At 68.4% G+C, this 67,816-nt stretch overlaps 1 protein-coding gene across 1 annotated transcript; it reads left to right on the top strand.

Annotated features, from left to right (window-relative positions):
- Window positions 1–8,577: 8,577 nt before the first annotated feature.
- Window positions 8,578–65,061, top strand: ADGRB1 (adhesion G protein-coupled receptor B1). The gene is given in 34 exon segments (XM_062187920.1): window positions 8,578–9,376; window positions 16,128–16,289; window positions 16,683–16,793; window positions 16,967–17,131; window positions 17,552–17,716; window positions 17,902–17,910; window positions 18,473–18,561; window positions 18,563–18,638; window positions 18,765–18,838; window positions 18,841–18,931; window positions 19,045–19,146; window positions 20,135–20,241; window positions 20,455–20,649; window positions 21,331–21,399; window positions 21,837–21,945; window positions 22,214–22,220; window positions 25,365–25,501; window positions 25,761–25,836; window positions 26,012–26,114; window positions 27,097–27,140; window positions 41,422–41,563; window positions 46,057–46,160; window positions 47,918–48,020; window positions 48,638–48,788; window positions 49,352–49,421; window positions 50,223–50,289; window positions 51,665–51,750; window positions 57,790–57,961; window positions 59,548–59,643; window positions 61,530–61,569; window positions 63,280–63,962; window positions 64,202–64,237; window positions 64,411–64,518; window positions 64,739–65,061. Coding segments are annotated over 34 exon segments (4,734 nt in total). The 3' UTR covers window positions 64,925–65,061.
- Window positions 65,062–67,816: the final 2,755 nt, after the last annotated feature.

The following is a 67,816-nucleotide window of genomic DNA, read 5'->3' as shown; positions in this document are numbered from 1 at the left end:
CTTCCCACTTATGTCCTGAGCTTCGAAGTTTCCCCGGGAGCAGGGACCCGGGAGCTCCAACCCGCGGCTGCCTCCACACCCTTTTCTCCGAGCGCCCCTCCACGGCCCGGTGCCCGGCTCAGGGGTGCCCGTTTCTTCGCCAACTCCCAAGGAGTGGAAAGGCAGGAGGCGCGTGGTGGGCAGGGGGGCGTGCACCCCCGCGCTGCAGGAGCGGCTTGGGCCTACGTGCTGGGGAGGGGGTGGGAGGCCTGCTCTCCCACCCCACCCTTAGGACCCAAAGAGACCCTCAGTGCCCCCCTCACGCCCCCTCCCAGCCCGAGTCAGCGCGGAGGGTGGGAAGCTACGGCCGCGCAGGCGGAGGCGGGGGGGGGGGGGGGGGGGGCAGGAAAGGGACCGGGGCCCCTTCTCCGGCTCGGAGGCGATGTGCCCTGGCTGCGGTCTGGGAAGCAGCTGCGGGAATCCTCGGGCTTTCTGTTCCTCCTCGACCCCCGCCGCCGAGGAGGCAGCCGGGGAGCTGTGCGGGGAAGCCGCTCCCTCCCAGCCCCGGCGGCCGGGAACTCCGCGTGCAGGCGCTCGGGTGCCGCGGGTCTGGCTTTGAGGACCCGGGCAAGGTCAAGCTGGCGAAGAGGGGGCGGCGGCTCCTGGGCGCGCCCCGCCCGCGCGGAGTCGGCGCCTCGGGATGGGTGTGGGTCGCCGCCCGCCCGCCGCCCGCGCCGGGTCCCCGGAGGCGTCGGCTGCGCGCGTTCAGGGATCCCGGAGCGCCCGGCCCCGCACCCTCCCGGTGGCCAGCCCGCTGCTGCTTGGCGCGGATCGCAGACTTGTTGCGCCTCGAGCCGGGGCGGGGGGCGGGAGGCCCGCGCTGGAGCCCCCGAGCCCCGGAGCCCCAATCGCAGGGCATGCGCCAGGGCGGCGCGCGGCTCCGCGGGGCGCGCGAGCTGGGAGTTTGCCGCCTGCGATGCGGGGAAAGGCGCTTGTCCCCGCCGCGGTCCCGCGCGGGGGCGGAGAGAAGGCGACGGGTTCGGCATCTCGCCTGGCTCCTCCGGATCCCGGGCTGGAGCGCAGACGCAGCCGAGACCCGTTCATGGTCCCCAGGCTGCGGCCCCTCCCGGGCCTCGGCGGCCGCGTCCGGGAAATGGGGACGCGGGCGAAGCTCTCGGGGCCCTCCCAGTCGCGACCCCGCGCGTTTCTCCCCACATCCGGCTTGCCGTGTCCGCAGCGTGCGGGGTCTGCCACCCAGAGGTGGCCACGCGCCTGCGGACACAGCCATGCGGCCATGGGGCCCGGGCCTCGGCCAGGGCCGGGCAGCCGCCTGCGGGGCCTTCGCCCCGGACGCGTCGCCCAGCCCAAGCCCGCCTTCCGGAACGGGTTTTGGGGGCCCGGAGCCCGTGCCCCGGGGGAGCCTCGCGCTCCAGGCCCTGGCGGCCGGCGCGGGCTGCGGTAGCGGAGGGCGGAGGACCGGACGCGCCGCCCCGGACGGCCGAGAGAGGGCGCCCGCGGCGCTCCCGCTCCGCCCTGCCCGCCCCTTGCGTCTCTTCCGCTGCCGGCCCGCGCTCCAGCCCCATCTTGGGCCGGCCCCCCGCCACCCTCGTGCGTGCTCGGAACCCCCGGCCCTTCCTCCAAGGCCCTGGTGCCCCCCGCCCCGTGCATTGATCTCTGGCGCGCGAGCCAGTGTGTGCGTGTGAGGGCGTTGTGTTGCACGCATGCACGTGCGTGTCCCTCGCAGGCCTACCTAGGGCATGCGTGTGCGGTCGCGCAGACTTGCCCACGCGTGTGCATGGCCTGGCGCGGATCTGGCGTGAGTGTGAGCTACGGAGGGCACGATTCGGGCAGAGCACGTTTCCAGCTGCCTGGCGCAGACCCCATGTGGGCTCCCGGTGCAAAGCTCCAAGGCAGACCTGCGGGGGGGGGGGGGGGGGGTTGTGACCGGAGCCCCACCGCCCCCGGACTCTGGCCTCCTGGCTCCAGTGGGGCAGAGCTGTGGGGCCGCACGCATGGGAAGGGAGAGGCAGGCAGCGAGCAGGCTGCTCACGTGCACAGGTGAACAAAGTCCCCCCCTTTCCCCCCTCGTGGGCCGGAAGCCCAGAGGTATGGCTGCCCCCAGAAGCGGCCAGCAGGAAGCCATGACTAAATAGGGCCCCCCAGAGGGGGCTGGTTGGGGGAAGAAGAGGTATGAGAGTTGACAGGACCTGGGGGACATGAGGGCAGGGCACCAGGACCCTGAGGCCTGGGCCTGCGTGCCGCGTGTCCTGGAGTTCTAAGCAAGGTTGATGATCGGCCCGTTGGGTCTGCCGAAGAGACAGTGGGTGCCCCTTGGAGCAGCGAGTCCCTGGAGGACCAGGAGTGGCCCGGGTGCCCTTTCATCAGCTCAGGACAGTGGCTGGGTGGCCACACACACACACACACACGCACATGCACCCATGGGCACACGGACAGAACGAGGGCAAGCAGGTGATCCCACACAGGCGGGAAACCACGGAGACCACGCGGCCACTGCCCCAGCGTGGCCCAGGTGCACACTCAGGCCTGCGTGTCCAGGTACAGGGCTATACGTGCCAGGGATGGAAGGACGTGGAGAGGCCACGGGCGGCGCGCGGGGCGGGGCTCGGGCACTGGGCTGGGTGCCGCGGCAGTGCAGTGGACACAGCTGCCTCCCGACTCAGTGGAGACGGAGGGCACAGGTGTCGGGGCTCCTGTGTCCCCCCTGGCTTCAGTTGACTCGGGGTTTTATTGGTTGAAAAAGTATCAGAAATGAAGTGGGCACCCCAGGGCCAGCCTGCAGGGGAGCCGGGGCCCCAGGCCCTCCGCAGGCACCATCACCCGCGTACTTGCCCTGGACGTGGTTCCCAAGCATGGAGATGCCCTGGGCCCATACCAGGGGCCGCCTGCCTTGCCCGCTGCCCCCTCGGGCTGGGGGCCGAGCCGTGGAAGCGGCTTGCTCCCAGCTCTGGGTGGCCCCCGTGTCCACTGTGCCCCTGCCCCCCCCCCCCAGCCCTAGTGCCAGTCACCACCAGCCCCATTCGGCTGCCCCAGTCTCCCCCATCGGCCCCTCCCCACTGCCGCCCGGTAGAGCGAGGGCCCTTGTGGTGGGCGCACGGCCGGCTCTGGGTGCGTTTCCTGGGCAGCAGTGTGTAGCAGCAGGGGCTGGCCAGAGCTCCTGGGCTCGGACTCCTGGCAGCCCGAGCGCTGGGCTCCTGCCCCGGCAGCAGGCCTGGGGCAGGGTGGAGCCGCGCTGGGCCTCTGCTGAGACCAAGGTCAGGGGTCCCTGGAGCCGGCGAGGGGCAGAGGCCAAGACCCTGAGGAAGGGGGGGCTCAAGAGGGCCCTGCGGAGGTGGCCGGGCCCCCCGGTCATGGACTTTGCCAAAACCGTGGGGAGGTTGCCTAGCATGGGAGCCAGACCACGTCCCCGCCTGCCCTGTGTGTGCGCCCCACCCCTTCCCGGCATCCGGCCCGGAAACCGCAGGGGTCCACATCCCACTGGCCCGCTGTGCCGTTGGCACCGTGACCTTGGCCCACCGTGGCACCGACAGCGAGTGTGTCCATGCCGGGGCGGGCGGTCAGTGCACCGGGACTGGGAGTGCTGTGGGAGCAGCCTGCCCCCAAGGAACGTGGGCCAGGGCCAGAGCTGCAGAGAGCCCTTGCTGTCCACCAGGCCCACCAGCCCTCACACACTCTCTCCTCGCACGCCACATCACACGCGGCGTGCATACATGATGAGCTCACACCACACAGCCGTGGTCACATCCTGAACCCCGCAACCCGCGCCGGCCCCTCTCGGCGGTCAGTCCGCCCGGCTCAGTCCTGGGCTTGTTCCTGGGTCCTGGCCCCTGGTGAGTCCTGTAGGGGACAGTCGGGGGCCAGGGGGCCTGCCACGTGGTCCGGGCCGGTTGCCATGGCCCCCTGCTGTCCCCTGTGTGCCTCCAGGACCTCGCCAGCTCCGTGGCAGGCCTGCCTCTGGGAACAGCTCCCGTGTGACATGGCCGACCCCAGTCTGACCTCAGCCTTGCACAGCAGGGGCCGTGGGGCCGTGGGGCCGTGGGGCCGTGGGGCCGTGGTCTGGCCTGACTGCAGGGTCCCAGGCATGGGCAGGTGCAGGGGGGCCCAGAGCCTTGCATCCCGATGCTCAGCTGGCCCTGGCCTGGGGCAGCCCTGCTCCACCTGGGTCTCAAGTCTGGAATGGCGAAGGGTGTGTGTGCTGGGGCGGGGCACGGGGCGGGCCTGGAGCAAAGCCTGGCACAGCCCCAGCCAGGGGCACCTTTCTCTCCTCCTGGGCGGCCCCTATCCCCAGGCCAGTGGCCACAGGGGGAGGAGGCACCTGTCCTGTGGGGAGGGCTCTGCCGGGGTGGAGCAGGAAGGCCCAGGTCTACCAGCCCGGGCCTCATTGGCGCGGGCTGGCTGGGGTGAGAGATGCACAGAGCGGCCGTCCCCAGCCCCGCAGGCCACGGGTGACCGGGCGGCCCGGTTGGGACACCCCGCGCGGGGAGGGCCAGCGCCGGTGCCCAGGGGCCCCACCCCTCCCCCAGTGCAGCATTCCCTCGGGCACACAGGCGGGCACTGTTCGGAGGCCGGCAGGACACAGAGTCCCTTTTGTGGCTGGTGTCTGGGGATGCCATTGGCGGCCTGGGGTGGGCGGGGAGGGGACGTGGAGGCCTGGGCCGGGGGTCGGCGCTGCCCCGTGGGCTTGGCTGGGGGTGCGGAGGGGGCTGGGTCCACCCAGGGCTGGAGAGCGGGGAGTCCTGGAGCCCTCCGGTGGCTCCAGCCAGCCCCTGCCACGCCGTGGGGGAAGCAGGGCGCAGCATGGGGCGGGGAGCAGGCTGAGGACGGGGGGCTGGCGCATGTGGCCTGTGTGTGTGTGTGTGTGTGTGTGTGTGGACACGTGCCCGGGGCAGCCAGGGCTGCTGGGCTGAATGAGAGAGTCCCCGGTGTGCTCAGACATGTGCCTGGCCTGCAGGGGGCTCAGCTCTTCACCCCGATTTCCATCCTGGGGCCCTGCCACAGGCTCCCCAGTGCAGACGGAGGTGCTGCGTCCCACTGGGGCCGGCTGCTTCCCCTGCAGCAGGAGGGCTGGGGACAAGACCCCAGGAAGGTCTTCCGGGCAGCAAGGGCAGTTTGACCCCAGAGAAGGTTACGGGGTGGCCGGGACCTACTCAGGCTGTGCCACTAATTGGCTGCTGTCCTTGGGCCCGCGAGGGCACAGTAGGTCACAGGAGCTGCAGTTACCCAGGGCGCGAACTGGGAAACCAATTACCGGAGACGCAGCCTGGGCTTGGGGTCCGAGACGGCCACCCTGTGAGAGGGAGGATGACCGCCGTGGAGTTAGCATGACCCGTGACGGCCTGGCACCTGGCACCGGCGGCTCAGAGCCTGTCCTGGTGATGGTGGGCTCGGGTTCGCCAGGCCTGGGGGTGGTGGACGAACCGGGCCAGAGTCCCTGACTGATGTGGGGGCGCCATGCTGGGGGTGAGCCGGGCTGGACAGCCCCGTGTGGGCCCAAGAGGCGCCTGGTCTGGTTCGTCCAGCTCTGCCGGCCCCAGGCGCCTCCCAGCCCAGGCGCCACCTGCACCCGGCTCCGAGCCAGCCTCTGGGTGAGGTCCAGCCACCGAGTCCAGTAGCACAGCCCTCCCGGGCAAACCCTCCTCTCCCGGGCCAGCTCCCGCCCAGCTGCCCTGCACTCTGCTCCTGCCCTGTGGCTTTGTGCAGTGCACACACACGGACATGCATGTACGTGCTCACACATGCACGTGCACACAGGCACATATACATGCATGCACACTCGTGTGCACACATATTCAGACATGCACATACACAGTTGTGTGCACAGACACATGTACATACAGACATGCATGTAAACACTCGTGTGCACAGACACGTGTACATACAGACATGCATGTAGACACTCGTGTGCACAGACACGTGTATATACAGACATGCATGTAGACACTCGTGTGCACAGACACGTGTACATACAGACATGCATGTAGACACTCGTGTGCACAGACACATGTACATACAGACATGCATGTAAACACTCGTGTGCACAGACACGTGTACATACAGACATGCATGTAAACGCTCACGTGCACAGACACATGTACATGCAGACATGCATGTAAACACTCGTGTGCACAGACATGTACACAGAGACATACGTGTGCACACAGGGCATGTATATGTGCATGCTGGCAGCTTGTGTGCACACACAGACATGTTTACTGGACTGCACACCGAGTACACACAGACACGTGTGCAGCCGGCTGGCTGAGAAGCCACTCCTGAGGGTCCTGGGGGTCCTGGGGCTGCACTGTGCTGTGCACACCTTTGACTTGGATGCCCGGGTCTGGCTCCTGCTTGGGCCTCTGTGAGCCCATGGATAAAATGGACCTGTAGCAGGGACCCCTGCGACCCTTCCCCAGCCTTGTAGTCTGTGTCGTGGGCACCACCATGTGAGCAGGCTACAGCCATCTTCCAGGTGGGATGCCTGAGACCCCAAAGGGCCCCGTGCCAGCCGCAGCATCCTGGCCCTGCACCTGCTCTGGGCACCCATGCCCCCCAAGCCAGCCCTCCCATGAGACGGGTGTGGGAGGAGGCCTAGAGGTGGGCATGGAGCCTCTGGGGGATGTGGAGAACTGAGGGTGACCAGTCAGGGTCTCCAGGAGTGGGGGGGGGGGCAGAGCGCGGCCAGCTGGCCTTGCCGGGGCTGGCACTGGGCTGGGGCCATCCTGGGGAATCTGGGGCATCAGGGGAGAGTCCGTCCCCCCGGGGGTGCACGCCGGTCCGGCCTGGGACTAAGGCAGGCCCCTGAAGCCAGCTCTCGGGCGGGGGCTCGGCTGAGGTTTCCGGCTGCCTCTGCACAAGTTAGGCGAGGCCGGAGGGGGCCTCCTCGGGCCGAGGTGGCCACAGGCCCCGGGGGCGGGCAGTGCCCACCTCCAAGGCCGCCCCTGGGGCAGTGGGGCAAGGCCTCCCGGCGGTGTGGGCGGGGCAGCAGCTCTGTGGCCAAGGCCCCAGGAGGGGAAGGATCTGTGCAAGCTTTGTCCTTTTTAAGAGAACTCCCTTCTCGGGGAGCCATCATTCGCCACCACCGAGGCCACGCCTGCTCCGAGTGACCAGGGGCCCCCAGCTGACCCCTGTCCCGGCTCCGGTCACTCCCTGGGCCCCTCTGGCCACAAATGTCCACAGGTCCAGCTCTTACCCACCTGCTGAGAGCAGTGAGCTCCACAGCCTTGCGGGGCAGCAGGCCCGAGGCCACGCCTCCCCACAGCCCCAGCCCCAGCAGCCTCGGGCAGCGGCCGGGCTCTGCCTACCGGGCCAGGACACCAGGACACAGGGCACGGCCGCAGAGCCATGACCGGCGGCCAGCTGGGTGTGAGCAGTAGGAAGCAGTGACTCTCCGTGGGCGGTGGCCAGAAGAGCTCCTGCGCCGGGAGGGAGCTCGGGCGTGCCCGGGGAGGGGCTGGCCCCGCTGCTGGGTGGGACGGGCAGCCTGGCCGGAGGGCTGGGCATGATGGGGAAGCTGAGGCAGGAGCCTAGCCAGGGCCCTGGGAGCACCTGCCCAGCAGCATCCGCGCCCCCCGCCACCCTGCACGGTGAGCAGCCGTCACACAGCCCGGGCCCCTCAGCCTCCGTCTGGGGTCAGCACCTGTGCCCTGGGGGCAGTCTCCCTCTCTGCCTTGGTTTCCTCCTTGTGCAGCGGTGGGTGAGGGCGAGTCCTCATGGAGGCAGGGGTGCAGCAGGAGGGAGAGGAGGGGGCTTGCTGGTGAGAGGCCTCGGGACTGGCCGCGGGGGCCCAGGGCCGGGCCAGCAGAGCAGGCAGGAGGCAGACCAAGGAGCAGTCGCCGGTGGCTCCTACTGTGGGGTCTGCACCACCCCCACTTCAGGCCTGTGGCCGAGGTTAGGGCGCTGCTGGGGCGGGGGACGGCCCAAGGGACCAACCCCCTTGCCTCTCCTCCCATCCCTGTACTGTGGATTCTCTTCAAGAGGGGAGGGAGGACGTGGAGGGAGAGCCTGGCCCACACTCAGCAGGGGGGATGCCTAGGGTGGTGGACAGGCAGGCCCAGGGCCTGCAGGAGCCACGCCGGGCTGCTGACCAGAGGGGTTGGCCAAGAGGCTCGGGGGCGCCGCCCACCCTTCCTGGCTGCAACAGTGTGCACGAGTGCTGGTCCTGGCCAGACCCCGCCCCCCGCAGGTGGTGGTGGGTAGGGTAGGTGGACGGGGGTGGTGGGTAGGCAGGTGGACGGAGCAGGTGCCTGGGAGGGCGCCAGGGCCCGTCTGCCTCCGAGGGCCTCCTGCCTCCCTGGCAGCCGGCCGAGCGACCCTCCTGCTCCTGTGGCCGGGGCGCCCCAGGGGCTCAGGCCACCCCATCTGCTCTTTCTCTTCCAGCTGCCGCGGGTGGCCACCGGCTGGCCCCGGGACCGTGGACGTTAGGAACTGTGGCGGCCCTCTCCGTCGTCACCTGAAGCCCCGCCCCCTCCCCGTCTGGCCCTCGCCTGGCCCCCTGCCCTCGACCCTGGACCCTGGCATGTCAGAGCCTGGCCCACGCCTGCCCGCCCAGCCCGCAGAAGCCCGGCGGCCCCGTGAGCTAGGATGAGGGGCCAGGCCGCAGCCCCGGGGCCCGTCCGGCTGCTCCGGCTCCTCCCGCTACTGCCGCTGCTGCTGCCGCTGCTTCTGGGGTGCGGGACCAGGGCGGCCGGCGGCGTGGCCGAGGCGGGGCCGGGGCCTGAGCCGTGCGCCACCTTGGTGCAGGGCAAGTTCTTCGGCTACTTCTCGGCGGCCGCCGTGTTCCCGGCCAACGCATCGCGCTGCTCCTGGACCCTGCGGAACCCAGACCCGAGGCGCTACACGCTGTACATGAAGGTGGCCAAGGCCCCGGCGCCCTGCGGCGGCCCCGGCCGCGTCCGCACCTACCAGTTCGACTCCTTCCTGGAATCCACGCGCACCTACCTGGGCGTGGAGAGCTTCGACGAGGTGCTGAGGCTGTGCGACCCCTCGGCGCCCCTGGCCTTCCTGCAGGCCGGCAAACAGTTCCTACAAATGCGCTGGCAGCAGCCGCCGCAGGACATGGAGCCCCAGCCCCTCGACGGGCCCCCGGGCCCCGGCGACGACTTCTCCGTGGAGTATCTGGTCGTGGGCAACCGGAACCCCAGCCGTGCCGCCTGTCAGATGCTGTGCCGCTGGTTGGATGCCTGTCTGGCCGGCAGCCGCAGCTCGCACCCCTGCGGGATCATGCAGACCCCCTGTGCCTGTCTGGGCGGGGAGGCCGGCGGCGCCGCCTCAGGACCCCTGGTCCCCCGTGGGGACGTCTGCCTGAGAGATGGCGTGGCCGGGGGCCCCGAGAACTGCCTCACCAGCCTGACGCAGGAGCGGGCCGGGCATGGAGCCGCAGGTGAGCTGGAGGCGGGGCTGCGGGTGCAGGGTGGGCGAGGGCCTCCTTCCCCGGGGGCCCTGACCCCCGACCCTGAGTGGAGCTGGGTTGAGGGCAGGAAGTCCGGCCTGCGTGGGGCCTGGCGCGTGACAACTCCTTGCTGAGCCCTGAGCGGTGGGCGTGAGCACCCCCAGGCTGGGGCATTTCAGGGTCCTGGCTTGGAGACTGGCTGGGTCGGATGGCGGCTACGGGGCTGGTGCCAGGCGCGGGGGCCGCGGGCTCCTTGGAGGTGCAGTCGGCTGAGGTTTCAGGGCCGGGTGTGGCGGCAGTGACCGAGAGCAGGCCGGGTGTCCTGGGTGCTCGGGCAGCGGCCATGGCACTGACAGCAAAAGCCCTGGTCCGGGAGCCACCCAGGGGCGCACACCGTGACTCCCAGCAGGCAGAGCGGCAGGAAACACGGTGCTGAGGCAGACAGCCAGGCCCTGGACAGGCAGGTCAGGGATGCCAGGCGGGCCGGGAGACGTGAGGGGACAGCGCCCAGGCACAGGGACAGAAGGCCGCACCTGCCGTGGGCCTTGCTGGGCCTGTCCTGGAGGGGCGGGGTGGGCTTTCTCGGCTGCGGCAGGGCCTGCACAGGTGCCGCCTTCACGGTGCCCAGGCCGGGAAGTGAGTCTGGCTCAGGCCAGGCAGGAACACAGAGGAAGCCACTTCTTCATCCCCAGCCGGGGGCCGGGGATCCCAGGGAGGGAACTTCCTTGAGGCCAGGGCCAGGGGCACAGGCGTGGAGCGGAGCCGGCCCCTCCAGGAGGCGGGGGTGCAGGAAACCAAGCCCGTCCCAGGCGAGACAGAGGGCGGGCGCCTCGGCCACGGCAGGTCCACCACGGGGGGGACCTTCTGCATCCTTGGCCAGGGCCGTGTGTGTGTGTGTATGTGTGTGTGGTGGTCATGGTGGTGAGCGTGGGGGCAGGGAGGAGGAGTGGAGAACACGGAGGTGTTTGCAGGGCCGTGGGGTGGCCAGGCTGGCCCCGAGTGTCCTGTCAGCCCGGTCTCTGGGCCGGTGCAGAGGCTGGCCAGGGCCCCCGCGTGTGATCCAGCCACACGCAGGGCTGTGGGCAGAGCAGTACGGAGCTGGCAGGAGCTGAGGCCTCCCTGGGGCCGGCGAGGCCAATGCACAGGTGAGGGTCGGGGTGCTCGTGTCCCTGGGGTCCTCGGAGCTGGGCCGGGCACAGGGCCCCTCCCTTCTCTGAGCTCTGAGGTGCAGGGGTGCAGGCTCGGGAGGCCCTGGCTGCAGAGGGGACGCGGGGCGGGATACGGGGCCTCAGCAGCTCAGCGGGCAGCCAGGCTGGGGCAGTGGATGCTGACGTGGCGCTGACGTGGCCCTGGGCCCGTGTGTCCCGCCCCAGGGCGGCTTCAGCCCCGCCTGACCCTGGCCCAGCCCCTGGGGCTCTGACCCTTACAGCTGGGGAGGAGGGGGTGCTTTGTGGCCTGAGAGCAGGGGAGGGGTCTCAGAGGCCTTGCCCGCTTGTGGGGGCAGCGGGGAGCAGAACAGAATGAGGTGGGGTCTTTGCAGAGGGTAGGGCAGGGGGCTGTTCTGGCAAAAGGAAGGTGTGTGCAGGTGTGCCGCTCACTGTGCACGTGTGACATCCGCGTGACACAGGTGTACATCCGCGTGACACAGGTGTGCATACGTGTGCGGTGCCCTGTGCTCACTCCTTCCCGTGTGCAGCACCACGTACAAGTGCACGTCTGGATGTGCGAGGCTTCGGGCCGGGCTGGGCAGCACAGGGGCAGCCGGTACCGCCGGGGCCAGGCTCACAGCAGGCGCTGCTTGGACGGCCACGTCTGGTGTGGGGGTGGTCGCTGAGCCCACCCTGCCCCTGGCCATGGGGCGGCCGTGTACGCAGACCAGTGCTGGCCACGGTGCGGGCCTCCGATCCCTCTGCCCAGCCCAGCCCGGGGGCTCCCTGGCTCCCAGGCCACGCCCTAGCCATCTCTCTCGCTCACTCCCGTGGTCTCCCATCTTCCTGCCTCTGCTGACACGGGGCCGTTGCTCTCCAGGGTTGTTTGAAATATTCATGTTTTAATTACAGTGCTGTGTTTCAGAAGCCACGTGTGAGACAGAGCAGGCAGCGTCCTGGGGCTGGGAGCTGGTGTGTGTGTGCGCCCTGTGTGTGTCCCCTGTGTGTCTGTGTCTGTCCTTGGGTGTGTCCTATGTCCTTGTGTGTGTCCTGTGTGTCCCTGTGTGTCTTTGCATGTCCCGTGTGTCTCATGTGTTGTCCTCTGCGTGTCCTTGTGTACTCTTTGTGTCTCCCATCCTGTGTGTGTCCTCTATATGTCCTCTGTTTATCCTCTGCATGTCCTGTGTGTGTCCGCTGTGTGTTCCTGTGTGTTGTTTCTGTGTGTCCTTTATATGTCCTTTGCCTGTCCTCTGTGTGTCCTCTGTGTCCCATGTGTGTTGTGTATTGTGTCATTTACATGTCCCATGTGTGTCCTATGTCTATTCCTGTATGTTCTGATATGTCCTCTGCATGTCCTATGAGTGTCATGTGTGTCCTTTGTTGTGTCCTATACATGTCCAACGTCTGTTCTCTATGTTCAATTCATGTCCCACGTGTCATCTGTGTGTTCTCTGTGTGTCTTCTGTGTGTCCTATGTGTGTTCTCTGTGTGCCCCATGCATGTCCTGTGTCTGTCCTCTGCATGTCCTGTGCATGTCCTGTGTCTATCCTCTGCATGTCCTGTGTCTGTCCTCTGTGTGTCCTGTGTGTGTTCTCTGTGTGTCTCATGCATGTCCTATGTCTGCCCTGTGTGTCCTCCGTGTGTCCCATGCATGTCCTGTGTCTGCCCTGTGTGTGTTCTGTGTGTCCTCTGTGTGCCCCATGCATGTCCTGTGCCTATCCTCTGCATGTCCTGTGCATGTCATGTGTCTGTCCTCTGTGTTTCTTGTGTGTTCTCTGTGTGTCCCATGCATGCCCTGTGTCTTCCCTGTGCGTGTTCTCTGTGTGTCCCATGCATGTCCCGTGTCTGTCCTCTGTGTGTCCTGTGCACATCCTGTGTCTGTTCTGTGTGTGTTCTCTGTGTGTCCCGTGCATGTCCTGTGTCTGTCCTCTGTGTGTCCTGTGTGTGTTCTCTGTGTGTCCCATGCACGTCCTGTGTCTGCCCTGTGTGTGCTCTATGTGTCCTCTGTGTGTCCCGTGCACATCCTGTGTCTGCCCTGTGTGTGTGCTCTGTGTGTCCTCTGTGTGTCCCGTGCATGTCCTGTGTCTGCCCTGTGTGTGTGCTCTGTGTGTCCTCTGTGTGTTCTTCATGTGTCCCATGCCGTCCTGTGTCTGGCCTGTGTGTTCTCTGTGTGTCTTGTGCATGTCCCGTGTCTGTCCTCTGTGTGTCTTGTGTGTTCTCTGTGTGCCCCATGCATGTTCTGTGTCTGTCCTCTGTGTGTCCCATGCATGTCCTGTGTCTTCCCTGTGCGTGTTCTCTGTGTGTCCCATGTATGTCCTGTGTCTGTCATCTGTGTGTCTTGTGTGTCCTCTGTGTGTCCCATGCATGTCCTGTGTCTTCCCTGTGCGTGTTCTCTGTGTGTCCCATGTATGTCCCGTGTCTGTCCTCTGTGTGTCCTGTGTTTTCTCTGCATGTCCCGTGCATGTCCTCTGCATGTCCCATGTGTGTCCTGTGAGCCTGTGCAGAGCCTGACCTGTGGGGTGGGGACACACGCATTCTACCACCATGAGCTCCACCAGGCCGTGGGTCCTGGGAGGCAGAGGGGCTTTGAGCAGACCTGCCTCCCACCCTGGGCCTCAGGCCAGGGCCGGCCGGGCTGGCGGTGCACACGGCCCTCACGCAGACCTGGGTCGGGCTCAAGCCTGACTCCAGGGGCCCCCAGAGTCTTTGAAGGCAGCGCCAGGAGGCAGCTCTGGGGTCTGCAGGCCACAGAGAGGGCCAGGGTGGGCTGGGGTGGGTGACAGGGAGGAAGGAGGTCCCTCCAGGGCCGGGGCAGGACCCACACACACAGCTGCATGTGTGCCCACCCCAGCCCCCAGCCCCTCCCGTGCTCAGCTCAGCCCCACTGGGACGCAGGCTGGGCTGTGGCCCAAGCCCCTGCAAACTGGGCCGGCCTCGTGAGCCTGTTTCATGTCTGTGGCTGGGGGCCGGGATGGCACCTGCTCCTGGGGCCTGTGTGAGCCTGGCAGGACCAGAGATGGGCTCGCTGCTGGCCACGTGGGGCCTCGTGGGAGGAGCGGTGGCTCAAGGCAGCGGGGTTGCCTGGGTGGGTGCAGGGCTCAGGCAGAATCCTTTCTGGTTCTGTGGCTGCTCCTTGGGAACTGTGGGTCCAGGCTTTGGAGGAGGGGTCTGGCTCCACAGGACAGTCCCTGATTTGCTGGGATCTCCAGGAACCTGGGCTGGGGCTCATCCCTGGAGGATGCTGTGGGTACCTGGGAACCCAGGCCTGGTGGGGCCGGAGCCGCCACCTGCTGGACTCTGGCGACCTCTGCTGGAATAGGATGGAAGTGCATGGCACCCCTGCAAGGGGGATCCTAGAAGCCCGCGGAGGCCCTGCTGGAGGGAGGGGCTGACCCAGCACCCTCACCCCAGCCAACCTGGGGTGCAGGGTTTGGGGAGCCCACGGCCTCCAGGGTGAGAAGGCTGCCGGGGTCCCCTGGCCACGTACCCTCTCCTGGGTGGCCGGGCCGCCGGTGGCCTTAATTGGCTATTCATGTCTGTAATGAGATGGAAATGAGGCGGCCAGACAGAGGGGCATTGAGTGCGGGAAGAATGGCAGCTTCTTTCCGGGCCTGGAGGGGCAGCCCCCAGCCCTGCCTGCCCCGCGCTGCCCCTGGGTAGCCCGGAGGCAGCTCTGCCCGGCGCCTTCCTGGGGACCCCCGCCTCTGGCAGGGGTGCAGTCACTCCACAGGTGTTCACCTGTCCAGTGTCAGTGCGTGGACGCCCAGAGCAGAAGCGCCCATCAGAGCAGCTGCTGCCGCCTTCTGGGTAGCTGTTCGTGGCTGGAGCGTGGCCAGGGCTCAGGGCTCAGGACGTGACCGGGGCTTGATAAGGGCTCAGTATGCAGCCGAGGCTGGGGCTCGGCCTGTGACCTGGGTCAGGGCATGGGGAGGGGTCCCTGAGGCGGCCTCCCCCCTCCCAGCCTCTCCGGATGTGCCCCCGCCTCTCCCCCGCCCCTCGCCACCTGGGTCACCAAGGTAACCAGCCCTGAAATAGTGGGTGTTTTGGCAGCCGAGGCCTAACCTGGGTCTATCCCGAAAGGCTTTGCTCTGCGGCAGTTGCCATGGGAACCGAGTGGCATCCTCCGATCAGCCCGGCGTGGACACCCTCCCTCTCCCACCCACTGCCGGTTTCCACGTCACTCAGGCTTTTGTTCCGGGGGCTGGGCCGGGGCAGCCCGGGGGTTGCAGGCAGGACCCCTGCCCCCCTCTGCCCTTGTCTCAAAGTCTCCAGGTTGGACAGCTTTGGCAGGCGAGGCCATAGAAGCCAGGAGGTCAGGGCTAAGGTCAGCCTGGCAGGTGGCCGCGGGGGGGCAGGGCGCATTCGGAATCCCAGGTGCTGCTGATGGAGTGTCCCCGGGCCGGACCCCTCCCTGTTCGGCGCCTCACCAGCGCCAGCTCTGGTGCCCACCCCGGCCCCCGCTGTGCAGACCCCACCTCTCTGGAGTGAAATGGCCCCTCCTGGGCATGGAGTGGGGGGCTGGGCGCCCCCACCAGGAGAGGAGCAGCCTTCCATGGGCACGGGGTGGAGGGTGCTTCCTTGCAGGGGGAACACGGGTGTCCCAAACCTAGGTCGGCCTCAGTCTTCCCATCTGAGAAATGGGAGTGAGGCATTTGCCCCTGGGAGAAGGCAAATACGGAGGAGGGGCCCAGAACCACGGCCTGCCCGCCGCCTCCACACCATGCACCCCGCGGGGCCGGCCCAGGCCGCCCTGTGCCCGCAGCCCGACCACTCTGCCTCTCTGGGCACTGGAGGTGTCAGGGAACCCCCACCCCACCCGCTGTGAGAAAGCTTTCCCTCGCGACCCAGCAGGGAGGAGGCAGAACCTTCCCTCCTCCCATTCGCTGGCCCTTGGCGCCCCCTGGCGGTCACTCCTAGCACAGGCGGGAAGACAGGGGCTCCCGCTGTGAGCAGTGCCCGGCCAGGCCCCCTCCTCTGCTGATCCGCCCCGCGGCCAGCATCTTGCTTTGTAGATGATGGGGTAGGCCAGGGCGGTGCCCACCTGGGCCTTCAGGGCTGGGGGCAGCCCCAGGGCCCGCTCTGGCCCTCAGTGCCCACAGCGGGCAGATGGCAGGTCCCACTGGCAATGCCACCAGCTATGACCAACTTCCTGCTGCGTGGGGGCAGCGTGAGCGCTGGACCCAGCCAGGAGGGTGCCCTGGGGGAGGGCTGTGTGCCCTGGAGGGGTCTGCCGGAGGCCTGGCCGCGTCCCCCGCCCCAGGCTGTGGGGGGCTCCTGGGTGTTCCCAGTGAGGTGCTTGGACGCTGGGTGCAGGAGACGTGGCACACAGGGCACCCAGGCTGGGAGTGAGGCGGGTGGGAGGGCCTGCAGCCCCTCCTCAAGGGTCCTCTCCAGGGGCTCCGCGGGGCTGCTGGGCCCCAGCCCTGGGCCCGGCAGGGGCGGAGCTTGCGCGCCCCCACCCCCTGCAGGTGAGAAGACCCAGGCTCAGAGCTGAGAGGCCTTGGCACGGCTGGGAGGGGCCGCACCGTGCCCACTGCCCCGGCGGGGCTGCTCCGGGGGCGGGGACCCTGACGCCCACCCTCTGCTCCCCCCAGGCGGCTGGAAGCTGTGGTCCCTGTGGGGCGAGTGCACGCGGGACTGTGGGGGCGGCCTGCAGACACGGACGCGCACCTGCCTGCCCGCGCCGGGCGTGGAGGGCGGCGGCTGCGAGGGGGTGCTGGAAGAGGGCCGCCTGTGCAACCGCAAGGCCTGCGGGCGTGAGTCGCTGCGGGGCGGGGGCGGGGGCGGGCGGGGACCTGGGGGGCTCCCCGGGCGCGCAGGATGGATCTCTCTAATAAGGCTCGCTAAAGACCTCATGCATGTTTTAGCAGCTCCCATAGAGCTCCATCAGCTTGTAATGAGACTGTCACTCTTCGGGTTGGCTCTTTTTTGTTTTCCTAGATGGACTGGGGGGGGGGGGGGCTTAGGGTGCGGGGCTGCTGATGGGAGAGCCGCGGCCACTCAGGGGCGCTGTCCCGAAGGCCACTGCCGGCCTGAGGGCCTGGGGTCCCCGCCTGCGGCACACGGGAGCCAGTGTGGTCGCACGAGGGCCGGTGGCGGCCGTGCTGATGGCCCCGGGGGACGCTGACCTGGCCCTGTGTGACCCGCAGCCGCTGGCCGCGCCAGCTCCCGGAGCCAGTCTCTGCGGTCCACAGACGCCCGGCGGCGGGAGGAGCTGGGCGACGAGCTGCAGCAGTTCGGGTTCCCTTCGCCCCAGACGGGTGAGCGGCAGGGCCCCGGGCCGGGCAGCGGCGTTCGTGACCGAGCCCCGGGGGGCTGGCGTCGGGTGTAGGCCGGGCCTGTCCGGCACGGACCGGGGCCCAGGCCGTGCCCGAGACCCGCGCCGCGAGCAGGGCCCACGCAGGCCGGCGACGCGGTGGCTCTGCGCCCTTAGGCGACCCGGCGGCCGAGGAGTGGTCCCCGTGGAGCGTGTGCTCCAGCACCTGCGGCGAGGGCTGGCAGACCCGCACGCGCTTCTGCGTGTCGTCTTCCTACAGCACGCAGTGCAGCGGGCCCCTGCGGGAGCAGCGGCTGTGCAACAACTCGGCCGTGTGTCCAGGTGGGCGGGGCCGGGGCGGGGCCGGGGCGGGCCCAGGGTGGACCCTGGGTGGGGCGGGGCGGGCCTTGGGCAGGGCGGGGAGAAGGGGAGGGGCCGGGGCGGGGCCCAGGGTGGACCCTGGGTGGGGCGGGGCCAGGAGGCGGCGGGGCGGGACCGGGGCGGGCCTTGGGCAGGGCGGGGAGAAGGGGCGGGGCCGGGGCGGGGCAGGAGGCGGTGGGGCTGGGCCTGGGCAGGGCCCAGAGTGGACCCTGGGTGGGGCGGGGCCAGGAGGTGGCGGGGCGGGCCTTGGCAGGGCGGGAGAAGGGGCGTGGTCGGGGCGGGGCCGGACCCTGGGTGGGGTGGGGCCCCGGTGGCGGCGGGGTGGGGGTGGCTGGCAGCAGGGGGCGCCGGGGGGCAGCAGCGCTGTCCTCTCCCTCGCAGTGCATGGCGCCTGGGATGAGTGGTCGCCCTGGAGCCTCTGCTCCAGCACCTGCGGCCGTGGCTTCCGGGACCGCACGCGCACCTGCAGGCCCCCCCAGTTTGGAGGCAACCCCTGTGAGGGGCCCGAGAAGCAAACCAAGTTCTGCAACATCGCCTTGTGCCCTGGTAGGTGAGAGGAAGGGGGCGGAGGGGGGGCGCTCAGAGCCCGGAGCCTCAGACTGGTCCATGGACAGGCCGAGGTGCAGCCCGGGCTGGGTGCTGGTGCTGGGGGTGCCCAGGCCGGGCCGGGGGCGCTGGGGTTCATGCTGGCTCCCAGGCGGGGGACTGGGTGCTGGTGCTGGGGTGCCCAGGCCGGGCTGGTCTGGGTGCTGGTGCTGGGGGCGCCCAGGTCGGGCTGGTCTGGGTGCTGGTGCTGGGGCGCCCAGGCCGGGCTGGGCTGGTGCTGGGGGTGCCCAGGTCGGGCTGGTCTGGGTGCTGGTGCTGGGGCGCCCAGGCTGGGCTGGGCTGGTGCTGGTGCTGGGGGTGCCCAGGTCGGGCTGGTCTGGGTGCTGGTGCTGGGGCGCCCAGGCCGGGCCGGGGGCGCTAGGGTTCACACTGGCTCCCAGGCGGGGGACTGGGTGCTGGTGCTGGGGGCGCCCAGGCCAGGCTGGGCTGGGTGCTGGTGCTGGGGCGCCCAGACTGGTCTGGGTGCTGGTGCTGGGGGTGCCCAGGTCGGGCTGGTCTGGGTGCTGGTGCTGGGGTGCCCAGGCCGGGCCGGGGGCGCTAGGGTTCACACTGGCTCCCAGGCGGGGGACTGGGTGCTGGTGCTGGGGGCGCCCAGGCCAGGCTGGGCTGGGTGCTGGTGCTGGGGCGCCCAGGCCGGGCCGGGGGCGCTGGGGCTCACGCTGGCTCCCGCCCCTTTCGCTCCCCTGGGCCGGGCAGTCGATGGAAGCTGGAACGAGTGGTCCAGCTGGAGCGCCTGCTCCGCCAGCTGCTCCCAGGGCCGGCAGCAGCGCACGCGCGAGTGCAACGGGCCCCTCGTACGGCGGTGCCGAGTGCCAGGGCCACTGGGTGGAGACGCGAGACTGCTTCCTGCGGCAGTGCCCAGGTGAGGGGCGGCCGGCCGGGGTGGGGGAGGCGCAGAGGGCGTCCGCCCCGTCTAGGTCGGGCTGACCTGGACTCTGGTTTGTCCTCGGGGCTCCCCGCCCACGTCCCCGCCTGCGTGGCCCCGCAGTGGACGGCAAGTGGCAGGCCTGGGCCACGTGGGGCGGCTGCAGCGTCACGTGCGGGGGCGGCAGCCAGCGGCGGGTGAGCGCGCGTGTGCCGGACCCTTCTTCGGGGGCGCGGCGTGCCAGGGCCCCCAGGACGAGTACCGGCAGTGCGGCACCCAGCGGTGTCCCGGTGAGTCCCCGCGTCCGCAGCAGGCGGTCGAGGCCCTGGGGGCGTGGCGCCGTCCCTGAGCCCCTGTGTCCCCCCCACGCCCCCCACCCCCGCTGTCGCTGGCCTCCTGGCAGAACCCCACGAGATCTGTGACGAGGACAGCTTTGGCTCCGTGGTCTGGAAAGAGACACCGGCGGGAGAGGCGGCTGCGGTGCGGTGTCCCCGAAATGCCACAGGTGAGGCCGGGGCGCTGTGTGTGGGACCCTGTTCCCTCCACCGGGGCCAGCACCGGGTCCTCAGAGTCCCTGTGAGCGGCACAGCCCCGGCCAGCCGGCAGGTGGCGCCACACTTGCCCTGGGCTCTCAGTGCCACAGGGTGGGGAGTGCACTCTGGACGCCAGCCCAGAGCAGTGGCTGTGGTCCTGTTGGGGGGGGGGGGGGGTGAGGGGGCTGAGCATGGCCTCCAGGGAGGGCGGGGGACCTGGGAGGCAGCAGGCAGGGAGGGTCCCAACCCGGGCTCCGCCCATTTGCCTCCTGACACCCGGGCAGTGAGGCCATCTCTCCAGCCTCAATTTTCTCATCTGGGGAGTGGGTGTATTGAGGCTCCTCTTCACAGGACTGTCTGGGGTGGTGGGTGATCCCCAAGGGGTGCCGGTCGGCACTGGGACTTGCCTGCCACGGCACAACTCCCCCCCCCCCACACTTGTTTGTCCTCCGTGGCAAATCACAAACCCAGAGAAGCCAGACAGCAAGCAGCACGGAGGTTCCCTGTCTGCGTATTTGGCCAAGTGTCCTGCTGTGCCTCATCTCTGGCCTGGGTTCTGGGGCCCCGTTGAGTGACAAGGAGGTGACAGCTGTCTGAGGCTGAAGGTGTTTCTCCCACGGTTTCCCGGGAACGAGGTGTGCCCTTGTTAGGCGTGGGGACCCCAGTGTCGCACAAGGGGCTGAGTGGGAAGGGGCTCCTCCGAGGGAGGCCCCGCCCAACTCTGAAGCCCCCACTCGGCCGGAGTCCTCCCACCGGCACGTGGAGAGTCCCCGGAGCGCTGGGGCCTCCCGGGTCCCCAGCACCTGGCGCAGGGGCTCAGCAGCGCATAGGAGGATGGGCAGGGCCCTGGCCTGGCTCCGTTCTGGGCTTCTGGGGGCAGGGGTCCTGTCCGGGGGGGCTCCTGCCTGGGAGCAGTGGGTGGGGCGGTGAGCGTCCAGCGCAGAAGTGGGGTCCCTGCAGGCCTCATCTTGCGGCGCTGTGAGCTGGACGAGGAGGGCATCGCCTACTGGGAGCCCCCCACCTACATCCGCTGTGTCTCCATCGACTACCGGAACATCCAGATGATGGTGAGCCGGCCGCTCCCCTGCCACACTCACCGCTCGGCGTGGGCTGGGGGCTGCCCGGGGAGGGCGCTGGGCCCCTGCCACACTCACCGCTTGGCATTGGGGCTGCCGGGGAGGGCGCTGGGCCCCTGCCACACTCACCGCTCGGCGTGGGCTGGGGGCTGCCTGGGGAGGGTCCTGCAAAGACCATGGCCTCCACCTCTCTGCCCTCGCCAGACCCGGGAGCACCTGGCCAAGGCCCAGCGGGGGCTGCCGGGGGAGGGGGTCTCGGAGGTCATCCAGACGCTGGTGGAGATCTCCCAGGACGGCACCAGCTACAGCGGGGACCTGCTGTCCACCATCGACGTGCTCAGGAACATGACCGAGATCTTCCGCAGGGCCTACTACAGCCCCACCCCCGGGGACGTGCAGGTGGGCAGCCAGGGACGGGCAGCTGGGCCGTGGGACAGGCGGGTGGGCAGCTGGAGATGCGTGGATGGGCCATACCGGGAGCCCTCCTGGGCCCCAGCCAGAGAACTGAGCCAGTTGAGCACAGAGCCCCTATCCTGGGCGTGCACAGGTCACTCACGGTCCCCTGACCCTGGTTACACACGGAGCTGTGACCCTGGTCACACTGAGCCCTGACCCTGGTCACTCTGAGCCCTGACCCTGGTCACACACTGAGCCCTGACCCTGGTCACTCTGAGCCCTGACCCTGGTCTCACTCTGAGCCCTAGTCCTGGCCACACTGAGCCCTGACCCTGGTCACTCTGACCCCTGACCCTGGTCTCACTCTGAGCCCTAGTCCTGGCCACACTGAGCCCTGACCCTGGTCTCACTTTGACCCCTGACCCTGGTCTCACTCTGACCCCTGACCCTGGTCACTCTGACCCCTGACCCTGGCCACTTTGATTCCTGACCCTGGCCACTCTGAGCCCTGGTCCTGGCCATACTGAGCCCTGATCCTGGTCACACTCTGACCCCTGACCCTGGTCACTCTGACCCCTGACCCTGGCCACTTTGACCCTGGCCACTCTGAGCCCTGGTCCTGGCCACACTGAACCCGGTTTGCTGCCGCGTTCCTTCTCACTGGCCTCCCCCTCTCCCCTCCAGAACTTCGTCCAGATCCTCAGCAACCTGCTGGCGGAGGAGAACAGGGACAAGTGGGAGGAGGCCCAGCTGGTACGGACGTGGGGCTGGCCCTGGCGGCCAGCAGGGCGCACGCATCTGGGGGTCTCTGGTTGCAGCCCTGAATCCTGGGCTAGCCTGGGGTGGGCGCACTGGGTGTTCGGGGTGGCTCTGTCACGTGAGGACGCCCCGTGACCCTGGAGGACACACCCGGGACAGGTCTGCACCGGTGGGTCTACACACCGAGTACACGGGCCCGGCTAGGGGCCCACATGGCCAGGCGGCCAGGGCTTCTCTGGGAGGCGCAGTTCCTCCCTTCCCCCCAGGCTGACCGCCTGTCTGCCCCACCCCGGCACCACTGCTCCTTGGGCCTCAGCAGTCCCGCCCACCAAATGGGGAGGGCTGCTCGAGGCCGTGGCATGATTGACAGGGGCTGGGGGTGCAGGGGCCCCCATCAGCTCCAGGCTGCCCCTCCCCTCCTGCTCCCCCAGATGGGCCCCAACACCAAGGAGCTCTTCCGGCTGGTGGAGGACTTTGTGGACGTCATTGGCTTCCGCATGAAGGACCTCAGGGACGCGTACCAGGTGACCGACAACCTGGGTAAGCCCGCCCTCCCTCTGCCTCCCCTGCCCGTGTGTGCAAGGAGCCGATGGCCCGACAGCCCGTGCCTGGCCCGGAGAGGTGGGGGCGTCAGCTGCATGTGTCCAGGTCTGCCAGCAAGCCCTCTGTCCACCAGGGACACCAGGGCCTGGAGACCTTGCCCCCTGGGCTGTGTCTGGGAGCAGCCGTGGCCCAGCCCCCTTGCCCAGCCACCCCCGGGAGCTGCCGTAGAGGGGCCTGCGCTCCCCCGCCCCGTGGTCTGGCTGAGTCCTGGGGTCCTCCTTTCGAGAAGGGATGAGAACAGGCTAGGGAGGGACAAGGGTCCATCGTCGCCACAGCCCCCTCCAGGGCCTGTGTGGGTCAGGGACCCCGGCAGAATGACGCTGGGGGTGGTCCAGTGAAGTGGCCACTCTGGTGGCACACGCCCTGCGGCCACATCAGGCCCTGTGGCAGCAGCCGGAGCCCCCCCACCCTGCCCTGGCCAGTCAGAGCCCCCCCCCCAGCACTGGGCCTGCTGTGTGCCTTAGGGCTCAGCGTACAGTCAGCGGGGTGCCCATGAGGCCCCGGGCACCAGCCTTCTCTCACGGTGGGTGCTGTCAGAGGCCGCCTCCGGGGGGTCCTCGTGGCCTGGCCCCGTGTCCTGTTCTGGGGGCACCCCCTTTCCTCCCCGTGCTCACTTCCTATTGGCTGTGCACAACCCCCAGTGCCCCTCCCCCATCATGCGCCCCCTGCAGCCCCTGTCTGCCTCTCACCCCATTGCCCCCTGGCACCCGGGCACCCCCAGTGCCCCACACAGCTCCCCTGCCCTCTACGGCCCCATGCCATCTGGAACCCCCCCACTCGTCACCGGGCCGAGTTCCTCATTCCTGTTCCCCAGGGCTTCTTCCGACAGCCCTGGGGCCCAGGAGTGGGGGGGTCCCTCACTGTAGGCCCCCCACCCTTGCCAGCCCCACCTGCTCCTCTCCCAGTCCCTGCCCTGCCATGGGCTGAACTCCTGGGGATGCGCTAGGTCGCGGGCACTTTCCTGCTCACACACGTGTCTGCAGGAGCTGGCCACAGCCCCGGGGCCGCCCCCCAAGTCCTTGGTCTCCCCAGGACATCCCCCCACCCCACTGTCCTCTGCCCGGCCTCCCACACTGGGCCCCAGGTGCCCCTCAGTTCAGCAGCCTCAGCTCTCCCATGGGTGCCCCTGCCCCAGCCACCCCTGCCCGCCCCAGCCACCCCTGCCCCAGCCACCCCTGCCCGCCCCTGCCTGCCCCTGCCCCAGCCACCCCTGCCCGCCCCTGCCTGCCCCTGCCTGCCCCTGCCCCAGCCACCCCTGCCCTCCCCTGCCTGCCCCTGCCCCAGCCACCCCTGCCTGCCCCTGCCTGCCCCTGCCTGCCCCTGCCTGCCCCTGCCCCAGCCACCCCTGCCCTCCCCTGCCCGCCCCTGCCCTGCCCTGCCCCAGCCACACCTGCCCTCACCCTGCCTGCCCCTGCCCCAGCCACCCCTGCCCGCCCCTGCCCTCCCCTGCCTGCCCCTGCCCCAGCCACCCCTGCCTGCCCCAGCCACCCCTGCCCCAGCTGCCCCTGCCCGCCCCTGCCTGCCCCCAGCTCCAGCCGCCCCTGCCCACCCCCTGCCTGCCCCTGCCTGCCCCAGCCACCCCTGCCCCAGCTGCCCCTGCCCACCCCTGCCTGCCCCAGCTCCAGCCACCCCTGCCCCAGCCACCCCTGCCCGCCCCTGCCCCAGCTGCCCCTGCCCACCCCCTGCCCAGCCACCCCTGCCTCCCCTGCCTGCCCCTGCCCCAGCTGCCCCTGCCTGCCCCAGCTCCAGCCGCCCCTGCCCACACCCTGCCCTCCCCTGCCTGCCCCCTGCCCCAGCTGCCCCTGCCCACCCCTGCCCCAGCCACCCCTGCCCCAGCCACACCCCTGCCCGCCCCTGCCTGCCCCAGCTCTAGCCACCCCTGCCCGCCCCCTGCTCCAGCCGCCCCTGGTCCTCATGACCCTCCCGGCACACACACCCCCCCAAGCCTGCTCACTCTCCCAGGGTCCCGCCTCGGCCCCCCACCTGCTGAGCACTGGAAGCCATGGGAGCCCCTGGCCCTCCTGCCCCGCCCCCCAGCCCCTGGCCCTCTGCACCTGTTCTCCTGGACACACCCAGCCAGCCGTGCTCTCTGCTGTCCAGGCTCACCAGGGACACCGGTCAACCCTCAGAGGCCTGACCCGCGGCAGCATTTGGGGCTGCTGACTCCCCCACCCCCCTCCCCGGGTGTCCTGGGCAGGACCCCTTCACCCACAACTCGCCGCCCACCCCCAGCCTGGGCCTTCCTCCCCCGCCTCAGCCCCAGGGTCGCTGGCTGAAGACACGCACCTCCCACCCCCTCATTGGGGTCGCCGCTCCCCTGCCTCCCCTACCTGCCCCTGGGAGCTGCTGTCGCGGCGGATCGACCCGACTGCCCCTCACCCCCTGTGCAGGGGGCCCTGCTCCAGGGACCCCCCTCCCCACAGGCACAGGCCCCCCTCCTCTCCATGGCCCCCGCCCCATGGGCCCTGGCAGGTGGCCGCTGCAGTCCCAGCATGCACCTGGGCCAGGCACAGAGGAGGCACCCGTGTGTGGCTGAAGGAGGGGGACGCCCTCGCTGGGCACTCCCTGTCCTTGGAACGAGCATGCTCGGTGACCAGGGCAGGCCCTCAAGCCCAGGGAGGGCGGAGGCAGGTGGGGGGCGCTGGCGAGGCGGGGCCAGGCAGCATGGACGGCAGCCCCCAGCTTCCCGAGCCCCTCTCTCGCCACACACCTGTGCATTGGGCTGAGGGCGCACGGTGTCCCCTGCCCCGAGGACCCCCCGCCTCCTCCGTCCCCCTGCCCTGTCCCCACACCTTGGCCACCTTGGCTGGTCTGATGCTGGCGATGCCCATGCCTGGCGGGGGCTGCCCAGCGCCCCAGTGGCTCTGCAGGGTGGGGTCCTCACCGGAGGAAGGGAAGTGACAGGGTGGCACCCGCAGTCCCTCCCTAGAGCGGCTGCCTCTCCCTCCCCGCAGTCCTGCACCCTGAGCCGGGGGTGGGGGCGCGGGAGGCTCGGCTCACCCTTCCCTCACCTCCGGGAATGGCCCTGAGTCCTGGGATGCAGGGTGAGGAAGCCGTGAGCTGGTCACAGGATTGGGGGAGGGGGGCCAAGTGTGTGCAGGGGAGGGGGGCCAAGGCCCTGGAGGACACAGAGTGACCCCAGAGCACCCCTGTGACCGCCCCTGAGTCAGGGCTCGGGGCCAGTGGCTCCCCGTGGCCACACCCATCCTCAGACTACTGGGCCCTGGGAACCACCCTCCCCGGGGGTGGGGGCTGCCACCTGCTTTGGAGGTGCGGTCTGTGAGCCCCTGTGGGGGGCGGGGGGGCGGGCTGCCGCCTCTGACCTCTGACCCCGCCCCTCCCCCACAGTCCTCCAGCATCCACAAGCTTCCAGCCAGCGGTGCCACGGACATCAGCTTCCCCATGAAGGGCTGGCGGGCCTCGGGCGACTGGGCCAAGGTGCCCGAGGACAGGGTCACGGTGTCCAAGAGCGTGTTCTCCACGGGGCTGGCAGGTGAGGCCCGGAGGCTGAGACCACCGCCCCGGGGGGACCCCCAGAATGGCCGGGGTCCCTGTGACTTCTCACTGTCCCGGTCGCCCCCCTCCTCCAGGAAGCCCTGACTGGAGGTGGAATCAGGGGCCAGTGCAGGGCGGGTCCCTGGCAGCCACCCCGGCCCCCCCACGGAACCACCTGCCAGGGCTGTGGCTGGGGCCCAGTGGGTGGGGCCCCCGGCCGGGCGGCGCACGCTGACCCTGCCCGCGCTCCCTTACAGAGGCCGACGACTCCTCTGTGTTCGTGGTTGGCACCGTGCTCTACCGGAACCTGGGCAGCTTCCTGGCCCTGCAGAGGTGGGCAGGGCGGGCAGGTGGGCCAGAGACGGGCGGGAGGCCGGGCTGTCCCGGGCTGTGGGGGCAGTGGGCTGGGCTCAGCAGTGGCGAAGGCGCAGCGGCCCTGGGTGGCGCTGGGAGGGGCGCAGGCCGGCCCCACCGCCCACCCCGGTGACGTCGCTGCGCCTCCTGCCAGGAACACGACCGTGCTGAACTCCAAGGTCATCTCGGTGACCGTGAAGCCCCCGCCTCGCTCCCTGCTCACCCCCTTGGAGATCGAGTTTGCACACATGTACAACGTGAGTGCCCTCTGGAGCACGCGTGTCTGCATGTGTGTGCATGTGCTGTACCCGCCCCGTCCCGAGCTCTGCCCGAGCTGTGGGTGGGGACACCAGGGCTCGGGCACAGTGCCTGCCCGGGGTCCCGGCACCGGCTGAACCACTGCCGAAGCTCCCTGTGGTCCCGCCTGCCCCCTTGGGGCTGCTGGTTCCCTGGGACAAGAGGGCCCCCTGTCTGTGAGACACGAGTCTGCCCTCGGCCTATAGCCCGCCATGGCCCCCACGGCCCCCCACACCCCCCACGGCCTGACCCTTCAGCCATGTCTGAGAGCCGGGGGACGGTGTCCTGCGTCCCTGCAGCCCCTGTTGGACAGCGGCCAGCCCGCTGTGTGGGGTCCCTGGACTTAGTGTCCGGAGCATCGTCCCAGAAGCTTCTGGAGTGGCCGCTGTGAGCCCAGACAGGCGCCTGCTCCCAGGCCGGGACGAGGAGGGGGGTCCACGGGCTGCTCACCCAGGGCTGCAGGGAGCCGTGGTGGCCAACTCCCTGTGGCCCTGCTGGTGCCTGCACCCAGCAGCTCTCCTGGGGGCCTCGGAGGAGTGGGGCCAGGACCCCAAGGGGGGGTTGCCTGGGTCACCCAGCCAGGACAGGGCGGCACCAGGCCTCCAGCCACCGCCCGTCCTTCCCAGCTGCCCAGGCCGTGGCTCCCCGGCTTACGAAGCTCCTGGGGTTGGCTGAGGAGGAAACAGCCGGCCCGTGGCCGCCTCACTGAGCACCACCTGCCCAGCCCAGGTGCCCACGGGCCAGCTCGCAGGACTGTGCAGGCCAGGGGTGTTTGCTGAGGCCCCGCTGGGGGCACCCGCCCCCTGCTCACTCCCGCCCGGCCCTGCCCTCGTGCCTGGGTACACAGGGGCAGCAGCTGTCCAGACCCCGTGGCGGTGGGGGGGGAGGTGAGCCAGGCCTGGGTGACCACCTCGGGCGCCCTGACTCCTCCGTCTCCCCCAGGGCACCACCAACCAGACCTGCATCCTGTGGGATGAGACCCATGCGTAAGTTCTCCTGGGTCTGTGGCCGCGGGGCGGGGGGGGGGGGGCAGGAGGCGGAGCCAGGCCCTGGCACTGCCCACTGCGTCCTCTTGGCCGTCCCCGCCCAGTCTGGAGCCTACCTCCCACCTGCCTCCCTGGCGTCATGGGGCTCAGGGGAGGGGCTAGGGGCGCCGGGACATCCTGGCCTGTCTCCTCCCAGAGCAGGCCAGGTGCTGGCGCTTGGCTGGGGCTCAGGAGCCGTGCACGTGTGCGTGTGTGTGTGTATGTACCTGTGTGTGGGCGTGCGTGTGCGTGTGTGTGTTTCGGGGTAGAGGAGGGTGCAAGGCAGACAGGGCGGGCTGCTGGGCCCTGGGCCCGGCTGCCGTGGGCCCAGGTCCTCATCAAGCACTTTCTGAGTGCCGGCCAGTCTCGGGCGCCATGACCCAGCGACAGCAGAGGGACGCTGGTCCAGGCCTGGAGTGGCCGGCTGGGGTGCGCGGAGCAAGGGGCGAGGCGGAGGCTGAGTAAGGCCCCGGGGAGCAGGGGCAGTGCGTGGGAGATGGGGTAAGAGCTGGGGGCTGGGTCCTGACAGGGCAGGGGTCCCAGGGGGCAAGGCCCTGGGGAGGGGTGGTCCCGGCCTGGGCCCCTACCCCTTCCGCGAGCTGGCCAGCGTGGCCACGCACCTCGCGCTGTGGGCAGTGCTGCATGTGTGTGCCCTGTGGTCAGGGCAGGCGTCGGAATGAAGGGGTGAGGCTGGGAGGGGTACAAAATACGGAGCTGAGGGGACGCGACGGCCGGGAAGGAGGCCGTGTGTGGGGCCGCATGGCACCAGCTGTGGGAGCTGGACGATCCACAGCTGTCGCTGACCCCCCTACACTCCGCCCCCCGAGATCCTGGCTACTGACAAGGCTGTGCTCTGGGGGGCCCTGGGTGGAGGAGCAGACAGCCCTGTGTGACAGCCATAGGGCACAGGGCCCGTGTGGAGCAGAGGCTGCCCGGGCGTGGCTCAGTGTCCACAGGTGCAGCCCCAGTGGGTGGGGGGAGCGTGGGCGAGCCGGGCCTCGCACCTCCGCTGCCTGTGTGCAGATACTGTAGGTTTTTCCAGCTCCAGGCCCGGGGGTCCAGTCCAGGAGGGCTAGGGGTGGCTGTCGGCCCCGGGAAGCCAGTCTGGCTCTGGTTCACCTCTGGGTCCTCTTGGTACGAATGGGGGGGGGTCGGTGATGCAGGGGTGGCACTGACGGAAAAGTAAGGGCGAGGCCCCCCGCGCCGTGGGCGGCCTCAAGTTTTCAGGGGCAAAGGTGGAGCTGGACCCCTCCCCCCGGGTGGCTGCCCTGCTCAGCCCCACCTCAGGACCCTCCTGTTTTCTGCAAGTCCTGGCACGGGGACCCCCAAGCTGCGGCCAAGGGGACATGCTGGCCCCGCCCCTCGGGAGTCTCCGCCCCTGCTTCCGGGTAGGAGCAAGGGGGCAGCGTGGGGACCCTGGTGGAACCCTCTGGGCACTGCTGAGGGTCAGCGAGGCCTCCACTGCCCTTCCTCACGCGGCCAAGGGGAGGGTCCCAGGGCGCAGGCAGGGCCCGCCCACCCCAGGCTCTGGCCAGGTGAGCTGCAGTGGTCCAGGTCCCGGTGCCAGGCCCAGGCCTCCTGGACGATGTGGTCGCAGTGCTGTCTGGTCTCCCCACTGTATCCATGGCTCAGCCTGGGAGGAGCCACTCTGTGCACCTGTGCCCGGGGGAGCAGAGGCCCCTGAGGCCTGTGGGCCGGCTGAGCACTCGCTGCTGGGGACCTGGGCAGCCCTGGAGGGGGCCGAGGTGAGGCAGGGGCGAGGGTTGACCCCTGCCCCTGGCTCTGTGCAGTGGTGGGCGGCTCCTCCCCCTCTCATCCTGGGGACAGCTCAGGGGAGCCAGCTGTGTCCCGGGTGACTTGGAGCAGGGCATTGGGTTTCTGTGGGTGTGGCCTGTCTGTGGTGCTGGGCCTGGGTCGGGATTCTCTGTGTCTGCTGGGGAGGGGTGAGGTGGGTGATGCGTAGGCGGGGAGGGTAGAGCTGTGGCCGTGAGCTGAGATCCGGAGCTGTGATCCAAGCCGAGCCTTAGTCCTGGTCACAGACAGAACAGATCCCAACCTTGGCCTGAGCCCTGCTCCTGGTCACGCTGCCACTGGCACGTGTGCCAGACGCGCCGTGCACCTGCAGGGCCGCCTCCTCCTCCGGCTCCATGCGGCAGTGGACAGAGGGGCAGTGAGTCAGAGCTGCTCCCCGCAGTGCGGCCTCTGCCTGCCTCACCCTCACTCCCACACACCTGGCTCGTGTGCTCAGCCGCTCTGTGCCGCCTCCCTGCCTCCAGCCCAGCCGGAGTCACGTGCCCAAATCCACCGCCGTCTCAGCCAGTCCTGACCAGGGCCTGTGCCCCTCAGCCCTGCCTAGCCTGGCCGGTGGCCGAGAGGCCTGGGAAGTGGGGGCGGCAGGAGGGACGTGAGGAGCCCAGGGGGCCTTGCAGTGTTCCCGAACATCATGCCCCAAGAGACCACCACAGGGCTCGGAGGGTCTCAACCACGGGGGGCAGTGGCGGCCCCAGGAAGTGGGGTGGAGCCTGGGGCTTTGGGAGCAAGGCGGTGATGGGGCCCCCGGCAGCAGGGTTGGACGCTGGCCGGGTGGATGCCCCCCAGGAGCGGGAAGCGTGCGAGGCAGCGCTGAGGCACGCAGGTGCGGGCTGCTGGCCTGCAGGTGTGTGATGGAAGAGCAGGTGCCAGCAGGCGTGGGTGGGGAGTTGTGGGTGAGACGAGGCGTGGAAGGGTAGAGGTGCTGATGCAGGGGTGAGTGAGTGGGCAGGGAGGAAGGGGGCGCTCAGTGGCCTAGTCTTGCCTCACCAAATAAGCAGAGCGACCGCAGACCGGCGGCCTGGGCCCGCGGAGCTGAGGCCGGCACAGTCTCCCATGGAAGCCAGAGCTCTGTGAGCCGTGCGGGCAGTGCCCTGGTCCCACTGAAGGCCCTCGGGGACGCTGCTCTGCGTCTGTGCGTCACGGCCGGCTCAGCGGCCCCTGCTCCCCCGGCTTGTGGGAGCCTCGCTCGGGTTCCCTGTCCCCAGGCCTCGCCACCACAGCCCTCGCTAGGTCCAGTCTGATGTCCCCTCGAGGCCCTTGGCCTTATTCCCAGGTGGGGTCCAGTCACATCCCTGACTTGGGTGCAACTGGGGCACATATTTGGGAAGAGACTGCTCGACCCACTTAGGCAACTAGAGGTGGACGACCGGCGGACAGACGGACAGACGCACGGACGGGCAGGTGCGTGGATGGGTGGGTGGATGAGTGGGGGATACGGAGTGGGTGGGTGACAAGCTGCAACAGTGCAGAACTGCGGGACTCGCGCAGGACTGGAGCTGCCGTGGCGAGGAGCTGGGCTCCGTGGTCCTGAATGGACAGCTCCCTGGGCCGGCACCCGGGAGAGGCCACGTCTTGGACCCTCGTCATTGACACACACGGGGCAGCACTGGCCACATCCTCAGAAGCCCTCGGCCCTGTGGTCCCTCAGAGGTGGTGCCACGGAGGCCCAGAGTGGGGGGCGGGCCCAACGCGCTCCTGCTGCCACCCAGCTGTTTCTGGGGGCGTCTGGCCCCCGAGGGCTCTGGGAAGGGCAGGAAGTCCCCCGGTGGCCCCTGTCCAGCCAGCTGGGCATTTCTTTGAGCCCTGGGCCCTTGGCGCCCTCTGCCCGGCGTGGTCCTCCCCATCTGAGCCAGCGGAGCCGGGGCTGGGCCAGGCCGGCCCAGCTCACTGCCACCCTCTGGGCTCCTTCACGGAGCCTGACCCCCGGCCTGGCTCATTTCACTTGCGGAGCCTTGTTGGCCTTGTTAACCCATTCTGTGGCTGAGAAGACTGAGGCCTAGCACTCACCGTCGGCCGGGCTCCCTCCCCTGTGGGGACCCCAGCCCCACCTGGCACAGCAGCACAGCCGCCCTGGGGTGTTCAGGACCCAAGCCTGAGCCTCCTAGGGTCCCTGCCAGGTTGGCTTCCTGGTCCCTTTAAGAGCCTCCCCCTTCTCCTGGTTTCCTTGGAGAGGGCAGTCAGGGGCCAGGCTGGGGGCGGGAGGGGGCGGGGAGCGGAAGGGAGACTTGGCAGGGTCCCCGGGGCGCTGTCAGCGGCCGGTTCCCAGCCCGATTTCTCCCACGCCGGCCGGTGCCTGATGGGGACAGAGAAGGCGGCGGAGGGGGCCGGGCGGGGGGCCGGGCCCAGCACAGAAGGGCCATTTCACAGCCTGGGAAGCTCTCAGGATCACCCCGGAGGGGGCGGGGCGCCACCCCTGCAGCCTGGGCCCCTCCGTGCCCCCTCCCCTGACCCTCTGCAGGGCTCGGAGGGGGCGACAGGACAGGAGGGTCCTGCCCAGCACCGGCCTCCCCGGGGCTGGCGGGGGTCCTAGCAGTTTGGACAGCTCCTGGAGGGGGAGGGGACAAGGAGGGGCGGCCACCTTGCCCCGCCTGGCCCGGGGCTCACACCTGCCAGGCCCCTCTGTCCCTGCGCCTCAGGGATCCTGTCCGAGCACCCTGGCTCTCCTTTTCCTCCCCGGACGGCTGCATTTCCCGCTGCCCCCCCAGCAGAGGCCAGGCCCCCGAGGGCAGTGCCAGCTGCAGGGTCAGGCCATCGCACGGGGGGTGCCCAGCCGGCTGGCGTCATTCACCTTCTGGGGACAGATACCTGAGCCCTCCGGCCCCCCCGGTGACTGCCTCCTGCCAGGACCCCCAGCAGGGAAACCTGGGTCCGGCCACCCCTCCCCCACTCGTGGTCATGGGGAGGGCTCCGGGGAGGGAAGGCGGGCAGCCTGCCCAGGACGCGGCTGCCAGCTCCCGGCTGGTGCCCGAGGTGGAGAGTCCCCGAGGTCCCACAGCTGGGTGGGCCCTCCCTCGGGCTCAGGAGTCCCTGGCTCTGTCCACGCAGGCTAGTGCCACGTTGGGCCTCAGTACCCTCGATGCACGCCGGGACGGGATGGGTTCCTGCCTCCAGGGCCTCCGTAGGGGAAGACGATGTCCACCAGGACCCCCAGTCCCCGGCAGGCGCCCCCCCCCCGGGCAGTTGCATGCCCAGTGGCCCTGCTCCCTCTCTCAGTTCTAGAAGAAAGCCCTCACCCCGTGCTTGGCTGGTCCCAGCCCCCCTGGGGCCTGGCGGGGGAGGGACATCCGTCTGGAGGCTGCCTCCCTCGGGGCCCAGACTCCTGCTCTGGCTCTTGGGAGCCTTGAGCACTGCCCTGACATCGCAGGCTCCCGGGCCAGTGTCCACACTGCCCCAGTGTCGTTTGCCTGTCCCCCTGCACCCCAAGCCTTTCTTCTCACACCCCTGGGAGGAGGGGCAGCAGGGAGAAGCGGGACTCAGGTCGTTTCCAGCGGCCGAGCCTGGGCCACCGTCTGCCTCTGACGCGGGCTGCTGTGTTGAGTGGCAGGGTGTGTGCAAGGGACGTGGAGGCGGGCGGCTTCAGGGGACCGCAGAGAACACTGCCTCGGGCCAGCCCGGGACGGGGCCCTGGGCCGGTGAAGGGTGAGCCGGCAGGAGGTGACGGGAGCACCAGGGCCCAGGTGTGCAGAGGCCCAGGCAGAGAGGGGCGGAGGCGCTGCGGAGCCTGTGTCCTGGCCAGAGGTGGGCGGCAGGCGAGGCCTGGGCCTGGAGGCCCCCGCTGCCCCTCGCCTGATCCCCAGCCCCTTCCTAGGGACACAGAAGCGGCCCCCTGCCCTCGGAGGGGAGCAGGCAGAGGTGGACTTGGGCTGGGGTCTGGGAGGAGAGAGCTGAGCGGGGCCTTTGTGCCGGGAGCTCCGTCCACCGCCAGCCCTGACAGGTCCAGACTAGAGGCCAGCCCCAGCACCGTGGCCCCGCATGCAGGGTCCCGCGTCTTGGCCCTGGCGGGGTGATGGCCGGTGCCCGCCAGGCCCCTCACAACCAGGTGGCCCTCGGCGACCTCGAGGAGGCAGGGCAAGGGCAGGGGCTGTGCTTGGGATGTGCCTGGAAGGACGTGAGCCCCCTGCCCCGCCTGTCCAGAGCCCGCTGCCGTCTGCCTGCTGTGTGCACGGCACAGTACCCCAGCATCCCAGGAAGCCGGGGCCGGAGGGGCAGCGCCAGCGTTCTCATCTCCACAGGGGCCGACTGGCATGGGACTGGACCTGGGGACGACACCGCGCCAGCAAGGAGGCGGCTGTGCCCTTTCTAGGCCTTGGTGCAGAGCCGCCTAGAAGTGGGGACAGGTGACTGGGAGGTGCCCCGAGGTGGGCACGGTCAGATGCATCAGGCAGTGGCGACCGTGTGGCCGCCTGGGCTCAAGCTGTCATGTGTTCATGGGGAAGGTGGTGGTGAGCCCTCCTGCAAGACTGGCTCCACCTCACTGTGCCCTGGACACAGCGGGTGCTGGGGAATGCTCACTGTTGAGGCTGGTGTTGGAGTGCTGCTGGGGCTGCTGGTCATGGTGGTGGTGGTGGTGACAATGACCATGGTGTTGATGGACAATGACCATGGTGTTGGGATGCTGCTGGGGCTGCTAGTCACGGTGGTGGTGGTGGTGGTGACATTGACTGTGTTGGTGGTAGTGGTGTTGGAATGCTGGTGGGGCTGTTGGTCACAGTGATGGTGGTGACAACAATGACTGTGGGTGGTGGTGGTGGTGGTGTTAGAATGCTGATGGGGCTGTTGGTCACAGTGATGGTGGTGACAATGACTGTGGTTGATGGTGGTGGTGTTGGTGTTGGAATGCTGGTGGGGCTGTTGGTCACAGTGATGGTGGTGACAACAATGACTGTGGTTGGTGGTGGTCGTGTTAGAATGCTGGTGGGGCTGTTGGTCACAGTGATGGTGGTGACAATGACTGTGGTTGGTGGTGGTGGTGTTAGAATGCTGGTGGGGCTGTTGGTCACAGTAATGGTTGTGACAATGACTGTGGTTGGTGGTGGTGGTGGTGTTGGAACGCTGATGGGGCTGTTGGTCACAGTGATGGTGACAGCAATGATCACTGTGGTTGATGGCGGTGGTGGTGGTGTTGGAATGCTGATGTGGCTGGTGGCGGTGGTGATGGTGACAGCAATGATCACTGTGGTTGGTGGTGGTGGTGTTGGAATGCTGATGTGGCTGGTGGCGGTGGTGATGGTGACAGCAATGATCACTGTGGTTGGTGGTGGTGGTGTTGGAATGCTGATGTGGCTGGTGGTGGTGGTGATGGTGACAGCAATGATCACTGTGGTTGGTGGTGGTGGTGTTGGAATGCTGATGTGGCTGGTGGTCACAGTGATGGTGAAGGTGGCAGTGATGACTTCATTTGTGATGATGCTGGTAATAGTGACAGTAATGAGGGTGCTGTTAATAGGGGGATGTGTTGGTGTTGATGGTGATGGTGGTAAAGGTAGCAGCGTTAAGTGTGGTTACTGAAGATGTTTGCCTCGGTTTGGGTGATTTTGCTCCTGAACTCGTGCAGGTGGCCAGTCCCAAACTCACAAATTAATGGCAGTAAGAGGGCAGGAAGATACTCCATCTGTGGTGTTTTGAGGTGGGCCTGCAGGGAGTCCTCTGTGTCACTGGGGCTGTGCCTCAGAAGGTAGTTCCCATGTGAGGGTTGTTGTAGCTGGAGTTTGGGCCGAGACTTCTGCTTCCCAGCTCACCAGGTGACCCTTCCCCCACAAGGGTTCTGCTGCCCTCACGAGAGGCCAAACCAATGGGGCTTCCTGACCTTGGCCTTGAACCTCCAAGCCTGTGAGCTGCATAGTTGCCTCGTGTGTTTTGTGTTTTCATAGTAACAAAAAGTTGATGTTGTGTCAACAACGGAGATAACGCTGATGATGGTGTTTGTGTTTGTTAGTGGCAACAGTGATGTGACAACGATGGTGACGCTGCTAATAGTGATGGTGGTGGCAGTGATGGTCTGGATGGTATTGTTGGTAGTGATATTGATGGTGTTGATAGTGATGACTTGAGATGCTGAAGATTCATAATGGCGCTGGTAGTGGTGGTGATGGTGGTGTCAGCGATATGGCAGGTGGTATTGGTGTTGATGGTGATATAGATGGCGGTGGTGGTGGTGGTGGTGTCAGTGATATGCAGGGTGGGATCATTGGTGTTGGTGGTGATATAGAGGTGTCAGCAATGGTGGTGATGATGTGGATGGTGTTGGCAGTGGTGGTGGTGGTAATGTGGATGGTGTTGACAATGGAGGTGGTGGTGGTGATGTAGAGGTGTTGGCAGTGGTGGTGGTGATGTGGATGGTGTTGGCAGTGGTGGTGGTGATGTAGAGGTGTTGGCAGTGGTCATGGTGGTAATGTGGATGGTGTTGACAATGGAGGTGGTGGTGGTGATGTAGAGGTGTTGGCAGTGGTGGTGGTGATGTGGAGGTGTGGGCAGTGGTGGTGGTGATGTAGAGGTGTTGGCAGTGGTCGTGGTGGTAATGTGGATGGTGTTGACAATGGTGGTGGTGGTGGTGATGTAGAGGTGTTGGCAGTGGTGGTGGTGATGTGGAGGTGTGGGCAGTGGTGGTGGTGATGTGGATGGTGTAGGCAGTGGTGTTGGTGGTGATGTAGATAGTGGTGGTGGTGATGGTAGTGTCAGTGATACGGAGGGTGGTATCATTGGTGTTGGTGGTGATGTAGATGGTATTGGCAGTGGTGGTGGTGATGTAGAGGTGTTGACAATGGTGGTGGTGGTGGTGATGTGGATGGTGTTGACAATGGTGGTGGTGGTGGTGATGTGGATGGTGTTGACAATGGTGGTGGTGGTGATGTGGATGGTGTTGACAATGGTGGTGGTGGTGGTGGTGGTAATGTAGAGGTGCTGGCAGTGGTGGTGGTGGTGATGTAGAGGTGTTGGCAATGGTGGTGGTGGTGATGTAGAGGTGTGGGCAGTGGTGGTGGTGGTGATGGTAGTGTCAGTGATATGGAGGGTGGGATCATTGTTGGGGATGTAGATGGTGGTGTTGATGGTGACGGCCAGTGTAGATGGCTGAAGGCGCCGGCACTGGCGACGGCCGGTGTAGATGGCTGCTGAGGGCGCCGGCACTGGTGACAGCAATGACCGTGGCAGTGACAGATGTGATGACGGCACTGCTGTAAAGTCACTGCCGATGCTGCTGGTGGGGTTGCAGTGGCAGCTGACGGTGCGTCTGTGGTGAGAGTCAGGGCGCTGTTCACGGCAGGTGCAGCTCTGAGGGAAGTGTGCAGCCATCCCCGCCCTGGCTCCCCGTGGCAAGCAGGAACACTTCTGGCCCAGGCTGTGAGCCAGGTGCCTGCCAGGGTGGCTGGGAGAGCAGAAGGAGGGGCCCCGAGGCCGTGGCCATGTGGAGCGGGGCTTAGAGATGAGGCTGGGCTGACCGCATGGGCGGGAGCCTTAGGATCTGCCAGAGCCAGGGCGTGCTCGGGTCAGGAGCGCTCCGATTTCCAGCCTGTGGCCGGAAGCCCTGCCTCTGGGCAGCTGGCGCCAGGCAGCAGCGAGGAGATTGGCATCTTCTTCTTGGGGACATGAGAGTCCCTGGAGGCCCCGGTCACAGACCCGTGATGCCGGGTGAGGCTCAGATGCAGCCAGCACTGCCAGAGGCTCCACAGGCGGGGATGCCAGGTCCAGGGAGCCTCGGATCTCACCTGGTGGCTGCGACTCGGTAGGATCCAGGTAAGGCAGGTGTCCAAACCCAGCAGTGGGCGGGTCTCAGAGACCCGGGTGCCCTGAGTCCCCAGGCATCACCCCAGGCCGTGAGCCAGGGGAGCTGGAGCCGAGCTGGGCCAGCCCTGGGGACGCTCCCAGACTGGCAGCCAGACAAGCACTGTAGGAGGCCGTGCTCGGGAACCCTGACGGACCAGGTTGACTCGGGACAGAAGGGCACGCGGCCAGAGGGACCACCAAGAGCCAGGCCCGTGCGCAGACAAGGCCCCCAGGGCCGAGGGGCCGCACTACCGTGATCTCCGGCTGCTAGGTGAGGCAGGACGCAGGTTGGGGAGTGCTCACATGGCAACTGGGCGGGGTCTGGCCAAGGGGCCGGGTGCAATGATCAAGGATTGCGGGACAGGCAGGCAGGAAGCTTGGCCACCCGGGCAGGCTTCCCGGAGGAGACGCTGCTCTTGCTATGTGGCTGGGAAGGCAGCAGCAGGTGGCACGTGACTGGGTGGGTGGGGCTTGTCCCCAGAAGGGAGGTGGAACAGGGCTGGGTTAGGGGCACTGAGAGGTCTGGTGGGGGGGCTCCTGGCAGGCCCTGACTGCAGAGGCAACCCCCCACCCCGCACCCGCGTGCTTCTGCCGAGGCACGCGTTGCCTGCTCCAGGCTTCTTTCTGCCGTGTGGGAGGACACCCTATGAGTCATTCACACCAGAGTGTGAATTAGCCCATCAAATCCAAGGAGACCCCGGCAGTGCAGTCCCAGAATAGCACCTGCCTCGTGGGCTCCACGGGCGGGCTGCTGCTGCGCCCCCTGCCTGGCTGTCCCCAGATGTCCTGGGAGCACACAGGCCCTGACAGCTCTGCCCCTCTGCCATCCCCCGACCAGGGACGGGAGGCGGCCGGGCCCTGGGTGGCCAGGGGGGAGCTCCCCCCAGTGGCTTTCCCAGGGTCCCTGGGTTCCCCTCTGGGGCTGGACTGACCGAGCGTTCCCTGGGGGGGCGCCGGGTGGGAGTGGGGGTGTTGCGGGCGACATGCCCCAGGCTGGGCCTGGCCTGGCGATGGGGCAGTGCCCCCAGTGCCCCCCCCCCCGCTCGGTGGCTTCTCCTGTCCAGGCGCTGGGGGGGTGCCTTCACCTGGGACGTGGGTACAAGGTTGTGGCAGATGCCAGGATGCGGGGTCCGTGTTGGGGGCTGCCCTGAGCAGAACCCAGAAGGGGGAGGCAGGGCAGGGTGGGGCCAGGCGGCACAGCCTTGGCTCTGGGTTGGGGGGAGCTGAGAGCTCTGTGCTGTTATTATTGTTACTGTTATGCTTTCCTGAGGGAGAGGAATTGAGAGGAAGAAACCCCCCACCTGCCGGGTCACTCTGTCAGTGCCTCCCTCCGATGGGGCTGGCGCCCCCCAAAGCCAGTCACTCCATCTGGGTCAGGGCCCCTGACCACTTGAGCCGTCCCCTGCCGCCTCCCAGCGTGCGTTAGCAGGAAGCCGGCGTCAGGAGTGGACCCGGGACTCGAGCCCAGGCCCTCGGATACGGGGCAGGCACCCAGTGCCCGCCCTCGGAAGGCTGACGGGAGCCCAGCATGGCACGTGTCAATCAGGTGACACGCGTGACCACGAGGGCAGGGCACAGGCTGGCGGCCGGCGGCCGCGCAGGGGTGAGCAGCAGCAGGACAACGCTGATGGTCAGCTGGGGGTGGGGGGGACGACTCGGGGTGGTGGTGCTGGGAAGGGAGCCTGGCCTTCCCCCTCCCTTCCCAGAATGCCGTGCGCACCGGGCAGCCCCGCGTTGTGCTGGGGTCACGGAAGGGGACAGGCCATGGCTGGAGCTGTCCTGAGTGAGGCCCGAGACCCCAGGTCCCCACCCAGCTCAGGCAGGGCTGCCTGCTCCTGTGCCCCGGGGAGGCCACTGCCCCCTCTGCAGGGGCCGGCGGTGGCTGACCCAGCCTCCTCAGGCCTGGCCCAGGGTGGGGGGCCTGACCCAGATACCCCACGCCTGCGCGGCGCAGACAGGACGCGGCCCGTGGCCTCCCCGGGGGGCAGCCGCTGTGCGCACGTGGGTGCGTGGCCTGCCTGCGCCGCTCCCTGCAGCAGGGATGGTTTTATTCTCGGGGAAGAAACTTCGGGACGCTGAGAATCTGGGTCTTGTTGGAAGGAGGGGGACGGAGGGGCTCTGGCCATCCCCCGGCTGGCACGGGGAGGTGCCCCCACCCTGTCCCTGCCCGGCTGCTGGTCCCCAGCAGCGGCCAGCAGGCATGGCCCCCAGATCTGCTGTGCCCTAGGGGGAGGGCACCGGCCGGAAGGGAATCTGGGCCCTGCCGCCAGCCTGCGGTGTGGCTTCGGGTGGCCCCTTCATCTACAGGCTGACTGAGGATGCTTTAGAAAGGAGGCCGGCGCCGTGGGGTGTGGGGAGGGGCCCTGGCCCGGGCCGCCCCCACTGCCGGCCGCTGGGCCTGCACCCGGTCTCTGGCCCAGGGCAGGTGCCCCCCCGTCCCCCGTGGCTGCAGGGGCAGACTCCCCCCCACCCCTCAGCTGGCTGGGCAGCAGCCCCGAGCCCTCCCCAAGCCCTGGGGCCCCGTGCTGGCTGCCAGGCTGGCGTCTCCCTAGGCCCCCCACAGACCCGCCGGTGTGACTGGGCACCTGCTGGCCTCAGGGCCGTACTCAGAGCCCTCCCTGCAGCCCCCGGGCGGGGGGGGCAGCAGGATTCTGGGCGTGAGGAGCAGAGCTGGGCCGGGAGCGCAGCCCTGGCTGGCTGGGACGACGCCTGGGCCGTTCAGCAGTGCATGGAGGCAGCTGGCAGGTGCACTGTGGCAGCCGCGCTGGGGGGATGCGGTCAGCCAGGACGTAGGGGCTCTGTGCCCTGGTCAGGCCCACGGTCTGCTCCTGTGTGTGTTGGGGGGGGGAGGGGGCAGCAGCTTCTGCCCTGGAGCAGGTGGGGGTGCAGGCAGAGGGAGTGAGACCTTGGAAAGCCCTCAGTGCGAGGTCAGGGCTCCCTCTCCGTCCCCTCCGCACCCCCAGATGGTGCCATTCTGTGCTTAGCAGGATCTGCCCTGTTTCCAAGGCCTTGGCCTCAGGCCACCTTGTGCTGGGGAGGCAGGTGGGGGACGGGGGCCCCTCGGGCTGCCTGGACCCTGGCCTCATCCCCATGGCTGGAGTCAGACGCTGCCCCTTGGGGCCCGCCCCGCTCGCCTCTGGGAGTCGCACAGCCTGAGGTTCCCGGCCCTCCCCTGGCCAACGCCTATCCTTAGGTTCTTTTTATAGACACGGAGGACCCCTGAGGTGGGGGAGCTCCGGCCCTGTCCTCCTCACACCGCACCCCAGGGTAGGCCGACAGGTGGACAGGGGCCAGGTCACAGGGCCCCACAGCCCCGGGCAGCCTGCAGAGCCTTGGCCGCCCCTGGGCACTCCTGCCGGCTCTGCCTCAGGAGCTGTGAGCAGGGCCGAGGTGGGCGGCTGGGAGGGAGACCTGGGGGGGACGCAGATGCTCAGGGGGTCTCACGCCGGCTGAACCCCGTGAGTCCCTCAGGGTGCCGAGCAGTGTCCACCACTTCCTCCTCTCCCCTGCGCCCATTGCAGAGATGGGAACGTGCAGCGAGGGCAGCCCGGGAGCCCCGTGTCTGATCAGGGGCTGCGGGGGCGAGACAGGTCTGGGTGGCCAAAGCCCGACCCACAGGCCCCCGGTACTGGGGGGTGGGACGGAAGAGCCAGGGCTGGGTAAGCACCTTGCAGCTGGCGTCTCGGCTGGGGGAGTGGGGGGGAGCAGGACCGCTCCAGGGCGCACGGCTGGATGGGGGGGTCCCCAAAGCCCTGAGTAACTAGGGGACACGTGGGCCTTTGGAGAGCCGGGCCAGGGGGCAGACCACTCCCAGGGGAGGCTCCTGCGGCCGCAGCGTGGGTCCTCAGACGCGCTGACCGGCCAGTCCTTGAGGGACAAGCACGTGGAAGTTTCTAGACAAGAGCGCTGGGGGGGGGGGCGCCTTGGCTCTGTGGCAGGAGGAGGCAGTGCCGCCTTGATGGGCCCAGAGCCTGCTCAGCGCAGGGGGCAGCCAGAGGGGGCCTGGGTCAGAGCAGGGGGAGTCTGCAGCCTTGGGCGGCTCTCCCCAGGGGCGACAAGCCCCCCCCTCCCCGGAGGCGGGTGTGGAGAATGGAGCGGTCCCAAGGTCACCAGCTCCAGCCGGAGCCCGGGCTGTGGGGCTGCAGAGCCCCCAAACCGCCTCTTGCAGGCTCCGCGCCCCACCGCACCTTCCCCCCGGGCCCACGTGCGCCCACGCGCCCCCCCCCCGGGGCTGCCCTCCCCCTCTCTCCGGGGGCGACCCCCCTCCGGTGGGGGTGAGGGCGCGGGCCCAGGAGGAGCGGGGCGGCGGGGGCGGGCTGGGAGCCGGGCGCGGGGCCAGCGCCCCCCGCCCCTCCCCCGCTCCCCGCCCCGCGCTCCCGCGGGCTGCTCTCGGCGGCTCTCGGCGGCTCCGGCGCGCGGCGGGGCGGGCGCAGAGCGCGGCCATGGGCGCCCGGGCAGCGGGGCCTGGCGGCGGCGGCGGCGGCGGCGGCGGCGGGCAGGCGGGACCGCGGCTGCGGGCGCAGGTGCAGCCAGGCGCGGGCTCGGGGATGCGGTCGGGGCCGGGGCGGGGGCCCGGGCGGGCGCCGCTCGGGGGGGCCGGGGCCCGCCCGCGCCCCCCGCTGACGCTGCCGCCTGTCTCCCCCCCACCCCGTGTCCCGCCCGCCCCCAGACCCTCCTCCTCCGCCCCCCCGCAGCTCGGGCCCTGGTCGTGGCGCGGCTGCCGCACGGTGCCCCTCGACGCCCTCCGGACGCGCTGCCTCTGTGACCGGCTGTCCACCTTCGCCATCTTAGCCCAGCTCAGCGCCGACGCGGTGAGACCCCAGCCGGGACGCGCGGGGGAGGGGCGGGGCGGCGGCGTGCGGGGCGGGGGTGGGGGGCTCTCTGGCGCGCCAGGCCCCAGGCCCCGGGATGGTGGCCCGGGTCAGCGGGTGGGGAGGGGGCCGGCCTCTTCCCCTCCTGGGGTGGTCCCTGCCCCAACAGCCACCCTGGCCCCGATGGGATGGTGGCAGCCTCTGGAGAGGGTGGGTGGGGGCCCAGTGGGTGGCTGTGGGGAGCTGAGCGCGGCCGGAAGTGACTGATGGGTGAGTGGCGTCTCTGGGGGCTGGGGTCCCGAGGGGACCTGCTGCTGCTGGAGAGGCCTGCAAGGCCTCGCACCCCTCTGGGCCCCTTCTCTGGGTCACCCGGCTGGGGGAGGAGGAGCTACCAGCCCAAGTGACCTGCGGAGATGGCCCTGTCCCCAGACAGTGCCCCGGGGTGGCAGCGGCGGCTGGGCCTGGCCCAGGCCCCTCATCCTAGGGGCTTCCTTTTTGTGCCGGTGATTTTGGTGGGGGCTGCCGGTTCCTATGGCAACAGCATCTGGGGCTAGCCTGCTGGGTGCTGGGCGCTCTGTCTGCCCGGGGCTGGCCAGGCTGCTCTCAGTGGCCCTGGAAGGCTGGAGACCCCCCCAACCAGGTCCCTGGGCCGGGTGGGCCCACATCGGCCCACGGAGTGGAGATGGGGCCTGGGGGTCTTTGCCCACTGAGCCTCCCAGCCCAGCCCAGCCCTCCAGCACCAGTAGGGGCAGCAGGTACGGAGGGCAGACCGGGGGGAGGCTCGGTCCCCTGGGTGTTTGGGCAGCCAGGCTTGTCCCTCAGAAGCCCAGGCTCCTTGTGGACGATGGTGCTGGCCTCTGGGGGAACATTCCAGAATGGGACCCATTTTGTTCTCTGGAGAGTGGGTAGGGCTGCCGTGTCCTGGGCTGGGGTCTCCAGGGTGTCAGAGCCACGGGAGCCTGCAGGTCACCGAGTGGCAGGGGACCCCGTGTGTGGAGGGGGCTCCTGCTGTGGTGCTGGGGTGAGTCTGGGCTGGGCAGGGGTCCCTGCTCGTGGTCCCGATCCAGCGGCCCCTCCCCGCCCCTCCCCACCAGCCTCCCCTCAGGCTGTGGGTCAGCCCTGGGGGCTTCCCGGAAGAGGTGGCTTTCCATGGAGATGTCACCATGGTCATACAGCAGGCTCCTGGGCCACAGCCTCCCCTGGGGGGTGTGAGGAGGCCCAGGATGCCAGGGTCTGCCGCGGAAGGTCCGTGCTGGGGTGTGGACCCTGGGCCAGCACTCGGTCCCCCGGGCCTGGGCAGCCTCCGCTGTGGAAGAGAGGCTAGGGCTGGAGGGGGTTGTGAGAGCCCGGGGTGGGGGGGGCAGCTGATGGCGTGGAATTCTCCGAGTGCTGGGGCTGGGAGCCGGAGTGTTCCAGGCAGAGCTGATCTGTGCCAGTGCCCGCCACGGGGAGAAAGCAGGGCAGTGGCCAGGCAGGAAGCGGTGTGGGGGGGGGGCGGGGGGAGATCGGTGGCTGCATCCAGGGGCCTTGTGGCTCACGTCAGCGCAGCCGGCACGTGGGCCTCCCTACCCGTGTCCCAGACAGGGGAGTGGGAGGCGGCCGCGGGGCGGGGGCCAGGCTCCTGCCTCTGGCAGCCGGATTCCTCCTTGGCCGGGGGTGGCTGCACCCGGCATGGACCCCGAAGCTCTGACCGCCGCCTGCCCTGGCACAGGCTGTCTCGCCACTCTGTAAGCACGGGGAGTCGGCGGGCTCAGCGCTGGGCCCCCTAGGCGTCAGAGAGCCCAGAGATCCCTCGGGGCCGGGGCTCTGATGCCGGAACCGCTGTGTGCTCATGTGGCCTGGCAGTCCAGGCTGGAAATGGACAGCGCAGGGGCCTGGGGCAGGCTGCGGGCAGGTTGGAGGCCTGGGGCGCAGGTGCCCAAGGGGCCTGTGCAGGAGTGGGAGCAGCCGGCCGGGTGGGTGTGGGCAGAGCCGCCGCAGGGACTGTGGGGCCGAACAAGGGCTTGGGCCAGGGCGGGCAGTGGCGTGTGGTGGGCACCCCTGGAGCTGGGGAGGGGGGAGGCAGCCTGGCAGGGGCTGGGGGCGTGGGAGCGGCAAGAAGAGGCCCAGGAGCCCCTGCAGAGCGGGGCCCGGGGCGGCCTTGCGGGCGGCTGCGGCTGAGGAAGGTTGAGTAATTGTCGTGAGTCACCCCGGGAGGGGCGGTGGCACCTGCTGGGCTGTGGGGGCTGCGCCGGGCGCTGTGCTCACGGCCCCACTCACAGCCCACCGTGCGGTAGACGGCTGGGCCCCGCGCTGGGCTGGAGGTCCAGTCTCAGCCTGCGGCCTCGGGCCACGGGTCAGGGGCGGCCATGTCGACGCTCAGCGTGTGACGAGGCTCAGGGCACAGTCCGTGTCCAGAGCCCAGCATCGTGGCCGCTGGGCAGGGCCTTGGGGGCCGTGGGGTGTGCAAGGCTTGGGAGTGGAGCTGGCGAGGTGGGACGGGACCCAGGCAGGGGGACCCTGGCAAGCGTCCAGAGAGGGTGGGGGCAGGGCGCCGGGGGCGGAGCGCCACGGCCGGGCCCAGATTCGAGTGCTCCGGGAGGGCCTCTGTGAGGCCACAGCTCCGACCACAAGAAGGGCAGGGGAAGGGCATAGCAGCAGGAGAAGCATGTGCGAAGGCCCTGGGGCAGCGCTGAGCTTGGCACGGGAGCCGGCCTGGTTCTGCCTCCTCCCTGTGCAACAGGGCCAGGCTCCTGCCCTGAGGTCCTGGCGAGGCCTGGCCCTGACACCCTTGCCGTCTGTCTCCCCCGCCACGGCCCCCACAACCTGCTGGCCGGGGCGTTCGGGAGTGATGAGCAGGCGGGCAGGTGGGCGAGCGGCTGCCAGGCCCAGTGAGAGCAGACGAGGCAGATGGCCGCAGAGGTCGGGCTGGAGCCGCCTGGGACGGGCGCGAGCCACTTACTCGGCCGTCCGTGACCGGCGTGGCTGTCGGCCCTCCTTGCCCCGTCAGGCTGCAGGGCCCAAGCAGCGCTCGAAGTGGGGAACAGTGGTGCCATTCCTACCTTGTCCGTTAGGGAGTGAGGCTTGGGAACTGGGGAGAACCCCTCCCGCCCCCAACTCGGTGTCTGGGTCTCCCACGGAGCCCAGCAGCCTGGGGGGGAATCCGAGGGGCCTGCCTGGAGGCGGTGACCCCTGAGCTGCGCCGGGTGACTCGGCAGTGCTTCAGCACACTGAGGGAGCCAAGACTGCCTCATTTCAGCGAAGGCGCAGCTGGAGGCCAGGTGCCCAGCCCAGGTGCGCCTCAGCCAGGTGCGTGTGCGTCCCAGGCAGACAGATGGTCTGAGGCTTGGGCCTCGTCTTGGCCTGGAGGAGACCGGGAGCGTGGGCATCTGCAGCCGCTGGGGTCCCCGAGGCTCAGGTCCCAAGGCCGGCGCTCTGCTCCTGGCAGGTGAGCAGTCAGCAGGAGCCTCTGCCCTGTAGGAGCTGGGCACTCATGCAGCCTGGAGGCCTGTGTTTGAGCCCCTGGGCTGCCTGGCGCCCGGGCGGCTGTCTCATCCCTGGTGCGGTCTTCCCACCGCGTCCTGGCCCGGTCCGTGGCCACTCAGCTGCAGAGGCAGGCAGTCACCAAGGTGAGAAGACTGGCTGGAGGAGGCAGCGCTTCCGGTGCCAGGAGGGAGGTTCTGGCCACGGGCTCAGCATGGAGAGGCACCTGCGCCTTTGAGGGCAGGGAGAGGAGCCCAGGCTGGCATGGGGGGCGGGCCCCCGAGGATAAAGGGCTCCTCTGAGGACTAGAGGGAGCCTGGGGGTGGGGCTGTCCCCAGGTGTCAGCCGGGCTGGCTGGGCAGGAGCCCCCTCCAGGGCCTCCCCCCCACTTCCTGTTGAGTGGAGGCAGCGGGCGGGGGAGGGGACTGCAGAGCCCCCTCCAGTGTCCTGATCCCGTGCTCCTTCCTCTGTGAGCCCCTGTGAGCCCGAGGGGGGTCCCACGGGGTCACCACGCCAGTCCCACAAGCAAGATCCCATCTGTGTCTTCGGGAGGGGTCGGGGATGAGCTCAGACCCCAGCCCTGGAGGGGCAGAGGGGCCGGCAGGCGGACAGCTGGCGTCCCCACAGAACCCAGGGCAGGGTCGGCCAGGAGGACCCTGGGCAGGGCAGAGTGGGGGTCTCGGGTGGCCGCTGTGGGCCCTCGGTGGCCGTCAGGGAGAGCGGGGGAGCCCAGGGCTGCCGGGTGCTGGTGGTGCCTGCCCACCAGCAGGGACGGCTGGGGGGGCTTTGTGGGGGGACAGGCGTGGGATGTGGTTGGGGTGGCATCCGCTGTCTGGGGCTTCCTGGAGCCTGAGGGACCCCTGGGGAGGCAGAGCTGGGCCTGGCCCTTCTGGGATGGGGGGCGGGGTGGGGAGTGAAGCTGCCCTGGGCTTTGGGGTTTGGGGACACGGGTTTGCAGGTGAGTCGGGTGCTGAGCTGGGGGACAGCGAGCCGGGGCTGAGCCTCACCCCTGCCTCTCCCCCGGTGTCCAGACCATGGAGAAGGCAGCCGTGCCATCCGTGACGCTCGTCGTGGGCTGTGGCGTGTCCTCCCTCACCCTGCTCTTGCTGGTCATCATCTACGTGTCCGTGTGGAGGTGGGTGCCGGCCCCGCCCCCGCCCACTGCAGGTGCCCCACACGCAGGTGACGCGGGGTGGCCACCCCGGCCTGCCTGTTCCGGAGCTGGCCCCACACCGCACAGGCCCCACTTCCTGCTGTTCCCCCCAAGCCAGCTCCCAGGTGTGCACAGCGAGCCCCTGGCCTTGGCCCCTGGGGTCTGTGTCTGTACACCTGCACTTGCGCGTCACAGCCTGCCTGGGGCCCCCGGCCAGGGCTCAGGGCCCACGTCTCTGCTCCCTTCCCACAAGGCCACAGGGGCACAGCCCAGGACGTGTCCCTGGCACCGGAGCTGCCTGCCTGGGGGTGGCAGGGCGCCCGAGCCTGGAGTGCGTCTGCCACGCGTGGGGAGAGCCATGCGTAGGCCAGGGCTGAGTGCCACTGCTGTGTGTGCACATGTTCCCACCTGTCTCCCTGGCCCTGCTTGCAGCCCCAGGAGGGTGAGCTCAAGGTCACTGGCGGGCCAGCCGCCCCGGGGCTGAGCTGCGGCTCCCGTGGTGTCCAGACGACGTGTGGCCCTGGGGCGGCCGATAAGCAGAGATTCAGCTGTCACCGCCCCCTGGGACCTGCAGCCGGAGGTCGATGTGGCCGGTGGGGGAGGGGGGCTGAGCGCTCCTGGTGACGGGGCCGTGGGCAGCAGCAGGCGGCCTCCACTGTCCTGCCCGGGTCCAGCATCCAGTGCCCCTCAAGGATCCGTGGGAGCCCTAGCTCTTTCCTCCCCCCAGGGCCAGGCCCCTCTGCTAGGGCCTGAGGTCCCCAGAACGTCTGCAGCCTGGGGCATGGGAACTCTGAGTCGTTGTGTAGACTGCACGTCCTCTGCGCCCCATCCCCCAAGGGTTAGTGGTGATGGAGACCACGGTGGTGACAATGGTGGCAATGGTGATAGTGGAGGTGATGATGGTGATAGTGATGTGGTGGTGGTGATGGTGGTGATGGAGGTGGTGGTGGTGGTGGTGGTGGAGGTGATGGTGATGATGATGGTGGAGGTGGTGATGGTGGTGATGGAGGTGGTGATGGTGGTGATGGAGGTGGTGGTGGTGGTGATGATGGTGGAGGTGATGATGGTGATGATGATGGTGGTGATGGAGGTGGTGGTGGTGATGGTGGTGGTGGTGATGGTGGTGATGGAGGTGGTAGTGGTGATGGTGGTGGTGGAGGTGGTGGTGATGATGGTGGAGGTGATGATGGTGATGGTGGTGGTGATGGAGGTGGTGATGGTGATGATGATGGTGATGGTGGTGATGATGGTGGAGGTGATGGTGGTGGTGATGACGGTGATGATGGTGATGGTGATGGTGTGGTGATGGTGGTGGTGATGGTGTGGTGGTGGTGGAGGTGGTGGTGATGGTGGAGGTGATGATGGTGATGGTGATGATGGTGATGGTGATGGTGTGGTGATGATGATGATGGTGATGGTGGTGGTGCTGGTGGTGATGGTGATGATGGTGGTGATGATGGTGGAGGTGATGATGGTGATGATGGTGATGGTGGAGGTGATGGTGGAGGTGATGGTGGTGGTGGTGATGGTGATGATGGTGGTGATGATGGTGGAGGTGATGGTGATGGTGGAGGTGATGGTGATGGTGGTGGTGATGGTGATGATGTGGTGGTGGTGATGGTGACGGTGGTGGCAGTGGCTGCGGGAAGGGTGGGTCCCGGTCTTGGTGCAGGCCGTGGGACGTGGGCTCCTAGGAGGAGGAGGCCGTGTGGGTGCTGACCTGGGCTGACTCCCCGCAGGTACATCCGCTCGGAGCGCTCTGTCATCCTCATCAACTTCTGCCTGTCCATCATCTCCTCCAACGCCCTCATCCTCATCGGGCAGACCCAGACGCGCAACAAGGTAGCTGCCCCAGCTTGGCCAATGCATCCCCACATCCTCGGGTGCCGCAGGGTGGACCCCGCGGGAGCAGGCACCACCCACGCAGAGCTGGGGCTGGCCTGGGCCCCCAGGGTCAGCGGGCTCAGCCCCTCCCCCGCCTGGCGCACCCCCGGGAGCTGGGACCCCGTGCACGTCCAGCTTTGGCTCAATCTGCCGAAGGCCCGGAGTGTGTGGTCAAGGACTCGGAGCCTGCGGGCAGTAGCGGCCCCCGGGGCCAACCCTCCACCACACAGGCCAGCCTGGATCCGGCCGCTGCCCGTGGAGCCCCTCGGCCCACCCTGAGGTCTCCACACCGCCTCCCACTAACCATGGCGGGCGCAGCCCCTGGGAGGGGCAGAGGGAAGCAGAGGGGCTGTGGTGACAGAGAGAGGGCCTGGCCTGGGGACCCGGCCCTGGGCCGTGGGCTGTGGTCATGGCCGCCGTGACCCTGCGTGTGACTTGCTATGTGGCCTGGGGGGCCACTTCCTCCTGCAGTGGCCGGGAAGGGCGGGGCTGGGCCCCAGCAGGTGGTGGGTGGGGCGGGCTCTGGGGCTCGGGTACACACCCCGCCCACCGCCGCCCACCGCCCACCCACGCAGGTGGTGTGCACGCTGGTGGCCGCCTTCCTGCACTTCTTCTTCCTGTCGTCCTTCTGCTGGGTGCTCACCGAGGCCTGGCAGTCCTACATGGCCGTGACCGGCCGCCTCCGGAACCGGCTCATCCGCAAGCGCTTCCTGTGCCTGGGCTGGGGTGAGCCGCGCGCGCGCGGGCTAGGTGCCTCCCCGGCCCTGGGCGGCGGCCCCCGCCTGTTCCTGCCCCTGCAGCCTCCCCATCCCCGGGGGCCGCCCGTGCCTTTGGCCTGAGTGGGTCTTTGCCGCATCTGAGAGGCAAAGGCAGGCGTCTGGGACAGTGGTCCCCGCAGGGCTCGGGACGCCTCACCCCCTGTCCCAGCGCCCCCACTTCTGGCGGGCAGCAGGGGGGACCCAGGTGGCCGGGTCCCCACCGCCCACGTGGAAGACCCTGGTGGAGTTGCAGGCTCCTGGCTCTGAGGATCTGGGGAGTGACCTGGTGGAGGGGGAATCTCCCTTCTTCCTCCCTCCCTCCCTCCCTCCCTCCCGCTCTGTGGCCCTGTGTCTCTGTGGCCCTGTGTTTCTGTCTTTGAAATAAAATGCAGAAGCAAATACATGGGCAGGGGCGGCCGCCCCTCCCCAGCGCAGGCGGCCCTGGTCTTGCCCACCGCCGTCTCCCTGTCCCACACTCGGTGGGGCCGCGCCAGGGCCGGCACTGACACACTGGCGTCCGTGCCCCTGCAGGGCTGCCTGCACTGGTTGTGGCCATCTCCGTGGGATTCACCAAGGCCAAAGGCTACAGCACCGTGAACTAGTGAGTCTGGGTGGGGTGGGGTGGGCCCTCCGTGGTCTGGCCAGGCACCGACTCCCGGAGGCTCAGGGCTGGGGGCGGGGAGGGGGCGCTCAAGGGCTGGGGGCCGATCCCAGCAGTGCCTTCCTCCGGGCAGCCCGTGGGGACCTTGGACAGGGCTGTCACTGTCTCTGAGGCTCGGCGTAGAGCCCACCCATGAGCAGGTGTTGGTGGGGGTGGGGGAGGGTTGTGGGGGAGCCCTGGGCGTAGCAGGTGCATCCACACAGTGATCCCTTGGGACGGGCCCATTTCTCAGGTGAACTAACTGAGGGCAAGAAGGACCAGCCAGGCTGGGTGCTGGGTGCTGGGGCTATTAACGTCATGCCCTGGTTCTTGAGACGTATTCCACAGGAGGTGTGGCTTCCCCAGCTAGGGACAAAGGGGCAGGGGAACCAGGGTGGGAGAAGCTGAGGCCTGTGGGGGCCGATCTGGCCTGGCCACACGGGAGCCCGGGATCAGGATGTGGGCCCGGAGCGCCCCAGCACCCAGGCAGGCGTGGGAGTGGACAGAGGGGCGAGTGTGGGCATCGGGGCTGCAGGAGGAGGAGGAGTTTGTTGGACAGCACTGGGCAGTCTGCCCCGGGCCGAGGCCCTGTGCCGTGGGAGGTGCCGGTGCAGGTGCAGCAGCCCTGCGTGCTGACGTCATGTCGGGGGGGGCGCCTCCGCTGGCCCTGTGCGTGTGCAGTGAGCAGCTCCGCCCCGGGGGCTCCCGAGGGTCTTGGCCCGGGCTGCCGAGGGGCCGTGCTGACCAGCCTGTGTCCCGCAGCTGCTGGCTGTCCCTGGAGGGAGGACTACTCTACGCCTTCGTGGGACCGGCCGCGGCCGTCGTGCTGGTACTGACCCTCTCCGAGCGTCGCCGGGCCCCGGGGTGTCCCAGTCGCCAGGGGCAGCGCACATGGTCCCTCCTGGCGTGTGGGGGACGGGGGGCTGGGTGGGGCCCTGTGGTCCCTGGGAGCACGGCTGGGCCCCGCCTGTGCACCTGCTAGGAGGGCTGTGGGTTTGGTGAGTGATGGCGGGCGCAGGCTCGGCCAGCTGGCAGCGGAGGCTCGGGGAGTGGGCCAGGCTGGGCGTGTCCCCCACCCCGCACGCTCAGCCATAGCACCCCAGGCTGTGCAGTGAGCGCCATGCCCTGGCCACCCTCCGTGTTCCCCTTGGCAGCTGCCCCGCACGGCGGAGCCGTCCCCACCTGCACAGGAGCTGGGAGCGGCACAGGCCCTGCGCAAGCCTTGCCCTCAGGCCCTCCCCTCCTACCTGGGGAAGGGGCCTCTCCCAGGGCCACAGCTGCTTGTGGACTCCGGCCGTGGCCATGGGGCAGTGACCGTGGGCCAGGACCACAGAGGCCCCTCTTGTCCCTGATGGTGCCCGGGGCGGGGGGGGAGCCACGGTCACTGCACCTGGGGCCTGGGGTGGGTGGAGCAGATGGAGGCAGGAGCCCCGCCCCCACTCGTACCCGTGCACAGTGCAGGTGGGCTCAGGGGCTGGTGGCTGCCCGCAGTGGACATGAACCCCATCCCTTCCCCCGTCCCTCCCCACCCCAGCCAGGGCAGAAGCGAGGCTGCCTAGGGAAGCCGCCCCCACCCCAGCCAGGCCTGTGGAGGGGGTGGTGTCTGTTCCGGAACATTCCCTCCAGGGATTCCCGGAGGCTGGGCTCTGCGTGGGGGATCCTGAGCTCCCGGAGCCTTGGGCTCAGAGCCACCAGCCTGGGCTGTGGGTAGGGGGTCCCTGGCCCCAGGGCCCGCGGAGTCACAAGGTCCTATGCCTTGAGCGCCCTGCCTGCAGAGTGAGAGCCAGAGGCCGGGGCGGGGGTTGATATAGGAGCTGGGACCACCCGGCAGAGGGGGGTGCCTGGGGTCCCCAAGCTGTGGAGGTCTCGGTTGGTGGCTCGGGCAGCCGTAGGCACTGACTAGAGATGCTAAGAGGCACTGCGGGTGCAGGTGTCCGGTGCGGGCTTCTGTGGCTGGCCGGGGGCAGGGTCATGGTCAGTGTGATAGGAGGGGGCTGGGCTGCCACGTGGGGAGTGCGGGTGGGACGGGGCGGCCCCAGGCAGGGCCAGGATGAGGGCACCCTCGTCCGCGGAGGGGGGGCACGTGGGAGGGTCCCACCTGCAGCCTCGTGAGCCGGTGCTGGGGTCCACTTCGGGTGAGGGCCATGGCCCGTGGTGCGCGCGTGGGCAGCCCCGACCCCCACAGCCGCCCATCTCCCCGGCAGGTGAACATGGTGATCGGCATCCTGGTGTTCAACAAGCTCGTGTCCAAAGACGGCATCACCGACAAGAAGCTGAAGGAGCGGGCAGGGTAGGGCCTGGCGCCACAGCACTCCTCCGCCGCCCCCACCCCCACCCCATCCCACACGCCCAGCCCCTGCCTGCCGCTGTGCCTCAGTTTCTCCACCTGGCCCAGCAAAGCCCTCGGGAGCAGTGGAACTGCTGCCTCTGGCAGGCTCCTGGGGTGGTGCACCGGCCCCCCTCCCCCACCACGAGGCTGCTGTGTGACCCCGAGGGAGGCCCCGGCTGGGAAGGGAAGAGCCCCCCCCGCCCTCCCAGAGCTGCTGCAGACGGGACGGCCCCGGGAGGGGGACACTGGGGTCCCCGGGAAGCTGGGGCCGGGGCTGCCCCCGCGCTCCGCGCACGCCTCCCCTCCCGCCTGCCCGCCACTCTGTCTGTGTCTCGCCCTGGCTGGTGCCTGTGAGGGGCCCGCCCTCCCCTCTGTGCCAGTCTTGCCTGGTCTTGGTCCCGCCTCTCTGTCTGTCGCTGTCTCTGCCCAGCGCTTCCTGCTCTGCCCAGGGTGCCGTGGCTTCAGGAAGCCGCCCTCTCGCCCCTGCTGCTCTGGCCCCCGTCAGACCCCGCGCTGGGCTGGCCGCGGGGTCCTTGCTGCAGGGTCCTGGGCCGGGGGGAGCTGGCCTGGGGCCTCGCCCTCAGTGCTCCGCCCCTCCCGAGGCTGCGGGCGCCCACGTGGGTGTGCGAGCAGGAGTCCTGAGGGCTGTGGCGCCCCTGCGCCCCCGCCCTGCACCCATCTGTGTTGCGTGTCTCTTAGAGTCACCACTGAGGCAGGCTCCTTTCTAGATTCCCGCCATGCAGCTGGGTAAACTGAGGCTTAGGAGGGCAGTGGCCGGTGGAACGGGGCCTCCCTGCCTGTGCGGTGGCGCCAGCGCAGCACCGGGGGCAGGGGCTCAGAAGCAGGGGTAGACGTGACCGCGTGCAGGCTCCCGCTCCCCACGCACAGGTGCACACCCAGCTGTAAGCATGGATACACACACACAACACGGGTGTGGACTTGTGCACAGGAGCACACACAGCTAGAAATTTGAGCACATGCAGACAGCACATGGGCACAGGAACACACGTGATCACATGCATATAGCACATGTGGCAGGGGACACACATGTGAGCACAGCACACATGGGCACAGGGACACACATGTGAGAACATACAGCACATGTGGGCATGGGAACACATGTGTGCACACATACAGCACACGTGGTCACAGGGACACAAGCACACATGGGCACAGGGGCACACATGTGAGCACACATACAGCGCACGGCCCAGGGGCACACATGGGCACAGGAACACACGCGATCACATGCATGTAGCACATGTAGCAGGGGACACACATGTGAGCATAGCACACATGGGCACAGGGACACACATGTGAGAACATACAGCACATGTGGGCATGGGAACACATGTGCGCACACATACAGCACATGTGGGCACAGGGACACAAGCACACATGGGCACAGGAACACACGTGATCACATGCATGTAGCACATGTGGCAGGGACACACATGTGAGCACAGCACACATGGGCACAGGGACACACATGTGAGAACATACAGCACATGTGGGCATGGGAACACATGTGCGCACACATACAGCACACGTGGGCACAGAGACACAAGCACACACAGCACACAGGGGCACACATGTGAGCACACATACAGCGCACGGCCCAGGGGCACACGTGGGCACAGGGACACATGTGAGCACACACATACAGCGCACGTGGGCACAGGGACACATGTGAGCACACACAGCACACATGGGCACAGGGACACACAAGCACACAGAGCACACATGGGCACAGGGACACATGTGAGCACACACAGCACACGTGGGCACAGGGACACATATGTAAGCACACAGCACACATGGGCACAGGGACACACAAGTACACACAGCACACATGGGCACAGGGACACACACGTACACACAGCACATGTGTGCACAGGGACACACATGTTAGCACATGGGGACACACACAAGCACACACAGGCAGGCCTAGGTGCACATACGGGTCTGTGGGAGGCCACTGCTGTCCGCCCGCCCTGGCTGTGCTCTGTCCCCTGCCTGGCTGGCGGCCACCGGATCCTCAGGGAAGGCATGGAGGAGACGGCAGCGGCCACCCTCTGGGCAGTTGGTCTGCAAAGCTGGGGCAGCCGAACGTGAACACAGGGACCCCGGCACTGCCCACCCCCACGCCCAGCCACGTGCCGCTCTGCACCGTCCCCACAGGGGTCCTGGCTGGACTCCTGCTTGGTGGTCTGGCACTTTGCTGCTTCTGTTTCAGGCTGTTGACTTCACTTGTGGTCAGCAGCCCCCGCCTCCCCGGGGGTGCCGCCACCTCTGACCCCGTCAGGAACACCGCGTAGTGCCCCATGCCGCCTGGCCCCGCTCCATGGCGCCCGCCCTGCTCAGCCACATTTGTCTGCTTCGTGTTTCTCTTCCATGTCTTTTGTTCCCGCTGTCCGTCTGCAGGCAGCCCCTGCCCTCCGTGCCTCTGTCCCCAGGCTCCTGCTCTGCACCCCGGGGTGAGGCCCTGGGCGGCTCCCTGCCCAGCTGGTGCCCAGCCTGGGAGCAGTCGCCAGAGGGGCGGGGCAGCCTGGCCATGGGAAGCCTATCTGTGTGTGTGCACATGTGGGTGACAGCACATGTGAGTGACAGCACATGTGAGGGTGCATGTGACAGCACGTGATGTGTGACAGCACGTGTGTGCATGTGAGTGATAGCATGTGTGAGTGTGGGTGTGTGTGGGAGTGTGTGTGATTGCATGTTGAGAGAGCAGGTGGATGTGCGTGCATGAGTGATTATATGTGGGAGTGGTTATGTATTGTGTGTGTGTGCGTGTGACTGTGTGTGCTATGGGTATACATGTGACTGCATGTGTGAGGTATGAGGTGTGCATGTGACTGCATGTGTGCGCTGTGGGTGTGTGTGTGACTGCATGTGTGAGCTGCGGGTGTGCATGTGACTGCATGTGTGAGATATGAGGTGTACGTGTGACTGCATGTGTGTGCTGTGGGCATGCATGTGACTGCATGTGTGAGCTGTGGGTGTGCATGCGACTGCATGTGTGTGCTGTGGGTATACGTGTGCTGCATGTGTGTGCTGTGGGTGTTCGTGTGACTGCATGTGTGAGCTGTGGGTGTACATTGACTGCATGTGTGAGCTGTGGGTGTACATGTGACTGCATGTGTGTGCTGTGGGTGTGCGTGTGACTGCATGTGTGAGCTGTGGGTGTACATTGACTGCATGTGTGAGCTATAGGTGTGCGTGTGACTGCATGTGTGTGCTATGGGTGTATGTGTGACTGCATGTGTGAGGTATGAGGTGTGCGTGTGACTGCATGTGTGAGGTATGAGGTGTGCGTGTGACTGCATGTGTGAGCTGTGGGTGTGCATGTGACTGCATGTGTGAGGTATGAGGTGTACATGTGACTGCATGTGTGTGCTGTGGGTGTACATTGACTGCATGTGTGAGCTGTGGGTGTACATGTGACTGCATGTGTGAGCTGTGGGTGTGCATGTGACTGCATGTGTGAGCTGTGGGTGTACATTGACTGCATGTGTGTGCTATGGGTGTATGTGTGACTGCATGTGTGAGCTGTGGGTGTGCGTGTGACTGCATGTGTGAGCTGTGGGTGTGCGTGTGACTGCATGTGTGAGCTGTGGGTGTGCGTGTGACTGCATGTGTGAGCTATGGGTGTACGTGTGACTGCATGTGTGAGGTATGAGGAGTACATGTGACTGCATGTGTGAGGTATGAGGTGTACGTGTGACTGCATGTGTGAGCTGTGGGTGTACATTGACTGCATGTGTGAGCTATAGGTGTGTGTGCGACTGCATGTGTGAGCTGTGGGTGTGCGTGTGACTGCATGTGCGAGCTATAGGTGTGTGTGTGACTGCATGTGTGAGCTGTGGGTGTGCGTGTGACTGCATGTGTGAGCTGTGGGTGTGCGTGTGACTGCATGTGCGAGCTATAGGTGTGTGTGTGACTGCATGTGTGAGCTGTGGGTGTGCGTGTGACTGCATGTGCGAGCTATGAGGGGTACATGTGACTGCATGTGTGAGCTGTGGGTGTGCGTGTGACTGCATGTGTGAGCTGTGGGTGTGCGTGTGACTGCATGTGTGAGGTATGAGGTGTACATGTGACTGCATGTGTGAGGTATGAGGTGTGCATGTGACTGCATGTGTGAGGTATGAGGTGTGCATGTGACTGCATGTGTGCGCTGTGGGTGTGTGTGTGACTGCATGTGTGAGATATGAGGTGTGCATGTGACTGCATGTGTGAGCTGTGGGTGTGCGTGTGACTGCATGTGTGAGCTGTGGGTGTACATTGACTGCATGTGTGAGGTATGAGGTGTACATGTGACTGCATGTGCGAGCTATGGGTGTGTGTGTGACTGCATGTGTGAGCTGTGGGTGTGCTTGTGACTGCATGTGTGAGGTATGAGGTGTACGTGTGACTGCATGTGTGAGGTATGAGGTGTACGTGTGACTGCATGTGTGAGCTGTGGGTGTACATTGACTGCATGTGCGAGCTATGGGTGTGTGTGTGACTGCATGTGTGCACTGTGGGGGCTGTTTATGCCTGTGTACACGTGTAGGACATTGAGAAAGGCCTGGCCAGGGAGCAGGGCTAGCCGGGTGGCAGGGTCAGTGGTGGGTTTGGGCAGGCGCTGTGGGTGGGCAGTGTGGGCTTGAGGCCTTGAGGGCCTGGGCCCCCAGCCCCAGGGGTTGTCTCGTCTGGGCCTCTGCCGGGCGCCTGCTGTGTTTGCTGCTTGAACTAAATGTGGTCGTGGAGCCTGGACCCTAGGGGTCTCAGGAGAGAGAGGCACCCCAGCCTGGCCTCAGGGACCTGCAGGAGCTTGCAGGGGGTGGGGTGGTGCGGGGCCATGCCCCTGGGGCCCGCCTGGTCCCCCTCCTGTCGCCATTTCTTGCTGGCTGGCTGAGGAGCCGTGCGGTGGCAGTGCCAGGGGAAAGCAGGGCGCCTGGGTGTGGCGTCCCCCGTGTGGCCTCTGCGAGGAATGGGCAGCCGCAGATGGACATGGAGGTGCGGGCCCCGGGGAGGCAGGTGCAGCAGGACGCAGGCCGGGTGCAGGTGCAGGCCGGGTGGGGCCTGGGTCCCAGGGAGGGAGGGCCCACAGCCACAGTGGGAAGACCCAGGCCCAGACCTGGGTGCCATTCAAAGAGCCAGCTAGTCGCTGCTGGAGGGCGGGGCCGGCACTGCAGCCTGGGCAGTCCCTGAGGCCGGTCCAGGGGAGCCCGCCTTGTGCCCAGAAAGCTGGGGAGATTCCGGGCTCCGGCCCTACAGCAGAGGCAGGACCAGAGCTCCCGTTCTGGGCCTCCGAGCCGGCTGGCGGCCACTGGCAGGTGGGGACGGTGGACTCCTCGGGCGGGCTGTCCCCCCTGCATGTTGTCACTGCAGAAGGAACAGAAACAGACCTGGGGGGGACCCCGGACTGTGGGATGGACTGGGGGCAGGGGACAGGTGCGGGCGGCTGTGCCCGGGCCACTGAGGTGAGAGACCTGGTCTGCCAAGGACAGAGACAGGGTCGCCCCCAGGACCCCACCGAGACCCCACTCATTGGGCTCCCGTGAAAGGGGGGAGCAGGTTGCCCTGACCTGAGCCCCACCCTGGGGGTGAGGACAGCCAGCTCGGGGGCCCCTGGGAGCCAGGGTGTCTTGAGGGAGGATGGGTCACAGCACTGCGGGCAGGCACCTGCTGCCGGTGCCCACGTCCCGCAGCCCTGAAGCAGCCGAGCATCCCTTGGTGAGGACGAGGCGGTGAGGGGGCAGCCGAGAGCTTCCTGGAGGAGGCAGCCCAGGAGGTCCTGGGGGGCGTGTAGGGGGTGCCTAGAGCTGGCCCATGAAGAGGAAGCGGCACCTGTGGGTCTCTTCCTGTCTGTCTGTCTCTCCCCGTCTGGCCTTGTCTGTCTGTCTGTCCGTCTGTGCTGTCAGCCTTGCCGTTTCTCCTCTCCCGGGATCCTCTCCTCCCCAGCTCTCTGGCCTGGCCGGGTGGGGGCAGGGCCAGCCTGACGCCCTCCGTCCCCAGGGCCTCCCTGTGGAGCTCCTGTGTGGTGCTGCCGCTGCTGGCGCTGACCTGGATGTCGGCCGTGCTCGCCGTCACCGACCGCCGCTCCGCCCTCTTCCAGATCCTCTTTGCCGTCTTCGACTCCCTCGAGGGCTTCGTCATCGTCATGGTGCACTGCATCCTGCGGAGGGAGGTGCGTTGGCCGGCACCCTGGCAGCCCCTCTGTGCCGCCTCCCACCGCAGGGTGGAGCCGAGCCCTGTGCTGTGGGAGTGCTTGCGCTCCGAGTGCATGGACGTGTGTCCAGCTCACAGCCCGGCTGCCTCGGGCAGCTCCTGGGAACGCGATGCCAGCCGGAGCTGGCTGGGGAGGCCTGGGGTAGCCGAGGCAGGTGGGGCTTCTGCCCCCGGGGGCCCCCCGGGAACCACAGAGCCAGCGGCAGATGCGCACGGCCCTCGGGACGAGTGAGACTCCTGCTTCTGGCGTTTTCTGGACCCTTCCAGACCGTGTGGAGAAGATCTGCACCCAGATGCATCCGGGTGTCCCTGGGGCTGCTGGCGTGTCGGGGTGGGCACGGGGAGGCCTGCGTGTTGAGCCCCGCGGGAGGCCGGTGGCCGGGAGGGCCTGGGATGTGGCACTGCTGTCTGGGAAACCCCCCGTGGGAAGGGGCAGAGGCGTGTCCACCCAGGCCGCTGAGCATGGGGACCCCGTGGAAGGTGGGCAGCCCCTCCACACGCTTACGGCCAGCAAGGAGTGGGGAGGCCGAGGGCCCCCCAGGCAGTGGTGCGTCCACCCAGGACGCTGAGCATGGGGACCCCGTGGAAGGTGGGCAGCCCCTCCACACGCTGACGGCCAGCAAGGAGCAGGGAGGCCGAGGGCCCCCAGGCAGTGGTGCGTCCACCCAGGCCGCTGAGCATGGGGACCCCGTGGAAGGTGGGCAGCCTCTCCACACCCTGGCGGCCGGCAAGGAGCGGGGAGGCCGAGGGCCCCCCAGGCAGTGGTGCCCCTGCCAGCCTGGACAGGCAGGTGGCGAGGGAGGAGCCCAGGCCCCCCTACGCCCCTCCCCCGACCTGTATCAGAGACTTGGGGGGGGTGGCGCAGCAGGGAGGTCCCCACGTCCCAGGTCCATGCAGCACAGAACCGGGTCATCAGGAACCGACGGGAAGAGACCAGGCTGGGGATAGGACCCGAGGCTCGGTGGCAGGGAGCAGGAGTGGCCAGCAGGGGGCCATGGCAGGTGTCGCGGCCAGCGCTGTGGGCACAGAACGTTCCAGTGTGGGGTCGAGTCAGGCCGGCTCTGCAGATGTGTTTCCTGGGCTGGGGCTGCCCAGGCGGCCTTCCTGGAGGAGAGGGGCCGGGACGCCCCTGGGGAGCTGGGCTCATAAGGCCATCTCGGGGGCAGGCGAAGGCAGGCGTGCAGGGCTGAGCCGGCGCCGGCAGCTCTGGGCTGCCTGGCTGTGCCCGACAGCCCAGCCCCAGCCAGTGCTGTCCTCTCTGGGCCCGAGTCCCCTCTGACTGGGGAGGGGGCTGGGAGGGACCCAGGGAGCAGGGCTGGGGTGCGGGAATCTGGTGCATAGGACACCTCCACCAGGGAGCGCCCCGGGAACTCCAAGGATTTGCTTCGCACGCTGCCCGTGGCTGCCCCCAGCGCCGTCCTGCAGGCGTGGCCAGGTGCCTCAGCCTCCTCTCGTGCTGACCGCACGGCCTGCAGTGGCCGGGAGCGGTGGAGACCCGGGGGCTGCGTCCCTGTCCCTGCCCTCTGACGGCCCCGCCCTCCCCAGGTCCAGGACGCCGTCAAGTGCCGCGTGGTTGACCGCCAGGAAGAGGGCAACGGGGACTCGGGGGGCTCCTTCCAGAACGGCCACGCCCAGCTCATGGTAGGACTGGGGGCCGCCCGCCCCTGCCCGCCTCGGGCCGGAGCTGCGCTGGGCTCCGGCAGCCCAGGTGGCAGTGGGGCGCACTGAGCTTGCAAGGTGAAGTCCCTGGTCTGGAGTCTGCGGGGGGAGGGGGGCGTGAGCTGGCAGCAGCCGGGCCCCCGGGGCGGACGCCAGCCGTGTGGGCCCTGTCTGTGCTCCACCCCCCACGCACGCCCTTCTTGACCCCCCGGTGCTGCGTGCTGGGCTGGCACTGTGTACCTGCTTCCCTGCCACTCAGCCCTGGCCCCACCCCCCTCAGGCCACCATTTAGGCCTCTGGGACATCCACTTCCCCCCTGAGGTGCCCTCTCACGGGGGGCTGAGGGTGGGGCAGGGCGGTGGGGGTCGCCCCGGCTCCACGTGGTGCCCAGCAGACCCCACCCCTCTGCAGGGGCCCTGGGGGCCCAGCGTTCCCTCCCCACCGCCTCTCCTGGCTGACCTCTGACCTCGGGGAGGGGTCACTAGCCCGATTCCTGCGTCCCGGCCCTCTCTGCCTCTCCCTGGCTCCACCAGAGCAGAGGGGTCCGGTGCTGGGGCCCAGCGGCCACTCATGAGGCCGGGGGGGGGGGGAGGACACACGTGTGGCCATGCACACGCACACACATACACACTCTCAAAAACAGGCTTCCACAAGGTGGTAAACGCTCATGCATGCAGCCTGCACACGCAGGCAGACAGCCCGACACACGTGCACATGCTCATGTAGACATCCATGTGCAGGCACTGCACACACGTGCACACACAGCCACACACATGCAACCCTCACACATGCGCACAGTACACAGGGACACAGGAGAAACACAACTCTCGTAAACATGTACACACAAGTCCTAACATGCTAGACAGACGAATACATACATGCTCACAGCCACACGTATACACGAACATGCTTGCACACATGGTCATGTACATACAAGGATACACAGGCATGCACACACGATATGCTCTCAGTCACATGTGTACACGCACACATTCCCACACAGACACGTGCATGCGCAGTCACACATGGGCATGGACACACGTACACACTCATGTGCATGAAGACCCTCTTAGACTCCCTCACATGCGTGTGGGCATGCACAAACTTGTGTATTCACGTGTGTCTTCACTCACATACACTCATGTGCATACATGCTCGCAACTACAGTCATAAACACAGCCACACGAGATACAAACATGTACACACACACTCACAGGCCAACACATTCACACACATGCACAGAAACACTTCAGACACGTATGTAAGCACACGTGCACACCCACTGCTCTGAGCTTTAGCTCACCCTCCTCCAGCCCTCCCCCTGCTGTCTGTCCAGCCTCAGCCCCGCCCCTCACCCTGCCCCCTCCCTGCTCACTGTCCAGCCCCAGCCCCCCTCTCCCCGCCCACATCCAGGCCCAGCCCCACCCCTCTCCAGCCTCAGCCCCGCCCCTCACCCCGCCCACTGTCCAGCCCCAGCCCTGCCCCTCACCCCACCTGCTCTCTGTCCAGTCCCAGCCCACCCACTGCCCAGACCCGCTCCTCACCAGCCCCAACCCCGCCCCTCACCCTGTCTGCTGTCTGTCCAGCCATATAGCCCTGCCTCTCATCCCACCTGCTATCTGTCCGGCCCCGCCCCTCTCCCCACCCCTCACCAGCCCCAACCCCGCCCCTCACCCTGCCTGCTGTCTGTCCAGCCATAGCCCCGCCTCTCACCCCACCTGCTATCTGTCCGGCCCCGCCCCTCTCCCCACCCCTCTCCAGCCCCGCCCCTCATCCCACCTGCTGTCTGTCCAGCCCCAGCTCCGCCCCCCTCCCTGCCCCTCTCCAGCCCCAGCCCCGCCCTCACCCCGCCCCTGTCTGTCTTGCAGACTGACTTCGAGAAGGACGTGGATCTGGCCTGTAGATCAGGTGAGCGCCTGACAGGTGAGAGTGACAGGTGGCCCGGCCCGGCCCGCCTGCTTCTTTCTCTTTACCGGGTGCCGTGTGCACTGTGTGTCGTCACCCCACACCCGCCTCATTAGCCCAGTCCCGCACCTGTGACCCCCGCGCAGGGGGGCGGGGCCGCTCCTGCCGCGGGGCCTCGGCCTTCACCCACCTCTAGGGGCTGCGAGCCTGGGCCTGCTCTGCGTGGGACTGGGGGCTGCCTGTTCCTCCCACCCCCCGCCGCATGCCCCCCAAGGCCCATGTCCTGTGTTGTGCTTGTGTCGTCCTCGTCACCGTGAGTCTGAGCTTGGGGACAAGGCCGGCAGACCTCTGGGAAGGACCCCTGCCGTCCAGCCTGGGGCTAGCGCTGAGCTTCCTGGAAGCAAGTGGGAGAAGGGACTCAAGTGCCCGGAAGAGGGAGGTGCTGCCCCACCCCCGGGGTCTGTCCCTGCTGCCCTGTCCACTGGCTGGCTGTCGTGAAGGGACCAACTGGCCATGCTCCTGGTCAGGCCAGCACTCCAGGAGAACTCTCCCTAGGGATGGCCACTGCGGGGGAGGCTGGGGCAGCCCCAGTGGACGGTGCCAGCCCCTGCCGGGTGGTACCCCAGGGGGCCCAGCCGTGTTCCGATGTGCACCTGTGTCTCACACCCCGGCTCTTCCTCGTTAGTGAGATGGCACCTCCTAGAGTGTGTGTGTGTGTGTGTGTGAGAGCAGGTGTAGCCCCCGTGGGAGAGACACGCACCTTAGGACCGGCCTGGTGGGGGTGGGGTCTTCCCGCCTGGGTCTGGGCTGGTGCAGGGGAGGCGGGGGATTGGGGGGGAGGGCCAGGACGGCCCTGGAGCAGCCGGACCCTGGGGACGAGTGCGTGCTGACACGGCTGTGACCCTTGGGGAGGCCACAGCAGCGGGGCCATCCCGAGGGTGGAGGAGGGGCCTGGGATGCTGGCCAGAGATGCTCCAGAGACCACGGGCCTGTGCCCTGGACAGGGAGTGGCCATTGGCCTGGGCAGCTGGGGGCTGTGGATGTGGTAGGAGAGGAGCAGCAGGTGGCTCTGTGGGGCGGGGGTGCAGTGGTCAGCCCAGGCTTCCCCAGGCCGGGGTGTGGGGGGCGCCAGCAGCCTGGGGGGGCAGCTGGGTGCTGGCTGCCTTTGGGTGTCACTAGCCCGTGGAGGCAGGAGTGAAATGGGAGGGGCCCGGGGGGAAGAGCTGGGGGAGGGGGTCAGGAGACCTGGCAGTCACGTGCAGCCTGGCCACGGGTGCTGGGAGGGCCGCGTTGTGCCTGTGGGGCCACGGCCAGGGCTACCTCTGGGGTGGATGGGGAGCCTGGTGCCCCAGTGAGCACCCGGGGTCCCCCAGCAGGCCGCGGCATCTCCCCCCCACTCCTGTGCCCCAACCCGCCATGCCCCGGCCCCACCCTGCATGCCCTGCCCTGCCCCCACTCGTAACCCTGCCCAGCTTGGCCCCGCCCTGACCCCACCCCACCCAGCCTGGACCCACCCTGACCCCTCCCCAGCGTGCCCTGACTCCACCTCACCCTGACCCCTCCCGCGGTGCCCTGCCCTGACCCCACTCCACCATGCCCTGCCCCACTTCACCATGACCCCACCCCTGTGCCCGACCCCACCTCTCCCCGACTCCGCCCCTGTGCCCCGCCCCGCCCGGCCGGCCCCGCCCTGACCCGCCCCGCCCCCCGCAGTGCTCAAGAAGGACATCGCGGCCTGCCGCACGGCCACCATCACCGGCACGCTGAAGCGGCCGGCGCTGCCGGAGGACGAGAAGCTGAAGCTGACCCACGCCAAGGGGCCGCCGTCCAACTTCAACAGCCTGCCGGCCAACGCGTCCAAGCTGCACCTGCACGGCGCGGCGCGCTGCCCCGGCGGCCCCCTGCCCGACTTCCCCAGCCACTCGCTGACCCTCAAGAAAGACAAGACGCCCAAGGCCGCGCTGGCGGGCGACGGGGACATCTTCAAGAAGCTGGACTCGGAGCTGAGCCGGGCCCAGGAGAAGGCTCTGGACACGAGCTACGTGATCCTGCCCACGGCCACGGCCACGCTGCGGCCCAAGCCCAAGGAGGAGCCCAAGTACAGCATCAACATCGACCAGATGCCCCAGACGCGCCTCATCCACCTGAACATGGCCCCCGACCCCGGCTTCCCGGCGCGCAGCCCCCCGGCCCGCGAGCCCCCCGGCGCGCCGCCGGAGGCACCCCCCGCACAGCCGCCGCCGCCCCCGCCCCCGCCCCCGCCACCGCCCCCCGCCCTGGAGCCGGCGCCCCCCAGCCTGGGGGAGCCGGGCGAGTCTGGGGCGCACGCGGGCCCCAGCGCGGGGCCTGCGGCCAAGAGCGAGAACGTGGCCACCTTGTCCGTCAGCTCCCTGGAGGTGAGGGCGCCTGGCCGGGACCGAGCTGAACCTGGGCCCCCACCCCGGGCCCGCAGGACGCGCTGGGGGGAGGGGCAGGGTGCGCAGGGGCCTTGGGGCAGGTGCGCCCGGATGGGTCTCGGCTTCTGCCCAGCCTTCTCCCTGGGCCCACGCTGGAGGGGAGGGGTCGCTAGTCCCCCCACTCTGGCACGAGGGGCCCCCGGGAGCCCCGCGAACGCACCCCAACCTTCTCCCCACAGCGGCGGAAGTCACGGTATGCAGAGCTGGACTTCGAGGTGGGTCCCGGTCTTTGCCCCCTCCCCCGCCCCCGGCACCCCGCGACCCAGCTGTGCTGCGCCCCCCACCCCATCCCCGCGGCCGCCCCCAGGAGCGGGGGCAGAGGTCTGGCAGGCGGGGCGGAGCTCAGGCCCCTCCCCGCTCAGGCCCCGCCCCCGCCCCGCCCCCACAGAAAATCATGCACACGCGGAAGCGACACCAGGACATGTTCCAGGACCTGAACCGGAAGCTGCAGCACACCGCGGAGAAGGAGAAGGAGGCGCTGGGCGCGGACAGCAAGGTGTGGGGCGCGCGGGGGGCCCGGGGCCAGCTCCCTCCCCTCCCCGGTGGGTCCCCTTGGGTCACCCGGCCCGCGGGTGCGGGGCGGCGGCTCTGGCCCCTTTGCTTCCCGTCCGTGGCCCCTCGGGTCGCGCAGGCCCGCGGGGGGCGGGGCGGCGGCTCTGGCCCCTTTGACTCCCGTCTGTGTCCCCTCGCCCGCCCCGCCGGCCCCGGCCCAGCAGCCCGAGAAGCAGCAGACGCCCAACAAGCGGCCCTGGGAGAGCCTCCGGAAAGCGCACGGGGCGCCGGCCTGGGCCAAGGAGCTGGAGCCCTCGCCGCTGGAGCTGCGCGGCGTGGAGTGGGAGAAGGCGGGCGCCACGATCCCGCTGGTGGGGCAGGACATCACGGACCTCCAGACCGAGGTCTGAGCCGGCGCGGGCCGGGCGGACGGATGCTGCTCTGCCCGCTCCTGCACCGGACAGGACGGGCGCCGACGCTCGCGGGCCGCGGGCCAGGCCCGCGCCCCGGCCTCAGGGCTCCCGGCGGCGCTGGGACCGGAGCCAGACGCAGGACAGGAGGCGGCACGGCGGGCACGGGGCCCGCCCCTCGCGCCCAGCCCCGGCGGGCGGCGGCCGTGGACAGCGGGTCGGCCCCGGGGTGCCCGCCCGAGCCGCCCCCGCGAGGACGAGCCTGCGGCCCTCTGGCCTGGCTCCGTTTTTTAGAAACTCCACCCCTGGGAAAGCAGCCAGCCCCCCCCCACTCCCTTCCAGGACCTTGGGCCCCCAGACCCAGGCGGAGAGCACAGCCCTGCGCCCGAGCACCGGGCAGGACTCGGCCCACTCCGGGAAGAAGCCGCGTGGGGAATCTATTTTTTCTCTCCTTTTCATTTCTTCAATAAAAAGAATCAAAAACCTGGTGCTGTGTGTGTGACCTCCTGGCCGGCTGGGGGCTGCGCGGGCACTTCCGGGGCCCCCCGTGCCGGAGTGGTCCTCAGTAGGGCATGGGGGAGGGAGGCACTGCGGACCCCAGGGCTCCTGGGCCAGGCTGGCCGCTTCCCGTCCCAGGCACAGGGGTTCTGTCTGTCCACGGAGCAAGTGGGGAGCAAGTGTGGTCAACCCCAGGCCCAGCAGGAGGCCTTTGGTCCCCTGCCCCCCATTTCTCAGCCACCACCCGATGGGATCTGAAGGAGCCTGGAGATGCACAGTGCTGTGCTCCACGTCTCCAGCAGGGGGCGCCCCAGCTCCACGGGAGCCTGGTGGCAGGGCCTGGTAGGGGCTGCGGGTGCGGTGGGGAGGGTGTTGGCCACAACCAGGAGGAAACACTGCACACAAGCCTGGGCCTTGGTGGCAGCAAGCGGGCTGTCCTGGACCCCTCCTCAGTCCCCAGACGCCTGGGACTGAGCCCCGGGGAGGCAGGGACAGAGACCACCAGCCCCAGCAGAGAGGGCTTGGGGGCCGTTAGGAGGTCGCTGTGGCCCTGTCACCACGTCCCTCAGTGAAGACCCCGTCCAGTGGATCTGAAAGTGGCAGCCTGGCCTGGGCCCTGCTCTCTCTGGCCTCTCTGGTTCAGTTCCCACGCATCTCACCGTGCAGCCAGCAGGTGGCGCCAGGAAGGCGCTGGGTGGGCTCCTTGTGCTCAGAGGATCCTAAGTGACAGCCAGTGGCAGGGGAGGAGGGGCGCTGAGTGGACGACCGTGGGGGTGGCCAGTGTGTCCCCGCACAGGGTCCCCAAGCAACGGACCTGAACCCCTGCAGTTGGTCAGAGCCGCGGCAGGCACAGGCTCATGACTCACACTTGGGTGGATGTGCACCCTCGCACACGCGTGTGATGAGGGCCGGGGTGAGTGAGTGACCAGAGCCGGGGTGAGTGAGTGACCAGGGCCGGGGTGAGTGACCAGGGCCAGGGTGAGTGACCAGGACCAGGGTGAGTGACCAGGACCGGGGTGAGTGACCAGGACCGGGGTGAGTGATTGACCAGGGTCGGGGTGAGTGAGTGACCAGGGCCAGGATGAGTGACCAGGACCAGGGTGAGTGAGTGACCAGAGCCGGGGTGAGCGGGTGACCAGGGCCAGGGTGAGTGACCAGGACCGGGGTGAGTGATTGACCAGGGCCGGGGTGAGTGAGTGACCAGGGCCAGGGTGAGCGGGTGACCAGGACCAGGGTGAGTGACCAGGACCGGGGTGAGTGAGTGACCAGGGCCGGGGTGAGTGAGTGACCAGGGCCAGGGTGAGTGACCAGGAGCGGGGTGAGTGAGTAACCAGGGCCAGGGTGAGTGACCAGGACTGGGGTGAGTGAGTGACCAGGGCCAGGGTGAGTGACCAGGGCCAGGGTGAGCGGGTGACCAGGACCAGGATGAGTGATTGACCAGGACCGGGGTGAGTGAGTGACCAGGACCGGGGTGAGTGATTGACCAGGGCCGGGGTGAGTGAGTGACCAGGGCCAGGATGAGTGACCAGGAACGGGGTGAGTGAGTGACCAGGGCCAGGGTGAGTGACCAGGGCCAGGGTGAGCGGGTGACCAGGACCAGGGTGAGCGGGTGACCAGGGCCAGGGTGAGTGATCAGGACCGGGGTGAGTGACCAGGACCAGGGTGAGTGATCAGGACCGGGGTGAGTGAGTGACCAGAGCTGGGGCCCAGTGTCATCGGAATCCAGACTGATCTAGCTTCTCCTGTCGCCAGCCCCTCTCCCTGAGGGCAGTGTCTGTGCCAGGAGGGACCCAGCCCACGCCCCACCCTGGGCCCCGTGTCAGGGCCGCGTGACTGCTCCGGTCGCACACAGCAAGCTGGCCGCGGGGGGCCTCATTCGATTCGTCAAAAGCTCTGCTCCCCGGTCAGGTCCCCCCAGCCTGTTCTGGGTGGTGCTTGGGACCGAGGGCTGCGGCTGCTCCTGGCGAGGGCAAGGCCGCCCCCTGCACCTCCACCCGCGTCCCTCTGCCTTTGACCAGCTCGGGGTGATGGTGATGTGCTCTTGACCCTGGGCAGGATCTGACCACAGTGGGAACGCCAGGCTCGAGGTGGCCCGGTGCTGCAGCCAGCGCCCACAGACCGTGAGGGCCAAGGTAGGGGAAGCCAGGGCTCCTGGCTCTAATCCTCCCCGCACTGGGCGCCTGCCCACTGCCCTGCCATCCGCTCCACTCCTTTCCCGCAGCGCCCAGAGCCAGCCAGGTCTCTGCGAAGACCCTCCTGGACCCCTGTGCTCCTCCTGTGCAGGGCACCCTCCCCAGCACTGCGTCACCCTGGAGCTGAGCCCCTCCCCGCCAGCATCCCCACCGCCCGGGACCAGGGTGGGCTCAGGATGGAGGTGGTCACTGTGCCTGGCAG

The sequence above is a fragment of the Lepus europaeus genome, chromosome 4, assembly GCF_033115175.1.
Source record: "Lepus europaeus isolate LE1 chromosome 4, mLepTim1.pri, whole genome shotgun sequence".
Taxonomy (NCBI): Eukaryota; Metazoa; Chordata; class Mammalia; order Lagomorpha; family Leporidae; genus Lepus; species Lepus europaeus.
This window is presented reverse-complemented; position numbering and strand designations above follow the sequence as displayed.